Source organism: Larus michahellis, chromosome 3, assembly GCF_964199755.1.
Source record: "Larus michahellis chromosome 3, bLarMic1.1, whole genome shotgun sequence".
In the NCBI taxonomy this organism is placed as follows: domain Eukaryota; kingdom Metazoa; phylum Chordata; class Aves; order Charadriiformes; family Laridae; genus Larus; species Larus michahellis.
Window position 1 is genome coordinate 6863307 of NC_133898.1, and position 72089 is coordinate 6935395.

The following is a 72089-nucleotide window of genomic DNA, read 5'->3' on the forward strand; positions in this document are numbered from 1 at the left end:
TGCGCTGGCACCAGCTCTGTGTCTGCAGTAAAAGCCAGCTACTGTAACACTCTATTACTGATGCTCACAGTTTTCCCACCCTGCAAAAGCATGTCTCGCCTCCTCCTCATTTACATCCCAACTGACCATGGCTTCAATTATCAGGTCTTTTGGCTTGAGAGAAGCACAGAGTAACTAACAAGCTTTCTTCTCTAACCTCAGACACTTCAGAGGACTGGAATTTAGCACTGCAAACCTTAACAAAACCAGGTCTGGCTTAATTCATTTTTAATATCCCCTCAATGTCAAATAAGGAATTCCTTCATCACAGCCAACACACAAGCCCTCAAGACTCCCTTTCATACAAAGTTGTATGTCATGACTTTCCTTATGCAGTAATGCAGATGAAGCATCCCCTCATTCAATTACTCTGTGCAGTGCTGATTTGATTACCAAAATCTGTTCTAAACATTCTTGAGAGATGTGTGGCACCTCCTGGCATTAGCACAAAGCTCCTCCTAGATTTATTCCTCAACATTGCAAAGCTGCCCATGCTGTTGCTTGGTACAAGACTGGATTTGCTGGCATTGCATTTCCTGATTCAGCCTTCCAGATTGGAAGTTTCCTTCCCCTGGAAGTCCCTTGGAAACCTGTCAGTTAGCATGGGTCCAGCATCAGAGCAGTTTAGGTACCCTTTTATAGGAAAAGACTGATATTGCCGGATGGGAACTGTGTTATCTGCACTGCAGGTCACCGAGTACTCTGTGTTTGCTGCTAATTAAATTCACTGTTGGAGGCTCCTTACATCTCCACATGATATGTAACTGCAGAGCTGGATGTTGCCCCTAATTGCTTTTTGTAACAAGGTTATAAAAGTCATGCCGTTATGTCCAGATATGGCAGGGCCCTGACGACAGTACATGACATTAATACCACACTGTATTGTGCCAAAATTGTATATTAATGAGGAAGTTTCAGTCTTCTCAGTACGTTCTTATTTTGGTCATTTAAGAGCTGTATTTTCACAGGAAGGTTAAGGAGTATTAAAGTAAAAGACAAAGTTTGGGGTTATCCATATGACATGATAAGTTTAAGACACAAGATAGTCTGTATGAGCAATGTGATTAATTGCCAGCTTACAAGATTTCTCTAATAGCATATTACCCTTTGTTTTCTTTGACCTTACACTGAAGCAAACTGAATGAATGAGTACACACCAATGCAGCTGTGCTTGTGATCACTGATTATGTTACTTAGCAAGGAGCTACGTGTCGAGTGATCGCTATATACAATGCAACTGATCATGAAGTGTTTTTCTGTGGTCATTGCCCCAGGTCAGTCAGGGAAATTGTTCCCTAGAAGTGCTCATTGTCCACTTCTGAAAAGAGAGCACCAGCTACCAGTGCAGATGGAGACACCTCCACTGCAGAGGGTAAAAGTGCCACGCTAAATCATCCCTGCAAACCAAACCCACCCCACGTGGCACAGGCTTGCCTGAGACCAATAGCAATTGATTATTAGATAATGAATCAGTTAATCACATTCTAATGTGCATTTGGTCTGAAAATGCTCACTATGCCTACATATGTAACATGTTTACATTAACATTTTGGAAAGCTTAGCAGCTTCCAAGTTCTTTCATGTTTGCATACAGCAGAGATCTCCAGCAAAATCCGATCAGGAAGCATAGCGTAATGAAATTATTATAACAGACACCTGTAGGAAAACAGTGTGAAAACCAGGCAACTACAATCACCTTACGCACAACTTCTTGCTGCTATCTAATTATATTCTTTATATATTGCTGAGCCAAGAATAAAATCCAATTTTGCCAAACATTTTAAGCAAAACATAAAGGACGGGGAGCAGTACTGTCCCAAATGCCTTTTATTTAGACATGCCCTTATCCAAGCCCAGGATAATAAAACATTTTAGCCCTTTCCAACGGCCAGATCTCAACAGAATTGAAGCCATCAGCAAAGAGCACATCTCTAACTAAAAAGCGCCACTGAACAAAGCTTGCCTTACTCAGGAGCCGTAGCTCACACAACATTACATCAAGTTTTTCAACTTACAGACAGAAGAAAAGATTAGGTTATCTTGTCTGTCTTTGCATCTTTCCTAGTCCTTTACAATTCCACCAGGAATACAGGTAGGACTTCAATGGCTTTGGTTTGTCTGAAGCGTATTTCCGAAGACGACATTCAGTCTCAATCTGATCACAAGAGTGAGGCAAAGGGGGGAACGTTCACACGACTCACTGACGGTTTCTGTTTCAAATGCATGGCAGAAACTTGTTAACTGATTTCTCAGATGGCAAAAAGAAAACCCTGGGGGGATCAAGGCATTATTTGTTGTTCTGTGCTTGGAACGTCTGAGATTTCCCTTTAATGGAAGAGACGACCACGGGGAGCTGCAGATGTTCCCAGCAGCATCTCTCTGCAGCAGCAAAAGCAGTCCCTTCTGGCAGCTCCCGAAGTGACAGCTGTGTCACAGAGGCCTCAACGACACAAAAGCGTTAAGGTCCCAGTTGAGCTGCGCTGGTGTTCACCAGTTGCAGATGAGGGGTGATAATACCCAGCTGCATATTCACATTCTTACAAGATAGTTATAAAAACACTAGGCACTTGGCTACACCAGCAGCTTAGCACCATTTCTTAGACCGCTACTAGTTTCTTATCATAATATACAAGATAATAATTGCTTGTAACTGATGTGCGATAAAGACTTTATGTTAGGGGTTCTGTCAGTGACGTGTCACCCTGGCTCTGACATGGTGTGCACTGTGCAGATAGGAAGGCAGAGCATCCCTGTTTCAAGAGCCTCTACAGATCAAAAAGCACCATTGTCTTGGGGATGAATAACATTCAATTTCACACATACTTGCGTTTGCTTACCGGCAGTATTAAAAAAATAAAACCAAACAACAATAAAAACAGCGAGAAAGATTTCAGTGTGTACATTACATAAAGAATCGTATGAGAATGACATTAGAGGGCTGCAGAAAGCTCAGCAGACCAGCCTTACACAGGTTGGTGGGAACATGTTTACTTAGCTGGTTGCTGATCCGTATTTGCAATTCAAGGAGTCTGTGATTGATCAGACCATTGTTTCTTCCCCTCTGACTGAAGTCTTTTCCACCCTCACGGAAATACCAAAGAACAATTAGTGAATACCGCATTTAAGGTATAAACCGGTGGCATTTGGTGGATATTTTAACTAGTGCTGGCATTTCATTTAATGATACCCCATGAAGAATTATACAGCCTGATTTTCCTCACACTATTTCAATCAGCAGCAATTGCAGTCTGAGTCTCAGGTTGAAGATTATATTTGCAAATTAGATTTTGAGGGGTGGGGGAAATAAATCTGTTAGTTCGTGGTTTGATCAAAAGTTTGAAAGCTAGTCTTATAATGAAAGGGTGAAATCTTGGCTGCAAAGTCAACACGAGCTTCATTCAAAATTTCTCACAGCTCTTTTAGTAGCATAAATGTTTCAAGCTAGTACATCTGGGTCTCTGAAACAGTGGCAGCAGTATTTCAAATATTCTCAAAGCCAGCTATTTGGATGGGCTTGAATTGGTGACAATAACTGTGAAGATTAGCTTCTCAGGCCAAATAGAAACAAGCCAGGGCCACGCAGGCAGGCTTAGTTCTCTCACAGGAAACACGTGAGCGAAGCAGAATGCCAGGGCTCCAAAGAGGAAAAGCTGGAGGGCATATCGGCACACGTGCTGAGTGGCAGAAAATTAACAATCTTGATACCGCAGCTCCTCCAAAGCACATATCACTGATTACATAAAGGCAAAGAATAGTAGAAATCAGTGCAAAACTAGAAAATATCTGGCATATTTTGGACACCAGATAATCAATATTTCTTCCACAGATTGTAACTGCTGAACCAGAACTTCATTTAGGCCACAGGAGGCACCACAAGGGATGTATCAAGCAGCAAAGCAGCACGTACCAGACCTACCCCATCAACAGGATTCTCCAAACAGACCATTTCAGGCAGGTCATGAAACGTCAAGATTCCCGCTGTTTGCATTTACTTTTTTCTTGTTACATTTCTAAACCAAACTTTTTTTTAACATAAATCTGGCCAAATTTATATACAATGCTGCCTCGTGCTCCAACCATTTTAATCAATTTGATAAGCAAGCCAGATTGTATGCCAATGCTTCCAACAATTAACTTGCAAGAAATCCTGTGATGAACCTTAGTCTCTTTTCACACTGATTTTATTATACTCACAGATCTTTACGCTTGTGCATCTACAATTTGAAAATGAAACACTACGAGGCTAGCAGACAAACCAGTGACCCAAGTGTTCCAGAAAATGAAATGATATATGCCTTAGCTGTTCTGCAAGGCTTGCAGAAGCAGGAAGAAGTATCACCAAATAACTTGAATTCAACAATTCTGCAGAAGCACTGGTTTCCCTAACCTTAGGAAATTCTGATGCAGCTAGTAAGGGAAAATACATCTCTCTGGCAGCTAACTACAAAAGGAGAAAGCGGGATGCTCAGGAAAAAGAAAACACTAAAGAAAAGATTAATACACCGGAAGATATATATGAAAAGAAGGGACAGAAGATTTCTTCTCTGCCAAGCAGTTCCCAGGGCCAGAGGGTTACAGATCCATCCTGTGCTAACGCTTTGATCGCAACCACCTTTATTTTTTTATTTATTTTAAATACTGGCTTTGAAGTTGTCCGTTATGGGAATGAAATAAAAGGCTGCGTTACAAAACATCTCTTGATTAGCCATTTGGTCTGACCAGCTGAGCTTCTTTTAAAGTTACGCAAGAGAAGCCGAGCGGGCCCTCAAGCACAGGATGCTCGTGGCCTTAACTGGAGCCGGATCAAATCATTGTCTTCCTATTGGAGGATGCAGTCTTGCAGCCCTGCTGCTGAAACGGGCCTTTGATAATACCTCGTGGAAAATTGGCAAGAGCAACCGTTTAATGCCACATTTCTGCTTTTACTGTACAGCTCTTATTACTTTATATGCATTAAAAATGCATGGCTACTTATAAATCTTTGATTACACTACGCACTAGACCTGTTACATTTTTCACTTCCCTTCCAGGATAAAATCTACAGAATGCATATATGCCATACAGGACATAGGATACTTTGCAAATTTGAACACAGGCATCCATTCACAGGAGAGCAGCAGCTGTTCCCAGGAACGGTACCAAAACCAGGAAGGCAGAATTTGTCCTTTTTAGCAAATAATAATGTTGAAACTGTGAAAGACAGCCTCAGTGTTTGGAGGCACGTTTGGAGGATGAGGTGCCCTTTTTCTCTTTTCGTTGTCCCTCCTCTCATGTTCCTGCTGCAAGACAGAACATGACCAGAGACTCTTAACACATGAGCCGGTAGGATTATTTTTTACAGCTCCAGGCAAGAAAAATACCCCATGAAAGAGACATACCTGACAGGATAGCTGAGTTTCCTAAAAAAGTGAAACAGTAGCCTACAAACCTACCTAGCAGGTGGAAGGAATAGCTCATAAAAGATGCATAGCAGCTATTGAGTACAGTCATTGATCCAACCTCTGACCAACAGCTACTCTTGACAAAGCCACCAAGGTATTGCCCTACTTGCAGGCATTCTCCACCTTGGTTACCCTTCAGCCCTGCTCCTCACATCTTCTGCTGCAGCAACCCAACTTCCATTTAGCCATCGCAGTCCTGTGCTGTTCCTCTTGCCACCCAGTCCTCTGCAACGAAGCCCTGCCATCACAACACCTCCTAGCAAGGCCAGTCAGCCTATACGAAACTTGCTGCAGAGACAAGAGCACCCCTACCGAGACTCCTTACTCCCTGTTAAATGAAAGGTGCAACTCATCCCAAGGCCCATGAAGCTACAGAGGCAACCTAAAAAACACCGTTTGACAAGCTCAGAGAATGAGGCACATAGCGAGGGGAATGCTAAGAAGACAAAACCACTCCAAAAATAAGCATCAACATGCAAAGCAAAGATTTTGGAGGTACACATCACGCTGCCTGAAAGAGATCCCACTGTAAATCTTGCCATGCCACCCACCGTCTTGAGATTTACCACAATAAAGTAGTTGTGCTGTCTTCCAGTTTAAAGCTGATTTCGGAAGAAGGAGGTATTTCTCTGCCCATACTTATTTTTTTCCAACAGAGGTAGTTTGATTGGATTCATAAGTCTGAAATCACAAGGCAAAAAAATCCCACCGTGACTTAAAGGAAGAGGTGGGGAAGACTTCTTTAATCACTCAGGTGGCAGTGAAGTGAGATTTGCACCTGGGCCTATTATCCAGTCTGCAGCAGGCCCTGGTAGAAATGCCCCACTCTGCTCTTAACCCTTGCAGTACCAGCGCTCTCCCAGACCCACTCGACGCCACCTATAGTCTCCTTGCTGACTGCTTTACCACCCTAACGCGTGCATACCGCTGCGTTTCATGCTTTGAAATAATCTCTTAGTGCTTCGGTATTGTGCAGATTACAGCTAGCAGGCTCTACTGTTTTTCAGCTTCCTTTCATTTTCAAGCCAGTATCAGGACAGCTGCTCTTTGGAACTGCCTGTTCCATACATCAGCAGATTATGAAGAAAATGTGTTATCTCCATGAGGGCTGACACAGCCATTTTCTCCATTTATACTTACTGATATTTTTTTCGCCTGATGTAGTGCGTTATATGAGCTTCTCTCTTGGTTTCATTTTTTTACAGCCATGTTTTAATATCCTTTAGAAAATGCATGCATTATTTAGCATACTGCATAGTGAGGATAGGCCAGGTGTGAATCATTTTGCATTGCAGGAAAACAAGTTCTTTTTTTCTGTATAATTATCAAATTGCTTCTGCAGAGAGCATTTCTCTACAGGTAGGATACAACGCTCATAGAATCATAGAATAGTTTGGGTTGAAAGGCACTGTTAAAGGTCATCTAGTCCAACACCCCTGCAATGATTAGTCTAAATCTACTATCCCTTGTCCTATCGCAACTGGCCCTGCTAAGAAGTTTGTCCCCATCTTTCTTATAAGCCCCCTTTTAAGTACTGGAAGGCTGCAATAAGGTCTCCCTGGAGCCTTCTCTTCTCCAGGCTGAACAACCCCAACTCTCTCAGCCTGTCCTTATAGGAGAGGTGCTCCAGCCCTCTGATCATTTTTGTGGCCCTCCTCCAGACTAGCTCCAACAAGCCCCCATCTTTCCTGTGCTGAGGTCTCCAAAGCTGGAAGCAGTACTCCAAGTTGGGTCTCACCAGAGTGAAGTAAAGGGGCAGAATCACCTCCCTCGACCTGCTGGCCACGCTTCTTTTGATGCAGCCCGGGATACAGCTGGCTTTCTGGGCTGCGAGCAGACATTGTTGGCTCACGTCCAGCTTTTCAGCAACCAGTACCCCCACATCCTTCTCGGCAGGGCTGCTCTCAGTCCTGTCATCCCCCAGCCTGTACTGATACTGGGGGTTGCCCCGACCCAGGTGCAGGACCCTGCACTTGGCCTTGTTGAACCCGATGAGGTTCACACGGGCCCACTTCTCAAGCTTGTCTAGGTCCCTCTTGATGGCATCCCATCCCACAGGCATGTCAACTGCACCACTCAGCTTGGTGTCATCTGCAAACTTGCTGAGGGTGCGCTTGATCCCGCTGTCTGTCATTGATGAAGATATGAAAAAGTACTGGTCCCAGTATGGACCCCTGAGGGACACCACAGTTACCTTATGCCACTTGATAAATATTCAAAGGTCGCTATACTAGGATTTCCTCTGAAAAGCAGAGTACTTAGAAATAGGGGACTAGTCAAGGTTAGGTGGAACAGTCCTATTTGAAGCTTGGCTTCTTCAACAGAAGACCAGAATTTCTCAATGGTTAGAGCTGAATATTGAGAAAAGAAAAAGCTTTGCTTCCAGTTTCAATATTATCTATCTGAGGAACATTGGTTATCAAAGAGGGAGAAATACACAATTTTACCAGGAGTGGTAATGCATTTTAAAGTGACAGATACTTCTTTTTTGGACTTGGTGAAACATAGCAGATACAGAAATCATTTGAAAGGTAAGTGACACTATGCAATGTTACCATGCAGGCACAGCATCACTGCACCTGTGTCAAATTCTCAAATTCACCTTAGATGACACTTCTTTTCAATAGGGCATTGAAGCTTTCCCCTTAAAAAACCACTTTGTCACGCTTTCCTTTCATTTTCTCCCCGATTAATTAGCTTTTTCAATGGAGTTAAACTGGAGGCTAATCCCTTCGATTTGAGGGTTATCTACACGAGGGTACTTGAGAGAAATCAATTCAAAGTAATTAAGGGCTCAAATTCAAGGCAGAGGTGTCAACCTGGATGAGTCCACCTTATGGATACCTGTTGACAGCAGCCTGACCACAATTAAGCAGAGTTTGTTTCCACAGAGGACAGCGTAGGCCATGTGTATAGGATGTACCTGATTTGTCTGGGTGCGTTAGCTGTCAAGCTTCCACAAAAACCTGCAACAGCACATTTGCTCAACAGCACATTTCCCTTTACTGAGGAGGCCTCATCCCTGCCCACTGGGGCTGCTCTTTGCAGACCACCCTGTTACAAACAGCCCAATGACTGTGTCTGTTCCCAGGGACCTTGGCTTTCAACCTCTGCTCACAGCACTGCTTCCCTGCTAGTGCTGAGCAACGCAGACAAAATGAGCAGATGCTTAAGGATCCTGTCCTTCTCAAGCGAGTGCCTTTGCTGACAGGCTACAGAACCACACACCAGCTTGTGCTCTATTTTTCTCTCAGTGTATCTGCCTTTTCTGTACAGTAGTTGGGTTTGCACAAGTGGACGACCGAGACAGAGCTTGCACACAGTCTGGGTACCTAACTCACAGACGTAAGGCAAAGGACTGAATTTCCTCTGGACAGAAGGGGAGCTGAACCCAAGTCCTCTACCTCCTTGGAAAAAACACTGCCTGCTAGGATATCTATAATTGGAAAGTGCTACCTCCTCCATCTCCTTCAGCAAACACTAATACAGTTCCATGTAATAACTTTGTGTTGTAATAGGAAATACAAAAAATGCCAACAACTGTTCATGCAAGACCTCCTAAAAAGAGCTTTTGTGCTTTTAAAAATCAATAATCCAAAAATTAAATGGGAGGTTAATGTGATCCCCTTTGTGCAGTCGAGTCTGTTAAATATGCAAGCACTTTTTGTCATTTTTTTGTACCAGCATAAACATATGGGATCAGACACAGATGAGGAATTCTGAACTTTTCTGCAGACAGAGGAATGAATTCAAGCTGAAGCAGCAGCACAGATCTCACAGTAGCCAGTCCAAAAATAGTAAAGAAATCCCTTTTCTACATTTAGTACTGTGTGGAAGGGTTTATGTGTTCATTGATGAGCTCACAGGCTACCTAAAGTTTTATAAGAGCTATATCTCTTTATTTCTACAGTCAAAAGGGTGTAGGACTTTTGAATATTAGCAAGACATTATCTCCCTTTTTGCTTGCATTGTATTCAGCAAGGCTGGCTCCACTAAACAGCACATAAATCTTAACTGTCTATAATCTGTAATAGAAAGATGTTTTGGAAAAAGAGTTTCTTGGCAGACTGTTATCCATTTTGTACCACTTTTTCTTGCCTTGTTCTGTGTCTTTTTTCTTCTGTGAGAAGGAAACAGAGATTTTTTTTTTTTCCCCTCTCTTTTTTCTTTTTTTTGGTCCTGATCTTATTCTTGTGGCTGATATATAAGAGCACTGATACAATGTAGTTTTTCATTTTGGCAGCTTTTGTAAAATGGATTCCATAGCATGATCTGACCAGTGACAAATGACCCAGCACTTCCACTTGGAATACTAACGCTGAATTATCTGGCTTCCTGGGGTCTGATGGAGATGCAGTGAGAATTAAAAAAAAATTACTGCACAAAACCAGTGGTGACTGATGTAGGGTCTGCATGCTGAGCTTTTGACCTCAACCGTTTCTACAGTAACTGCGCCATGTATTGTGCTTTCTATTCTCAGACTCACATTGGAAGCCAATTAAATCAAAAGGCTATTCATTTCATTACATTTGTCTCCAGAACACTCAAATAGAAATGCAAACGATTCCTGTTCAGAGTTCCCCGCATCAGAGAAACTGATATTGTACTGCTAATTTGTGATAACAATATAAACCAGTATGCAATCTGCACTTATTTTAAAAGATGTGCGTAAGATGTACGCTGAACTTAGAAAACACTGATTAGAGAGATCACGAAATTAAATCTTCCGAAGGGCACTTGTTTCAAACCCTCAAGGCAGTTCTTTTTCTTGGTTTAATCGGATAGCTAATCATTGTAAGTCACACTTTCCAAGAGCCAGATTCATCAATACTAGGAAACATGGATTTGTAATACTGAACAGTTACAGTCTCAGGAAAGCTTGGTGAAAATAAAAGCTGCAAAAAGGTGGTCGGTAAGCACTTTGCTGCTTTAAAAAAGGCAATGGAGGAAATAAGAGACCATTTCCTACTAAAAATAAAGCAAGAATCATTTGAGGACTAATCCACCAATTTGAACAATACAGAAACATATTCCCAAATATGCTGTTCTCTTAAAAACTGGCCTTATCTCCAGCTAAGTGAGAAATTAACATCTTTGTTAAATCACAAAAAAAAGAAACTGACAGAAAACATTATTCCACTGCCTGTATTTTTATTCTAAATTAAGCTTCTGGTATAGTTCCCCATGTCACTTAGAGCAATAGTAATTTCTGATCTGGAGGAATGACCTTCACATTGAAGGGAAGAGAGAGGACTTGAACACCATCCTGCAGGACACAAAATAACAGCCTGCAACATGCCATTTGTAGATCATTTTTGCAGGCCAGCAGCCACAAATTGAAACTTGCCTATCATCAGTGGCAGATCAAATTTTAGGCCTTTTATAATGGTCACGGTACCGAGGGCTTGTTGATAGAGTAGATGTGGGCTTATAATGGAGGCAGCAGCTTTCGTTGCGGTTTATCTAGACATGGCTGGCAGGATATAATAAGCTAAACGAGGTTGAAATGACAAAAATGTCTCCAGGCTTATGAAAACCTGGAACGCTATTTCTAGGAAAACCTGGCAGTTGTTTAGACAAAATTGACACACACTTAACTCCCTTTTCTGATAGATGAAATCATTCTGGGCCAGAATCATTCACCTGCAGTGCTCAAACCCATGGACCTTCCACCAGGGGGGAGCTTGAAGACAGTCCTCTGGGTTCATTGAGAAAATGAACTTGCTTCCCCTTGATATGATTAAATTAGTTTTGTTTTCTTTCCTCCCTGCATCTCAATAAAATTTCAATCAGTTGTTGAAGTACCCAAGACAGAAAAATTTAAAGTTAAAAAAAGAAAAGGTTTCTTAAAATGGCTTGGAAATAGAAGCAAATACGAAAATTTCCTGAAGTTCACATGAGCACATCTTGCCTTCCTCTACTACAATAACTAGAAGGCACTCAATAAAATGAAAGGCAAATGATTTAGAGATGACAGAAGGACAGGCTCTTTCCAAGGGTGTATTATTAGCCTGAGTATTTTATGCTACAGAGCAGCAAACGGCTCAGCAGTTTAGCTGGTTTCCCAAAAAGCATGAAAAAACCCATAGCATACTGCAAACCAAAACACCTAGAGGGGCCTTGTATGCCTGAACACACGTGTATGTATTTCATGGATACGTATTTAACATAACAGGTGGAACAGCGGAAAGCAAGCTCTACGCAATAAGGGCCAGAAACTCAGGGCAGGCACATTTTTCTATCAATTGCCCTGCTATAAAGTTTCTTGAACCATCTTCTGATGTGGCTGGAATGGGCCCTGCTAAAATGGAAGATACCAAATTAGAAAATCCATAGGTCTATCTGATATGGAGCTTCCAGTCTTTCTGTATCCTTCGTTGCCCCATTTCCTTGCTTTGAGATCGTTTTCCTTATTATTGTAATTCCTTTGCAGAATATTAACCTTTAATTTGATGCAACAGTGATGGGGCAAAACTACTTCTTCCTGCCCCAGTTTTGCAACTTAGATGATGAGGTTCTCATCCTTCCTTCTCCAAGAAGGAGCTCTGTCTTTGATCATTTATTTTTGTTTGGTTCTCTAAGTGTAATAACCAGTTTCCAGTAAAAACTCCAATAACTTTTCAAAGCTTTTAGCTTTCTGTATGACATCTTCCCAACTAAGCCTTTTCCTGAATATGAGTTTATTTGAAAAGGCAGGACAGGAAGAGCCCATTCTGGATTTTTCAATTCATTTTTCTTAAATGAAAAACCTGTTTTAAAAGACTAATTTTTCTTTTCCAAAAAGAAGGTATTTTTGGTGATTAGAAAAGCCTGGAGGGAGAAACTCTAAGTGGAACTAAGTGCTGCAATGTAATTGTGGCCAAAGACTCAGCCAGATTTGAAGGAGGACTTGATTTTATAGAAGCAACAACATTCAGTTACAATAGCTAATGATAAAACGAAGTATAATGGAAGGGAAAGAAAACTTGTTTCATTTAAGGACTTAACAAACAATGCATGCAGGACAAGACCTGATTAGGACAGATTACCTCATTTTTTTCTTTTTATGAAGTGTTCTGCACAATCACTTCAGGCATTTTGTACTGTCCAGTGGTATGAGAAGACCTAAGACATGGAAGTTTATTCCTGTGAAAGTAACAGAGAAAATAGACCGTGGACATTGACAATGTTAGGGGATACTGTACCATGCACATAGTCTATGACGTTATTCTGCATTTGCATTTTTGTTAGGGCAGAAAATTAAGTACTTTTTGCACAACAGTGCTGAAAAAAAGGAGAAAATGAAAAATAGATTTGATTTTCTCTGCAAACTTGGACATTTTTTAGATGAAAAAGCATTATAAAGGAAACGATTTTTGGTGAAGAATAAATCAATGGGAGTTTTTCCTGACAAACTCCACTAGAGTGTGTGTTTGTTGGGTTTTTCCCCCTGCTCCTTTGTTTCACCACTGCTGAATGGCTTGAAACTCACAGTATTATAGGGTTTGTATCATTGTTATCTATGTGTAATATTACAACATCTAGAGCAACCTCTTACTAAAACTTAAGTTGGAGCAAATCTCTAGGTGCGCTTTTCTGCTTTCACCGATTTCCATTGCAGCAAAACCAAACTCAGATGAAGAGGGGACCAAAAGTGCAAAGTACACCTTCTCCATAGCTTACTACTTTCACCAAGAATGGAGACCAGTTCTTTCCCCACATCCCCCAAAAGATGCTCTACCACCTTTGTATATTTGACATAAAGGAAACTGTGAACACCAGGAACTGAACTGCAGGATGAGGGGTAGCAATTAGGTGCATGCAATGTACTTAGGGAGGGGAGGATGTAAGATATTTAAAAACCAGCAAGAGAGATGCACAAACAGATTACACCATGGTAAACATATTCTGAAGGGTAACTATGCCTATGGATGCTTGCCCCTACCAGAAAACCCCAACTTTCCCCCACCTTTTATTCATTGAAACACGGTACTTCCTTTTAGGCGCTCTTGATTCATACACAATATACACAAGACGGTGCCGATAAAGAAAACCTGTTTCTCACTAAGACTAAATTCAGCAGGCTATGCTGTCCAAAGCACAGAAGTAGGACATCTCTAAAAATAAGCCTTCTTGTAAGGAAGATTTTAAAAAATCTTCAATAAAAGCTTACTAAACAAACAAAAAAATATCACCTGAGACTTAAATCAGAAGCTTATAACAAGGCCCTTCTTAGTTAAAGTTACAGAGCTTTCCAAGGAAAGCTATGGAGATAAAAGCAGCATCACTGTAGAAGAGATAATTTTATTAGTTCATTTGTATAATTAGAGGTTTAAGCCATGAGGATCAGCCATGTTCTGGCTTGAAATGTCAAATGTGAAGCTCTTGCGTATTCAGACTTTAGGCATTAGGCCAAAAAAAGGTTCAAAATTGAAGGGTATTTTGACCAAACCTTTAGTTTAAAGATGCTCTCGAGTAAACCTAAGTGAATCAAATATAATTTTTCATGACTAATTAGAGCATACATTTGACCATCAGTTGCATCTCACATTCTGCTACCTACCGGCTGGAACGTTGATGAGACTTTTCATAACTTAGTTACAGCTACCTTGTGGAACAATTTAATCATATAAAATCTTATAATACAGATGCACAAGTAAAACAGTACCAGCTGCTGGCTTCTGGTCTTGTCACGCTGCTTTACCCCTTTGCTTCTTCCCACGCTATACAGCACACCCCCACTGCACGGGAACTGTCTTTGAAGGATGCTATCTGCAGAGAGAAGGTGATTTTCTTCTGCCTAACGTCCAAGACGCACAGTCCCTGAAGGAGCAGTAGAGACGCAGGGCTTCGTAGGCCCAGATCTTACTGAGGGAGCTTCCTGAGCAATGAGATTACCTGACAACGTAGAGATATTTTTTTTTTTTTTTTTTTTTGGTGAACAGTGGAGTTGTTAATGAGAGGACAATGCCCACCTATCTAACTGCTTGAAATTATTATCTTTCTCAAAGATGACTTCTGCAAGGCTCTGGCACAGGGCTGCCCTCTCTAGCCAAAGAGCAGAACAAGTCTAAATGAAGCATTTGGATTTTCAAGATAAAATGGCTTAACATGATCTTTGCCGTTGGCTCTACAGCAAAACAATGGAAGATGAAGAAGCACTGAAAACAAATACAGCTCATCAACATGCAGCACTTCTTACTACGCAGCACATTTTCAAGTGCATCACATTCGAATGGTACCATTTATCTTTATAACCTTTTCTTGCTCGACTGTATATCATTTCTTTCTTTGTCTGACCTCCAACACCTCTGCCAGAGGGTACAGAAAATATGCAGTAGCAACGGGAAAGAGAGCAGAGGCAGGGAGAAGTATCAATTTATTCCACAGACCTTGTGACTAATCACCGAGTAGCATCTCCTCAGAATTAATATAATCTTTGAAAGGTTCGCATATGTTTGAGGCTGACTGTATGCATGTATGCTAATCAGCTTCAAATTATAATCGGGATATTAGAACACAACTTTGCTAAGCAAACGTCTGAGAAGATCAGCAAATATTCGTCAGTGAGAAGAAAACAGAGCTTCGGATGGGATAATCTGATTCCCATCAGCTTCTGGCTGATCAGCATGGAGTCTGGGGAGAAAAAAAGCCCTCGCAATGGGACAACTGAGGGCACTAGGCTGATGGGACCTCTCCCTCATGTCCGAGGAACGTAGTAGCCAGGCTACGTCTCTCCTCTTTCCCTCCAACAACCACCACCACAAAAAATCAGCTGCAATGCAGAATGGATGCTGTCTACATAAAGTCCCCCTGCCACAGCTGGTGAGAGGATTTTATTTTTTTTCTTGTGAGCCCCCAGAATGAACCACACAAGCAGCCTCACAGAGCAGCAAGGTGCTGAACGATTCAGCTTGTCTGCTGAACAGGCTGACATCAATCTGTCTTCTCCTCGTCTAGGCCCGAGGACTTCTGTTTCACAGGACTCCCCCAGCAACCCCAGTAGGGCAGCCCATCGTGCCACAGGCGTGCAACCACATAGGTCAAGTGCACGCACTCTGCACGCTGTCTGGGTTCTGTCTGCAGCAGCAGCTACCTGCAGCCCCTCTCACATGACATAAGCAGTGTTGATGATGAGGATAATTTAAAGCTTCACATTTCTTGCTCTCCACTCGCCCCCTTTCTTGGGTACTTCCTGGAGGGCTCTGCGTAGTAAAGAGCAGGTGTGGAAGTAGCTAACAAGCTATTCATTAAGACTAGCTTGTGATAGAGATGACAAGCCAAATGACCCCCAAACTTCTGTTTCTCAGCATCCAGCTTTAAGGATTGCTTTATTTGCAGCTAGAAAAATTACCTGCAGTGGCATTGCTGGGGAACTGAAGCCTACAGTAACTTTTAGCTTCCATTTCAGCTACTCTACATTGAATACTCCCCTTGGAAATTCAGAAAGCAGCTACTTTGTCTGTTACATGTGTTACATAAAGACAATCAGAATGAGGTATTTGAGCACTGACCCGCTTGATTTTATTTTTCAGCATTCTCTCCTTCCCACCCCCAACATACATTTGTGAAGCATGAAATGCATTCACCTTTCCTGACTCAGTTCTATTCTTTTTCAATCCTGACAGAACACTTGAGGTTGGCAAGTGAACTGTGCTAGGCTGGGTCATGTTTTCAAATGAAGAAAAAAACCCATAACCCTGCACATTTATATAATTTTGGTTTCATAGCTGACAATCACTTTTCATCATTGTTTCAAGCATGAAAGATTTAGCAATGGCTGCATAAAACTTCAGTGGCACAAACCTTTGATGTTCTGTCAAGCAGCTTTGCTTTTCTCCCTGTCATACACACTGCAGCCACAAATTACTCCCTGGCAATCCTAGATGAGGATTATGAAGATTACTAGAAAAAGCTGAGGTTTAAACAGTTATTAAAAGTACCTTTGCATTTCAGCAACATGTGAACAAGTAATTGTGTTCTTTGCAAAAAGCCTGATTTTCTTATTTTAAGGTGCTGCTGATTTTTCTCTCTCAACTTGATATCTTTGGCTGGACATTTTCACCTCAAATTCCAAGTAATCAAACTGTCATGAGCATCGCCTACTAAGAGAAAGCACCAAAACAACCAAAAAAGAACATTAGCAATCTGCTTGTGAGCTGCAAACACATGCACAGAAGCTGAGTAGAGCACGTTTTTCTGAAAGGCCGGTTGTGCTACTTGGAGTGTGAACTCCGCAGGAGAAAGCTATGTGGCAATATAGAATTAGAATATAGAATTCTATTTTATTTGAAACTTCCTCCTTCATGAATGGATATACCATCTATTTAACTATTAATAAAACAAAGCAAAGCTAAGTACTCTCAATTCAGGACAATTTTTTGCCCTGGCTTGAGCTCCGTGGGGGTGTCCAGAGGTTTCTTGTGGATGCCAATTTAAATTGAACAGGCAAAATGCAACTGACCTGTCACAACAAAAGTTGGTGCTTAAAAATCCACACCTTGTCCAGTAAAGTCTTTCACCTAAACAATGTGTGCTCTTACTTCTTCTTCTTTTTTTTTTTTTTTCCACCTGCAGTTCTACTTCATCAGCAGCATCTGCAGGTCACTGTGTTCTGCATTTTGCTGTGACACCAGGTCTGTGGATGGAGGTGCTGTAGACCCTTGGAACATGCATTCCCCTAACTACTATTCCAGCTTTGGTGATGCAGGTCTCCGAGATTTTTATTTCATAAGTAAGTGATTTTTATCATCCAAACGAGCTTTAGCTGTAAGATGGGGATAACAAAACTTCTCTAAGAAATTGATCTGCCCACGGTTACTCAAGAAGGGGAGGTTAAAGCATATCAGCGTTTTCCTCAGAGCCTTGGAAATTAATACTAAAGATAATTATTAAGATCTTTAAATTTGAGAATAATGCTTAGGCTCCATTGCAAATATTTTAGGGGAAACTGCCCTTTTTGAATAAGCTCTAATGCAATCTAGGAGGAGCTCAGCAGTTTAATGAAGGGATAGGAGGTAAAGAAAGAGTAACAGTAGTAATAAGTCAAAGAAATAGGCTTAGTTTCCTGTATAAGATTTGCAGACGAGAGTTTCATATGCATAATCATGTGTGGGCAGATAGGTAGTCAGATCCCCAAAAAGCTGGGTTTATCCAATGATGATAGGGCTGGGTAATTCACTCCAAATGCCTGAAATTTCATTGCTCTCAAGATTTAAAGTGATCTCTTCAAAGACTAGACAACGGCGAAAGATCAAATCAAACAAACTTTCCCTGTCTTGCGCCTTAAGAAGTCAATGAGACTAGACACGCATCATCAATGTGACTACTTTTTGGTGTGCTAGTACTCTCACTTCTTTCTTGGTATTTAATTACCAAATACGCAAATGAACTCCTCAGGATAAAGCTACAACTCAAAAATTATTCACTGAAAAGAGCTGTTGAATAATATTTCACACACACACACACATTTGTAGATAATCCCCAATCAGCAAAACTCATTGAGTAAATGATAGGTGGTTAATTATTCACCCATCTCTCACCGCACAACTTTCCCCCTCCCCCTTTTGACAAATTCCTAAAATGATCAAAATGCTGATCACAACCCAACAGTTTATACAGCCTCTTCCCTTTATGTCTCCCTTCTAGTCTCTTCCCTCCGGTCCTTTAGTAAGCAAACCCTTCTGGTTCAGTAATTTGGCAAAAGAGTGAAATTTTTACTTGCAATTATAGAACTGCTGCAAGGCACTCCAGTCAGCAGGAATTGCCATCCAGGAGATTCACAGCCGTAAAAATGCATAAACAGCCGTCATTCCCTACCATAGGACTTCTATTGGGTATGCAGTGCGTAGTTCTGAACACTTTGATTTATTGGAGTGAGAAGCAATGTGAAAACACTGTCAGGCTTCTGGAGCCCCTGAGATATTAGACTGCTCCATTCACGTACATCATCCTCATGAAAAGCACAGGAATCTGGTAGGCTATAAATTAGAAGATCCTGGAGGTGTGGGGTGGGAGGAGGAATCATGAGGGTAAACTTAGCTTGAGATTAGCTTTAAATCCTGAGAAACATTAAAAAAATTCCGGCTGTTTCATGACTTACACCTTCCCTTTCCCACTGTTCTTTTATTTATAATTTTCCAGCAGAAGTGCAGACCCACAGTCCCCCTGCTCCTGGCTTGTACCCACTTGGGCCAGCAGGATCTGCCTGTTCTGTTGAGCTCTTTCTGCCACGTGTCTTCTTTGGAAACCACTTATTAAGGTCTTAGACTAGATGTATTTTTAATTCTCCCGTGAAGGCCTTACTTACAGAAGATGCTGCTTCGGCTAACAAGGCCTTCCACCCAGGCCGTGGCCCTGTACCACTCTCTTGTCTTCCCTTCACAGCTGCCATAATCTCACTTTTCGAGGGATCTCTTTTAGACAAGGGAAATGAGCTCTCTTTTCCCACCCAGTCTGCACAGTGCCTGGTTTATACTATTAATATAACAGCTCTTTAACTATTAAAGGGCTACAAAATTCATGCTGCACAAATTTCTAAACCTGAATTAGCCTTCAGTCACAAGTGCCAAATCGTATTTGAACCCACGGTCCAAGGATTTGTAGACCATTTTTAGACCTGAACCAGCCCCATAATTTACTTCACATCTGATACCCTGTTTCTGCAATATAAGATTCTGTATGATGTTATATATCCTCCTCAACTCTAACCCTGTTTGCAAGTGATCTTCCTCTGCATTGATTCATTGCAATTAGCCTGAGAAGAGCCAGGCCTCATTTTTCCTCATATCCTGTACACAAGCACGGAACTGCTGAAATTCCCTACTTTCCCATCCCCATCCTTGCAGACTTCATGAGCAGGTGTGAGAGTTCTTTTTAGTTTACCAGAATTCAATGGTAAATACAGCTGGTCCTCTTGCCATAGCTCTAAATGCTAATGGTACCAGGGAAGCAAAACCAAAGTCAGAGTTTAGAGCCAGGATGTACTACTACAGCGACTGCTTACAGAAGCTTATACAGCAAAGCAGGTTTAAGGAAAAAAAAAACCACAACCAAAATGCAAAAAAAAACCCCACACCAAAATCACAACATATCAGCAAAGCATCTTTTTACCTCATTTGTTTCTGATTTGTTCTGGTTCTTTTTAGCTACAGAATATTCTTACAGCGTTTTTTTTCTTACTGTAATTTTTTACACAAATATCACCATTCATACCTTCAGCTCCTCAGACAAAACAGACCTTTTCAACAGGCTACACTGGACTACACATCCTTACTGCAGAGTTTGTCCTTTTAAGGTATTTCCTAGGGTCACTCCTGGGCTGATGACAGAAGAGAAGGCAGGTGAACCGTGGGAGGGGCAAGTGACTGCAGCCCTTAACTAGTCATTTTGCAGCTAATCATCTGCAAGGCAGCTCTCTTCCACACAGTAAACAGCCTTCCTTTCTCTTCTCGAATACCATTTCTAATGCTTTCAATGTATCCTAAGTAGACAAGCAACCAGCTTCTGTCCTTGGATACCAGCACAGTTCTCCTTGACTTCACCAGCACACGTGGACTATTTGAGGAAAAAAAAATAAAAAAGTCAGCTCTGTATAGTATTTACACTACATGCTAGTCATTAAAACAGCCACCAGCTCTTGTTTCATGAGCAAAGATATAAATTCCAGGTCATTACATAAACAGACTTTATAGTGCATTTGCAGAAGCCATTAACTTGGCTACAGTCCTCTGTTCACCCTTCAGAGGAGGAAAGGGACATCTTCTGAAACAGCAACACCCTAGTCTCATGCCGAGGTGCTGGTACAAAGCAGGAGAAACATTGCACATCCCACTCACTGCCTGGTCCCCAATGAGAACTTGACCTAAATTCTGTGGCACACCAGGAAAACCAATTTGAGATCTTGTAGCTGATCCAGCTAACATGAAAAGGTGAGCGAGTGCCTTCTTTTGAGTAAAACTGTGCTGCAACGCAGAGTCATTTCCAGGACTGTCTGGGATGTCCTGCGCCTCACCTCTCCTTCACGCACAGGTGACAATCATAGAACGTGTTGGGTTGGAAGGGACCTTTAAAGGTCATCCAGTCCAACCCCCCTGCAGTAAGCAGGGACATCTTTAACTACATCAGATTGCTCGGAGCCTCATCAAACCCGAATGTCTCCAGGGATGGGGCCTCCACCACCTCTCTGGGCAACCTGTTCCAGTGTCTCACCATCCTTGCTGTAAAGAACTTCTTCCTAATGTCTAATCTAAACCTACCCTGCTCTAGTTTAAAGCCATTGCCCTCGTCCTATCGCTACATGACCTTACAAACAGCCCCTCCCCAGCTTTCTTGTAGGCCGCCTTCAGGTACTGGAAGGCCACTATAAGGTCTCCCCGGAGCCTTCTCTTCTCCAGGCTGAACAACCCCAACCCTCTCAGCCTGTCTTTGTAGGAGAGGTGCTCCAGCCCTTTGATCATCTTCATGGCCCTCCTCTGGACCCGCTCCAACAGGCCCAAGTCCCTCTTGTGCTGAGGGCTCCAGAGCTGGACACAGTACTCCAGGTGGGGTCTCACGAGAGCAGACTAGAGGGGGAGAATCATCTCTCTCGACCTGCTGGCCACGCTGCTTTTGATGCAGCCCAGGATGCGATTGGCCTTCTGGGCTGCAAGCGCACATTGTTGGCTCATGTCCAGCTTTTCATCCACCAGTACCCCCCAAGTCCTTTTCCACAGGGCTACTCTCTATCACACCATCCCCCAGCCTGTATTGATAATGAGGATTGTCCCGACCCAACTGTAGGACCTCGCACTTGGCCTTGTTGAACTTCATAAGGTTGGCTCAGGCCCTCCTCTCTAACTCATCCAGGTCCCCCTGGATGACATCATGGAATCAAGGAATAGATGCTCAAAGATTAAGCATAGTCCACAAACGCATGACAAGTTTAATTCGGTACAAACTGGCAGCAACTTTAAAGTTTCAAAGGCAATTCAAGTCACAGTTTTTAGTCCTGTTTCAAAACATTAATGTCTACTCTGCTACTGCAGTTTGCTTTGCAAATCCACAGCTGTCAAATAGAAGTCATTAGGGGGTGGGGGGAGAAGATGGAGTTTTTGTAAGAAATTATCAGGAGCAAATTAATTCATGTTGGCTATGAATTTTGCATCAATATATTTCAGCACAAATCCAATTGTAGTAAACAGTTTATATTCCCCCTCTAGCTATTGTTTTGAGCTATCTTCGGATGCATACTGACCTCCCTGAATTGCTTTATAGGCTGTTCACATTGCAGAGAATTTCTTTGCAGCTGATGCCCCAAGGCTGGTGTCTTCAGGCTAAAAGCTGCCACTGTGTAGAGCTCATGTATATCAGCTCAGTGGAGCTCTGCTGATTGATAGCTGAGGGTTTGATTTGTAATTAAAGAGTAGAAAAACTGGCTTCTGTAAAATAGTTCTGGGATGAAGGTGGAGTCTGCTATGAACTCGATGGTTCTGTAGTTTCAGACAACTTTTAAAGTTTTCTGTGCAGGGGAACAGCCTGTAAGAGGTACCTGCTCCCATCACCCAACCAGTCAGAACTCATTGCCTACACAGTTGCACCAACAAACTCATCATAGGGTGATCCTGTACATGAAATCAGTGAAATATTCCAAGCTGAAATTAATTCTAGGTCACTTACCTAATCCAGCTACAGTGCAGCTCCAGAAACAATTTCATGAGCACAACCAAGGGAGCAGGAGTATGTGAACATCCCTAAAACTATGGAGACTGTCTTTGGGGAAAAAAAAAAAAAGCCACTTTCGGTGGCTTTCCCAGCAACCAGTCCCCACTGAAATCACTCTCACCTGTTATCACCAAAAAGCAATTAATGAAAGCCATTAGCCTCGTAGTAATCAATTAAAAAAAAAAAGGTACAATGGAGGCCTTCCTCATGAAAGCCACTCATAAGGGCTGCATGTCCATTGGTAATAGCCAATAAAAAATTTCTTCCAGAAATCTTGCCAGAGCTTTAAATAATGCACAGACACACAACTCACTCCAACTTAGATTTGACACTTTTCCTCAAGATTAAATGGGTTACTGAGAGACAGACAACTCACTAACTTCAAAGCTCCCTGTCTTAGCTAACAGGAAACAAATTGCTTCCCCAGTGACTTCTCTCAAGGGAGTAACGCAGGATAAACCTGTGATATTTGCATTAATTCATCTTTAAACATAAAGCAGAATAGATTTCACTTCTTTAAGATATTTTCACATTATTTAAATGGACTTGTTTTAAAAGCCAGTAACATGTTTGCTTTGGGGATATTTTGCATTTATATTTACCTTTTGGCTGGCAGTTCATTTTATGGGAAGATCTGTTGGAATTAAAGCAGCTGAGGATTACAAAGATTTTAGAAAGGATTTACATCTGAGGTTCCTTTCATCCCGATTTTCAGTAATGCCACTTTTCTCAGTTTAGTGACATTTAAGGATATTGGAAATCTTTCAGTGACAGAGCACGGCTGCCTGAGGAAAGCAGGGCTTTACTGCACTTGTCCTGATACCTGCAGCCTATAGAGCAGTTTTGATCAGCAGATATCAAAGCACTTTGCAGGGGCGCTTGATCCACCTGTGTTTGCAGTGGGGCAAACAGATACAGAGCAGTGAAGGAAACAGTACTGTCTGAAGGCCAGCAGAAGAAGGGTTAATATTTTTTCTGGTTTGCTCACAACAAACACCATAGGTTACGAGGTGCTTGCTCACTCTGTCCTCTCAAGTTATGACAAAGTATTTTGAGACCATTAGTAGAGTACTCCTGTGCTACCTAGTCCTGTTTTAGGATTCACTGTCCAGCTACCTGCACTTCCCTCTGCTGCCGGGGGAACTCGGCAGCAGAGCAGGTACAACAGGGGACCACATATCACCCCAGTGCACAGTCAGCATCTTTTAGTTTAATCTGACAGTAAAAGTGGACTTCAGTAAAATGCTGTGAATGGAAGGACCTGAGGCATGATTCAATTCGGGACAGAAGAGCGTACGTATGTGCAAATCTGTAAGATTGTGTAAGCTCAGACATCCATCAAAGTGAAGAAAAACCTTTCTGGGGCTCAGCCTCCAGCTCATCTTCAGGCGGAAGAGGTTCCAGGCTCCAGGCAATCTCATAGGATTGCTGTCCTGAGAAAACAGAGCTGTTGTGCTTTTTTCATTGTTTACCTAAGCCACAGCAGCAACACCCGGTGTCACACAGTGTTGGCGATGACACCCCATTGCCTGAACAGCTGCTTCACTCCTAGCCTTCATTTTATTTTCTGATTAGCTGCAAGAAATTAGCTATTCCCACAGAAATCAGATTGACTCACCTTGCATTATTTGGGAACAGTATTTGTGCAAAGATTCCCTTAAAGCAGACACAAGGTTCTGTACTTTTTAATAAAGTTCACAACTAAATATTATGAAGTGCTGGGGGGAGGAGGGAACCAACACCTTCATCACTAGGTGTGTGATCAGAACTTTTGAGTTCTTTACTGGCTTTAAGATTTACTGTTTTAGCCACTCCAATTCCTATCATGTGCAAATGTTTCCCATATTAACAGGAGAAGAGTGATTTGTGGGCAGTGAATGGGAAACAGGACATCAATGTAACGGGGCCATTTAGGGTTAGCACAAAATGACAGAACAGCAGGAAGCGGTTAAAAGCTTCCCCCTCAGCAATCAAAGCCCTGCAATTTTGAGTCTTTTCCTCCAATCAAGTAGTGTATTGATGAGAAACCAGTTCTGATAATGACCTTTGAAAGACCTCATTCTGGCCTTCTGGGGTAATTCATTTCTCTAACTACAGTGTCCTAACAGGAGCTCAGCAAAAGCACTTCATCTACACAATCACTTGAGCAGCATGACAAATGGCAGAAGCCAAGGGTAGGAGATTTCTTTTCCCTTAACTTGGCTGACTTTTTTTTTCCTTTAAGTGTCCTGATCTTGGCCTGACTATGCAGGTATTGCTTTTTCTATGCATATCTTCCTCTCTCCTACCTGTCCCAGCTCATTGAAATTATGGATAGACTATGCTTACTAATTCATCAGTCCTACTGTAACCTAAATGCGCTAGTTCCTTCCTGTGTTGCATATTTTTCAGTTTCATTCTGTAAGCCCGCCTAGCAGATCAAGTCACGCTCACATTTCATTCCAAGACTCAGTTCAATTAATTTCACTTTTTTTTGGCAGTGCTGAAAGGAAACTCTGCTTTTTCTTACAAAGGCAGACATGGAGTGCTGAATGCCAGCTTTCCTAGGTGGGAAACAGTAGGCATTTGCTCTCAGCCCTGCTAATGTTGGGAGTCATATTTCATTACATGAAAATATACCCTCAACCAGTGACAACAAGCCTGCCAGTGCAGACTGCATTGCTGGAAAGGAAGGAATGAATCAGAACAACACAGTATCTTTCAGCTGATTTTACTGACCATTCCACAATTTGCCTTTAGAGCTCAGTGTTCAGTTTTCAGCCTCTGCCTTTTCCCAGTACCCCAGAGCTAGCGATGCCCATGATCACTGTGACTGCTCTGTTGGGGAGTTCTGCTTGTAAAATGGGAACAAAAATGACTGCCATGAGCTGGTAGGAACCCCGACTTTTAAATATCTCATGTTGCACTTCAGTGATCTTTAAAGCTCCTAATACCAGTTCAGAAATGCCATGAAATGCCGACCCAATATGAACTCACCCTGTCAGTTCATATTTGTTCAAAACATCAGCAGGCTTTGTGCTGTATCTGGGATCATCCATCCTCCCTGCTCCCAGCTGGCAGTAAGGTGATGCAGAAATCACAGAACTTGCAAAGGCCGTCCTGTGTGCCCCAACTAATTCACCAGAAAGGCATCATGTTGACCCTATGCCTGATTCACATCAAATCGGTGTGAGTATTTGATAAGTGAACACAGGACCCTGCTATTGCTGTTGTTGGAAACACAGTGGGGGTGCAGGGAAAGCTTCCTCTCCCAACTGTATCTCGGGACTCCTGCTCTTTGCCATCTCATTACAAGCCAACAAAGACTGTAAGTAGAGGGGCGAAGGAGAGTGCTTGATGTGACAATTACAGGTTATATTTGAAAATTATTTTCCTAAGCAGGGTCAGCCAGCCCGCTCCTGCTCTGACACTGTGGAGGAAAAACAGCTTATGTAGCATATATTGTAAAGAAACTACTATATGGAGCACAGAGGACAAAGAAAAAACATGTATGGGCTTTATCCTAAGGCAGCAAAACAACTGGTCCTTTTGTAGGGCCTAGGAAAGTCTCAAGTATAAGCATCTTTTAAAAATCATTTAAATAGTTGTCATGACTGTATTCTTATGTCTGTTGATTTGGCTCCCATGATGCCTGAATAGTTCTCCTGAAGCCAGTTTACTGTCTATTGTCTGTGCCTGATGAGAGCTGTTATTTCTGATTAGGTACTTTTCCTCTGTATTCCAGATCCCTGACCTCCCTCAGCATCTCTTCTCCCTAAGCACTAATGGTGTCTGATGCAAGTACCACTACTAGCATGCCCTGGTGGGTAAGAAAAGCAACATGTCACACCTTAGCTTAAGACTGCAACCAAAGGGCAATATCCTTACATCTAGAAGTGCCTTTATATTGTGCTACCCCCATGCTCTAAAAGTTCTGCAGGATTTAGTACTTTTAAGCTAAATACAGTTCCTTGGTTCTTTTATACATAAAAAGTCCCACTACAGAAACAAGCCATACATGCCAAGCTCCATCTCTCTGTGAATTAATTTATTCCTAAGAACAAGGCATTAGAGAAGAAAGCGGATGTTTCCATGTATGCTTTTAAGGTAGACATGAGTCCTGCCCTCTACCACCTCCCCTGAGCACACTGGGACTGCTGACTTCATAAAGACAGAAGCATGAATTAGTCTTTGCAGAATCACAATTCTTACACCCTACAAAAAAGTGAATTAATACTCATTAACCACGACCAGCAACTGGCTGGAGAAAGTGAGGCTAGGGAACACTGAAATACATACATACACACAAACAAGTTATCCTGCCATGTCCTGCCACGCTAGGTCAGCGTTCAGCACATCCAGGAGAGCATGCAAGCGTCTCACCAAAGCGCTGCGATGTCCCACCCTCACTCAGCCAGTCCTTTCCACCAGGTGCTCCCAGTCCCCTCAGTCTCGGCACAAAGGGAATTGTTGGGCTTCAATCACACGGAAGCCTCTGGCACAGAGCAGGAATAGGCAGCTCAGGGTAGAGGAGGGCTGGAAACCCTCTCAGAGTAACAAGGAAACGCAGAATGGGATTCAGAGTAGTGAAAAATCACAATCACACGCCATTCAGCAGCCCAGCTCTAACCTTCCATCACAGAGAGCATTATGATCCAAGATCCCAGTTCTTTGACTCATGAAATCAGCTTTTTTACTACAGCCCTGCAGCTGGGAGCTTCCGCTGCTGCCTTCATGCGGTAGTCCCCCACTGCATTTTATGCCTTCCAATTCTACATGGCGGCTGAATTGTTAGACATGATGTTCAGCACATGGTTGCTGTCAGCATAAGGCAACACAAGGTGTTTCCTCCTCAGGGAAATGGAAACCCTTCCTCTGTACTTAACCACAGTACCACCACCGAAGATATCTCTCCACGCAAGCCCCTATTTGTTCTTAGGCTAAAACCAGCCATGGCTATTTTTGAAACGCTGGTGCTCCCTAAGCAGCACTTAACATGGCTGTGAAGCTTTAAAATGAGATACAGAAAATTGCATTTGCTAGTATCTGTTCATATGTAAACCCCCTTGAAGCAGGATGGAGGATCCCTGAAGGCCAACTATGTTATCTTTGTCTATAGAAAACAATTAGAAAGCTCATTTTAAAATGCTACAATTAAAGGTTTAATATAAATGCATTTCTGATGCTATCAACAAGCTCAGCAGAATTCAAGACACTCTTTCAAAATGCCAGTGCATTCAAGTAAAATAGCTGGTTTTGTTTTTCCTTCATGCTGAACAGACTATGGGCAATTTACACACACTTTCTAATATTAAAAACACTTTATCCATACTATGCATCTTATATGCTATGAATTCCATACACAGATTATAAAAATCTACAAAAAACTTCATACAGATTTACTGGTTTGCCTGTAGATTCATGGCTGAAGATAAAGCATACTTGTAGAAAAGCTTGGGGATAGGCATATAAAATCTGATAGGCAGGAGTTTCGTAAGATTTAATAGAAAGGTTTCTACCTATATTTTAAATAATCAGATTACAGTGGGATTTCAAAAATGAATTTCCCTTTCTTGGGCAGTTTTATGTTGTGTTTTGGGAATAATCACACAAATTGAACACTGCAAATGAAAATCCTGGGTTTATTGAGGTCACTAGGGCAACTCCTACTGATTTCAATTGGGCCAGGGCCTCACTTTATGGGGAAGTCTTGGGGAGAAAATAAATTCAGACTTCTGGAAATGGAGCAGCATGCCAAAAACCCCTTTTTTAATTTTATTTTGAACATGGTCACACTGCCATGTGAGAAAGCAGCTCCTTTCATTGCCTTCAGGAAATCAGCAGGTAATCCTGCTCTCACTGATTGCTTGCAAGCATGGTAGAATAGGCTGGTTTAAAAGCTGCTGCTTTTCACAGCGGCCAAACGCTGCTGATGGGCTGAAGTCCCCATCTCACCCCTGTGCCAGGATCTCAGCTTCCACTGAGCTTGGGAGGTCCAAAAAGACCCTCCTGTTCACAGCAGTCCCAGTCAGCTTCTTTAAGGAGGTACAGGCTTGTCCTGGGCTGTAGGATAAGCAGTCTTGCCTATCAGAGGCCAAGAAATCTCGGGTTCCTACTCCTGAGAACTGAGCACTCGCAAGGAGCCTGTTTTAGATGGGACCTTGCTTTTGAGAGAGGTGGTGGCTGTCAGCTGCTAACAAGTTTCCAACTAAGTGGGAAGAGACTCCTTCACCAAGCAGAATTTTACCTGTGAGACAAACAACGGAATTCACCTCTTGGAGTCTTCTTCCTCCCAAACCCAGAAACATCCTATCACTTTTTTCCTTCCGCTTCAAACTTTGCTTTTTTTCTGGTGTGAATACACACATGCTTCTCTGCATCGCTGAACACGGTGCAAAAGAATGACACATCTCTACCTAACTTCAATCTCCAAAGCAAGTGTCCTAGCACTTTGTCAGATTTCAGCCAGAAACAGAGGAGAATGCCCCTTTGGATGAGCTAGACCATCCTTTATTCATCTTGTCCGCCTAGTTCTTACCTGTTTATCAGAGAAACTGGAGCCACTTGCAGCACCAGTCTCTTTCAACATACCTAGCTAGACTGCTGCTGCCGATGTGGTCCTTCCTGCACCACATCACACTGACATCTACCACACATGTAAGAGCTGGCATCATTAGCACAGAAGGCAGCATAGCACAGCTCCTGTTTGAAGCCAGTTCCAAACTACTGAGAAACACTGGACACCTAAAAGAATTTGGATCAAGAATGTAGCACCGTGGTACTAACTATTGCAGTAAGAATTCTAGGAAAACAACTTACCAGAAGTGCCAAGTTTGACGCCTGTCAACATGCTTTAATCAGAATACTGGATGAAGTCTGACGGTACTGTTTTCACTGGGGAAGACTTCCTCAATTATATTTCCACATCTCTGCATCACACCATGGAGTTATTTCTTATCATTACCTAGTAACATCTGAAAGGTCTTGGAGATGGGCAACCCAGAAGTGGGGCTTCAGCTTCACTGACCATAAAAGTACTTAAAATGAAGTTTCAAATCTCCCGGAAAAAAATTTTTAGGTAAGGAAACAGTCAGAATTCTGAATAATATTATATAATTAACTTATCAGCAGAGAATGGCCTCTTGGCACTAACCATGTCCTTTATTCTGATATATCAGAGACTGAAAACCATGACCTTTCCCGTGCCAACTGTCTTTTAGAATAAACATGAAACCCTCCCCCTTCATCTCCACATACTTAATAATATTAATAGAACATTAAAATATTAATGCTAGTAGACAAGGTCTTTCATAAAGCACATAAATGAATTCACTCACTCTAGCTCATTAGCTTAATCGTCAACCTTTTTACAATGTAACTGATTAACATTTTCATTGTTCTTCTTTGTTTTTTCCTTAGACTTTTACTTCTTTGGGGATCAAAAGATCTCTGAATACATAAGCCCAACAAATATCTGTGCACAACTGTACAACAATAGAAACAGCTAAAAGAGATAACTAAGCAAAGGCTTTCACAGTTCATGCTTCAAAGATACTGCAGGAAACAACCATTTAAGAACCATTTTTATTTGTATGTTTAACGTGATTATACACATTCATGAGTCCAACAAGATCTGCACTGTGACATTAAAGATACAGTACAATAACATTCAACATGAGGTACTTCATATTTATATATATCTGTCCTTTATAAATAATGCTGTAAGCCTGCTAAGGTCAAACACTGCTCCAGCACAATTGGGTGCTGCGACCTGAAGTTAGCTGAGTTTATCACAACAAATCAAAAAAAAAAAAAAATAATTCCAGAACAGTTCAGTGCAATAAGTATGTAGAAATTAAAATGTTTACTTAAATACTATTTTAGATATGCAGAAAGTATATTACATTATACTCTCTCATCACAGATTCCCCTCACCAGGAAAATCAAACATACAAGTAGCAAAGATGGCCAGGTACAGTTTAAGACAGAATCTACGAAAGAATCTCTATTGACATTATGCTTACATTCCAGATTGATATGGCTGATGCTTGCAAAATGTCAGTCAAAGTATTCAAGCTGGTATGCTACTGCTGCCAACCAAATCCATGTTTAGACACCTATTTAAGTGCCCTGATATCCTAAGGTGACTGGTACTGGCCACCTTCTTATGTACCAGTACCTGTTAGCATCAAGCAGCGCTCAGAATCAAGTCACACTGTAAGCATCAAAAGGTATTTTGGGGTGCTCACGTTTATTCATGCCTATTGGAAAGCTTTACATGCACCAGCTCCTAAAACCTGGAACGGACTCAGAGGAATTAAGCTAGAGGCTGCTTTCATCCTACTTCGTACAAAAAGATTTCATGAAAGGCGCAAATAAAAAGAATAATTAAATAACAGCTCGTTTTCTACATATTACAGCTACACAGTATTCTGATCTCCTAACTTCTGTTCCAGCTAGTGAACGTAGTAGATACCTCACCTTTATTGGTAGATAAGTAAAAACCAAAAAATAAATTAAAAGTGAGAACCCAAGCCTAGTTATACCAGTGCAGTATTCTGATTTGTCCCACTAGCTGAGGCACCTGATTTTCTTCCAAACAACTCAGAACGCAGCTTGCTACTGCAAGCAACTTGTCAATCTGATCATCACTCAGATAATTACATCTACATCAATCGCTTGCTGTAAGAAAATTTAATCAGCTGATTAGTGTCTTTCTCTGCTTTCAAATATATTTAAATAAATGGAACTGCTGCTCAGATGTTGTCTAAAAGTAGATGACCATTACCTCATCACAATCTTAAGAGTCCTTTTTGCAGTCTCTTCAGCAACTCTTCCTCCAGTCCATACAATTATTCTCGTGTCTATTTCAGGCTGCAGATCTAAATATAATTAACTGGAGGTTTTTTTAAATCTCTCTCTGGGAGTTTTCCATGGAGCATTCTGTTTAGATGTCACTAACAGTCTGGATTATGTACATCTGTTACAAAAAACCAAAACATTTTTCTATGTATTTTGAGGGTATTTACATTTCAGAAAAACATTGCTTACACACACACGCTCTCATATGTACGTATGTATATAAAACACTAAACACTATGATGGATGAAAAGCATAGATCTTGCAGGGCAGTTTTTTACCTGGCTCTCCTTTCATTACCTAGAGAGAAGATCTGGGATTTGGCCATAAACTGTTTGACGTCTACGCTCCAGTTTTCCTTACTTCAGACGGTATCTTGGACACTGCAAAGATGTATTGGCACTTTACGATGGCCAGAGGCCAGGATTCCAACCGTCAAGAAACACTTTAGAGTAATAGTATTAAACTGGTAAGAAATCATATGAGAAAAACATTTTTATTACAAAACTGACAAGTGAATTTAGGGTTATGCTGCATTAATGTGCTGATATACTGTAACATTAATCTTCAGCCTGTCTAAAGAATCATTTGGTCCTCTCATTTTGTTAAAACATACACAACGAACAGAACCCACTTCAGAGATGAAATAAGAATGAGATGTTTTATAATAGGTAGTGTGCCTCCGAGAAGCAACTGTCCCAATGCATTGGTGAAGGATTTTCGTATATTTAAATAGTACCTGTATTTCTTATTCATATTGGTTTCCTTCCCTGATAAAGGAGTCATGATCCCTAATACTTCTCCAAAGACAACATATACATATAACAAGAAGTTTGAAAAAATAATAATTAAAAAAAATCAGACAAGAAAGAGTTCTGCACCACATAATCCTCTGATGTGTAACCATAAGCAGTTGCAAGAGATCCAGCACTAACCATTAGAGAAGGCCTCTCCTCCTCACTGTTATCTGATGATATACACTAAGTGTAACATGACCACAGTTGGGAATCTTCTTGTCTTTGTCTAAATTTCCACTGATAAAGTACGGTAATAAAAAGAAGAAATCTTATATTACAGAAAAAAGTCCAAGTTAGGATCAGTACATTCTTTTGTTCCTCTATAATCTGCCTCTACCATGTTTAGGAGGAAGAAAAAAAACCTACCCAAACCAAACAAAAAATTATCCTGCATTGGATGCTAGATATTAATTCCTATTTATTTAGCAAGGGTTCAAAGAAAAGCCATTTAAATAGCAAATCAACTTCAATGCAGCAAAAACTATGTCATGGGAGTAGAGTTTCAAGAGCTGCACGTATGATTTCAACATGTGCAAGTGCTTCCTTGCTTTCAAGGTGGGATTCCTAGAAAATGAACTCTGAGGGTAACTTGCTAAGCTCCGCCCCCCCCCCCCGCCCCCGCCAAACATATCCATGCACTATGGACTTGGTTGGCATGCTGCGTAGCTTCCTGAAAGTTTCTTGGTTCTCTCCATCTTCCCCTGCAGCCATCCCAAATAGTTGGCCGCAAGAGAATCTCACAGGATGAAGGTTTACAGCTATGCTTTTTCTACTTACAGATGAAGCACTTCTTTCAGCTCCCATGATCAAAAGCAGCTCATTTACCAGAATCTCTTAAGTCTGAAGAGCAGACAGGAGAGCTATAAAACAAGGCTCCTCATTTTCTACCCCTACCTCCCCAAATAATTACAAGCAGAAAGCAGGAAAACAGAGAAAGAGAAAATGGATCAATGAGGACAGCATTTAGTGAGATACAAGAGGAGGACATCCTCTGGTGATTCACAGGTGCATCAAAGAAAGTCAGCATCACCAGCAAACAGGCACCTCTCTTACAAAGCTTGCTTGTTCTAAGAGCTTCCAGTTTAAATATTACACTTAAACTTTATCACCAACGATGCTACAAGTATAGCAAGCCAGTAACTTGCCCACAGCGTTTAGTTACATATTACCTGTACTGATCACATATCTGCAGATAAAAAGCTAAGTGTCAGTAGGACTGAACCAGACAGGTTCTTCATAGCAAAATGCTGTGTCTCCACAAACTTTCATTCAAGCATAAAATATGAGTTCGGGAATTTGCCCTCCCTGCACCCCAGTGCCATTTGTACTGTCCGAAGAGCACTGAAACTGAACAGTCACCTTCCCACACTGAACTTCTGTCATTCCTTCTTGTCCAAAATAGCTGAGTTCATTACCATCCAGAATCACGCTAGCTGTGTAAAAGGTGTCAGGCTCAATCTGCACTGGATATTCAAACCACACAGGAAAAGTGTTACTAGAACCATCTGAGAAATATTTACTCAAGTTCTGCCCTAGGATAACTCCTTGTCGTTTGAGTTCAATCTTGGCACTGTACTCTGCTGATCCACAGCTGGAGCCGTACAGCCCAAAGCCAGCAATAAACACTCTCTTATCAACAGCAAACTGGATGCTGTCACACCGGCCCCTGTAGCGCCACTGGTTGCTGCGGTAAGCGCAAGACTGGAAACGGTGACACCGCTGAGGAACGAGGCCTTTCCGGGGCTTGCTTACGAACTGTAACTCTGGCTTTTTGGCAGCAGTATACCAGAGGAAGATATCATTGGTTTCGTTGAGAGTCAGAATCCCAGACTGAGCAGCGCCGTTTGCAAAGTCGTCAAGTGCCATGGTAGGGATACGTATCAAGTACAGGGCCTTCCCGAGGACTTTGCGCTTGTTCTCTATGGTAGCCATTAGCTCTTGTCGCTGACACTCCACTTCAGCCCAGTTCAGAGCTGCTTCAAAAACAACAATTTCTTTGGCATTCAGAGTCTCCCTTCGGAGAATGCTTTCAAGTGTCTGAAAATCAATGTCACAGAACCCCTCAGACTTCAAAGCTAGCTCAGCTTGGGCATCAATCACTTCCCAACAGCGCTGGGTCAGGTCAGGTTCCTCGAATAAGCAGCTTTGGGAAAGCAGCACACAGGCATTCTTTGCGCTTAGACTTGTCTCTAGAAAGTTGACGCAGGCCCGGGCAAGATGAGGGACGATATACTTCTTGGCAGCATAAAGAGTGGCCAGTACAGTATCTGCAGCCAAATCAATTTCATCGCAATATATGTATCTGAAATAAAACACATATATGTAACACTGCTGCTTAATGCAAAACCATAATTTGTCAACAACATCTGAAAATTATAAACAAAGAATATTTAAATGACTCCACATTAAAACTAAGCATTATTTTGGGGAGCATTGATTAAATCCAGAAAGTACAAACCAAATTCATCACTCATGTAAGACCATGAACAGAACAGGCTGAAATCTAAGGTGAATCAAACTTCACACCTGGGGTACACGCTGTGTAGACAATGGTTATGTTTACAAACTATGGCCCCTACAGCTCTGTTTTCCTTCCATACATGCTTTGGCTAATGAGAGGCTATCTGCCCCAGGCAGCAGCTCCTCAAGGGCTATCTTACTGGGCTAACACAACAGTCTGGAACACGTTTTACAAAGAGTACTTGGACTGGATGTCCCATGATGGTGAATGATGATTTAGTGAAGTGTATATATAAATACAGGAATGGAAACAAGTTTATTTGGAGTAACTAGGTAGCCTAAGAAGAGAAATGCTATCAAAGTATATTAGTTGCTATCCATTTTCAGAATTACTGGGTTGGGTCTTTTTTTGGGGGGTGGGGTGGGTGTGTTTTAGTTTTTGTTTGTTTGTTTTTAAACTGTGTGATGAAGCAGACAGAAAAAGGAAAAGGCACAGAATTCTAATTTTCAGGTTTCTTAATGCTTACAACTTCCTAGCTCTGCTAGTACAGTGTTTTCTCTCAGTCTCATTGCATAAGGAGGAAAAAAGCTTCACTGCTATGCTAGTGTGGTGGAAGAGATGGAGGTGAAATTCTATTTATGTGACTAAACTGCTGGGATTCATTGCTCAGAGAAATGAAGCATTGTACAGTTTGTTCTTTTTAATATCTCATGCTTCGGGGCCCCATTTGCAGCTGGTGAATGCAATGTGCTAAAACCATACCAAATGCAATTTTACTCTTCATAGGGATAAGCAAGCCTTGATGGGTATGGTTGATAGAAGTGCCTTCCTCCAGTAAACCTGAACTTATATGCGACCCTGTACTAATTAAAATTTTCTAGTTAGCAGGTTTCCCAACACAAAGAATTTTTTGCAGAAGACGTGCTTATAAAGTGAAATTCGTACCTACACTGATCTGATTATAGTTGTAAATATCTTCATTTGTATTTTTGCAGGTGTAGGGTACTATCCTCCAAGCTACGCTTAGAAAACATGCTCAGAGCAGATACTGCTCAAGCAATATAATAAAATCTAAGAGGTTACAAAGAAACAGGATACTTACACAAATCCAAACCTTTTTTTCTTTTAAACCTTTATTACTTGGTTTCAGCTGGGCTATTTGTAACAACAAAGAGCACATCTATATATCACTGGTTACAGGCTTAGCTCCTTTACTATCCAAAAAAATTTCTATTTATCAATTCTTTCCTTTTTATGATTCTCCTCGTTGCTCTCCAAGTCTTTTCTCCCTTCTATTACCTCTCTTTGCCTGCTAGTACAGCAGAGAATGATGACATCTGTTTTAAACTGAAATAGTACAAAAGTTGCTAGTTTAATATTCATGAAAGTGAAGAACTAATATCACTGATTTACAACAGACACAGCACAGATCGGCTGTCAGCAATATTCCACACTTCTCACTCTGCCAATGCACCTCAACTCTGGTCTGCAATTACTGATATTCCCGTTTCACCGTGTTCTTAAACAGAGGATTCTGCTCGACTACAGGGTTTGATGGTTTACTAACACATTCATCCTGGGATAAAATGAGACCACAATTCTAACTTGAACAGTCAAGATTACGATAACATACAACACATTAAAGACACCAATTCAATGTGTCAGCTAGACTATGAATTTAACCCCAATTTTAAAACTGTAGAGAACAGCCAAAGCAATTTTACTGGGAGAATAATTAGTATCTACCAGTTGAGGTATTATTTCCTATATTACCTCTGGCAATACCTTGTCTGATGTTTGTTGTCAGAATGCCCACTATATAGTAAAACACAAAAAATATTTTATGCTATACGAATTCACTGTTCAGGGGAAAAATACCCCAAACCCAAACAAAAACAATGCCAAAACCAAATTCAATGTATTTTCTGACAAAGATTATGACGCATCCCTCCCGACTGTGGAAAGGAGTGGATGAAGAAGAGGGCTGCTTTGGGACAGGTAAGAGGTCTTTTCCTTCTGTAGGAAGGAAAAGTGTCATGAGCCTTCTGCCATCCACTGCTCACAGCAGTTCCAAGGAACATTCATGGGGATAATTTGCCAGGGGGAGAGGAATGATGGGGACTGTGGCTCCCCTCAAGCTCCGCCCAGTGCAGCACATGCACTGAATCCTGCGACAAGGGGAACTGAGCAGCAACCCCTTCCCTTCCCTGCACCGTCATGGCTGCAGACACCCCTGGTGTTCACAGACACAGGAGCACTCTGCAGGTTCAGGCATACTGCATCACTGGAAGTTAGCACTGGCAAGGGTAGCTCAACGTCCACACAGAACACAAACTTTTTGTGGTTTTTTTGTTTGTTTGTTTTTTGTTTTTTGTTTTTAAATAAAAGCTGGGAAGGTGAGAAATCCATGGTTCTGGCCATGATCTCAAAGATAGTTTCCTAAATTGCCATGGGCTAAAAAATATGTCAAGACCTAGATGTCAGTATTGATACTCTCTTTTCAGGTCTGCTCTCTGAACACATTTCTTAATGACAAATTAAGAAAACATTCAGGTTTTATATGGCAAATCATGTTCAGCCGCAGTGAAATAGATCTGCCGTTCAAAAAGGAAGGAGGGCTGGAGGAATCCAAGTATCTTGTATTAGTGCCCTGTAGAAATCTGCATGAAAGTAAAGCACAAGTCTGAGCTCTGCAGAAAACACCCACAAAACCAGAAAGGCCCAAAGCAGGTATCCATAATGCACCTACCTACATAATGTCATATTTTAACTTTGTATTCCACATAGAACAACTATGTGACTTCAGCTTTTCCTGACAGTTATTGATATTTGCACAGAACATTTCTGATGTTTGTGATAACCTATAAAACCCTCTATGCAACAAACTCTATATGCAACTTCAAAAGTTCACCTACAATGCCACTGAAATGTAAAACAAAAAAAGAAACCATTCTGTAATCACAACCTAGTCAAAACAACCTACGAAATACAATACATTGGTAGCTAGCGATTACACCATTACATGCAAGAAAATCTGCAGCGTATTTAGAGGATCACTATCAGACACTAACATATATTCTTTATCAGAAAGCAATGACAGTTACTAAAGCTGAAGGGAAAAAACCCTCAAAGTCATAGCATTTTTGTGATAGGGCATTTCTCTTTAATAATTTATAGATACATTCAAGGACAATTCAGCAGGGAAGATGGTTCATTATGCTCATTTAGGATAAGATAGTATTTCTTATGCAGTTTGCCAGAAGAAAAATAATGATCATGTAAACTGACTGTTTTTCCCCTGTTAGAATAAAAAACGCTATTCATGTAAACAGCCTTTTTATCACTCTCCAAATGCATCAATATGATAGATGAGGAGAAATTTAATTTTCAGAGGCTATATTCAATAACTTTGCATCATTTTTCTAAGACAAGACCCGCATACAGCAAGTTTATAAAAGAGCTGAAATGATGTCAATATACAAACCCAGCAGTTCTGGGTTTGGGGATTTTTTGTGTGTGTTTTTTTAACTTTTCACTATGCTTGCAATGTAGAACAGGTTTTTTTTGGTTACAGCTGACAATTCTTTTTAGTAACTCCATTCCTTTGTGTAACATATAGTGACAAATCAGATCAATAGGCATTACAGTATACAATGTGCCCAAGGATCCCCTGTCAAAGTTATTATTTATAACTGCCTACATTAGACTAATACATGCGTGCCTGGAAGTAGAGGGAAAAGCAAAATGAGGTACAAGTTTAAAATACATGAAACACAAAGAGAGGAATGTTTTAAGCAACTGCTTTCTTTCTGTTTATAAGCAAGTCTAATACTTTAACTATGACATTACCAGTGTATGTATACATCAAAAAGGAAAACATATCCAGCAGATGAATGATGCTTACTTCAGCATTGCGAGAAAAGCAGCAGGCTCAACATCTGGTATACGGATTTCATCTTTGTCCTCAGCAAGCTCTCCGTAAAACATCGCATGGAATACAGAGCTCCCAACAGCCAGGACATACTGTTGAGAAAGGGAAATCTTATTTCATGCTTTAAACTGAAAGCCCTGCCAACAAAAACAATGTGGGAGAGCCACTCAGAGCACACTGGGCTTCACTGACAGACTCTACAGACACGCTTTGGTAAGAAATGAAGTCAAAGCTAAGAACAGAATTACACGTTTTCCCTGCATTTTACTCTCACGGGCATAGATGCACTAGCTACTGGAAAACGCTCATATCCACCACAGAAGTTAGCTATTTCTAGAAAACCTCAAGAGTAATATTAATCAGCAGCACAAAGCAGTATTCCTAACTTTACAATGACTGCCTTAGCACAAGTGTACTGTTTAACCAAGAACACAAAGAAAAGCAAGGAACAGATGATTTCACTGCATGTAGTCTCTTAAAATACAGAATTATGCCTGTCCCAGAAGAGCTGAGTCTCCCACGCTATGTGCTGGTGTAACCGTGGGAGCTCTCTCTAGCTATCCCCGTCCGAGCTGATAGTGCAGCTGTTGCTTACTTTGTGTCCTGGCAGCCGCTGGGTCCCACCTGGTGGCCCGACCACAAAATGAACATCTGCCATCAAGTCATTGTTGAACATCACTGCATTTCTACAAACAGAGGCAGCGTGTTAATTTATGGGGCCCAGTAATTCTGTGCTTACCCCCGACCCAAGAAATTCAATTTCTTAACAACTTAAAGTGGCATGTTAGTAAAGAAATGCAGGTCACACTTTGTTTTAAGCTAGTTTACACATCATCACACAAATATACCAAAGAAAAAAGTAAGCAGAAATGGGGGGGAGGGGGGGAAGTGGGGGTGGGGGGGTGTGTGCACATGTGCAATAAACAGAACAACCCCAAACTTATGAGAACTTTTCAAAAAGTGGAAATCAAAGTCAAGAGCATGTATCACTGAAAATCCCCACTAAGGTCTAAAAGCAAATCTTTACGGGGACGCTGCAGCTTCCAGCAACATTTTTATTTACTCAAGACAAACAGCTGCACTGCCTGGAAAAGAGATATTAAAATATTTTCCATTACCAAAATACTTGTTTCACACACACACAGAAGAAAAGAGAGAACTGTGTTTTCTTCAGCAAATAAACGAATAACTAAACATTTTGCACGCAAATATTTTGCTACTTTTCACGACTCCATTCAAACAGCAAAAATAAACTGCCCTGAACTTACCTCTCTCTGATGGTCGGATACAATCCTTGCCAATTAGGTGCTGGAATAGTGTTGTTGTTATTGAGATTTTGCTGGTGGTACTGCTGGACAGCAGTTGTATTAGTGTTGGCTGGTTTCTTTCGGGGAAAAATATCAGCAGCCATCTTCTTCTTCTTTTTGGTCTTCAAGGTAATGATTTCATAGCAAACTGGAGGCAATTTGCTGCTGCTACTGCTGCTGCTATTTCCCTTCTTAGAGCTCTTCTTGGACCTGTTCTTGACCGTCTCTGGAAGCATCAAGAAGAAGGTGAGACATTTCATGTTCTTTCCTTTCTCATCTACCATGAGTATACCTGTCTGTAAAGCTAGATAGCCTAACTAGCCAGGAACATTAAGAAATGCACATGGAAGCTGTTAAAGACAGCAGCAGAGCTGAGAGTTTGCTTCTTTCCCAGCAAGACAAGGTGACCTTTCCAGTGCACCGAGTAAGAAACTGGCTTTAAGTTTGATCCAGTACTTGAATTGTTAAATACATCCCCATCATTCCTGCCAGTTTTATTTCCAGATCTCCTGATCAGGATTTGCCTGAAAGCACCACACTCTGCCAAGAGGGTACACGCGTGTCTGTAGCAATGGCTTTCCGAAGGGGGCTAGCAAGACGCGCACGGTAGCACTGCCAGTCTGCTCGGCGAGCTGAACTTGTGTGTTGAACGGATCGGAACAGAGTAGGTATTGCAGCCCTGCAGATGGAGTCAGCCAGCGTTCGGAGCCAATAGCTGAAGTCACCAATAACGATTGGACCCAGCCGCACAGTGACACCTATTGTAACGTATGCTGCTCTGACATTAAAGCGACAGCAGTTACACTCTTCATTTCATACCTAGCACTAAGTAATAAAGTCATAAATGGCATGCACAGTTGTGTAAGTGCATGACTGGCCAGAAGTACATGTGTTTTAGCTCTCCTCGATGCTGCTTAAATTTTCGCAGGGGAAGCAATAAAAAGTTGAAATCAGGTAGAAAGATGTATTTGAGTCTAAATATTTCCACGGGAGCTATTTCCATATGCAGTTGACATTAGCATGACTTCATATATCTCCAGTATTCCCACAAATCCCTACCATAACAGATGTTCAGCAAAAGCACGCTATAGATAGCAGAACCAAATTAAAGCAATCAACTAGCAGCAGCAAAGACAGCGATGCAGTTAAACAAACCCTTTCAGTGCAGCTTCTACTCCAGTGTAACATGAATAGAGATGAGGTCACAGCTCTAGCTTTAACTCCTTATGTTTCTAGACAATGTAATAGCCTTTGACAGGGGTCCTGAATCACTAAGCAGTGCTAATTAAGCCAGCTTACACCAGACATGGCTGCACCACATCAGAAGAAAACTTTAGATGTGCAATCGGATTAAAGCAAACCAGAGTGAATATATTTAATCAATACTTCAAAGCATTAAATAAAAAAGTCTAATGATTTAGAGAATCTCAGCCAGAAATCACTTGAGATGCAACCACACTACAGTTCTATTCACAAATACTTTCTGAAATAAACAGGATATAAACTATGCCAACCAAGCCATTTAAATAGCAAAGATGACTAATTTTCAGTCATTACTTTACTTAGAACTTAAATTTAGATCAGATTTCTTTAATAGCAGGTCAAGTGTATTAAAAAAAACCTAAGCAAGCACAACCACTTAAAAACAAAAGCAGGGAAATAAAAAATATTAGGTAATAGATGTCAACATTTCACACCTTAAAATACTGAGGGGGGGATAATTAAATAGGATTTCATAATTATTTTCAAGTTTTAAAGAAAAAAATCCTCTTTGCTTTCAAAGCAAATTTAGCCACTTTTAGCCTTAATTAGTTTTGCTGGACAAGAGTACAACAGTGAAATTACAGTGATCAAAGGTTGGGGGAGAAATGGCTGACCTTGCTGAAATCCCTGACAGAAATCTGACACTGACTTAAACTGAAGCACAGAAATGTTACTCTGGCTATTTATTGAAACACCATCACAATTGCTTAAATCACAGCTATGGTTTTGTAACACGCAATCTCCAAATGTCTTTAAACCCGAAACCGAAAAACCTAAGTACAGGTATTTTAAAGATTACCAGGTATCCTTGGGACATGCTCCATATCGAGCACTAACTAAACACCCTGGCAGTTGGCCATCTAGAGACTCTGCTGCAGAGGTTTGAAATGATACCATTTCCAGACACCCGTCTGTCCCCTCTGTCTGAAGCCACTGCTCATGGAAGGGGCAAACAGAAGGATACGCATCCATGCCTCAGTTGCTACATTTCACAACCCAATGCCTTAGTGCAAAATCACCTTCACCAGTGTGAAAATCAGGTCTGTTCCTAAATACACCAAAAGGTAGGTTATGCAATTTCCAAAGAAATATTTTCTAGCAAGCTTTTCTTTCTTTTCTTCCCCCCTTTCTATTTTGTTTCCTTTTATATCTGCAACAGATTGATTTGAAAGGGAAAATAACAACCTAAGCCAGATTGAACTGCAGAGGTAAAAGAAGGAGTAAAGGAGAAGGAAACTCATCCCACAGATGGGATGTTTATAACTCCCCACAGCTGAGAGTTTATAACAGGGACACAGCAGGCATTCTCAGCACAAAATTTGAGTTTGTTGAATTTGCATAAGTTTTTTTCCCCTCCTCATGTAAATTTCCAGCCCTTCTAGTTACAAGAATAACCCTTTTGCCACTGCACAGGGAAGACATTTTGGAAGGAAGAAGTTTAAAAAAACCCTACCCTTAAAAATAACAGAAAAACCATACACTCTTCAGAAAACTATGGTTCTCAGCACTGCAGTTTGCAGAAGGCAAAAGATAGCAGGGATTAGGAGATTCACATGGGATATTTGATTTTCATTCCATAAATCCATTTTATAGACTACCAAAGTATATATAAAAATCAAGGTCCTCACACATTTTTTCAAACCGTTTGACCAGTACAAGCCCAAAGATTATACACACACCAGATAAGGTCACTGGGAGGCTACAGAAGAGAAAGAGAATGACAGACAGACTGACCATTCCACTCAGTCTGGGAAAGACAGATCATAAATGTGAACCTGTAGAAGTCCACCGTACCTTTGACTTGTGTAAAACACAAGGCATGTATAGCACGTTGCACTTTCCCGGGGAAGGAAAAGAGGGAGAAGCTGCAGCTGAATTATGTTATGCCTGAATCCAGGAATCAGACGAGACAACAGGATAAAAATCCACTCCAGTAAATAAAAGGCCTAACTGCCATCTTTGTCTCTTCTTAAACCACCCACCAAAATCTGGTCTGTTGTAACTGGAAAATAGTGCCGATTCCATAAAAGACTCCAAAAGTCCCTACGAAAAACTACAAACCTGTTACAGGCTTTATACCACCTTCCACTGTACTTCATCAGCTCAGAAACCGTCTCCTAAGCCAATCATTAGATGCATGCGAGATGGGGAAAAAAACGCCAAAGAATTAGTGCTAGTTGCACTCATTATTCTTGCCATTTTGGCAGCAACTTCCATCTATTTTCCTGCAACATAGTTTTCTTCTTTTACTATACGCTTAGTGTTAATGAATTTACAAATCAATTCGTTAGCAGTCAGTAAAAGCAACCTATGAACTACTCCCTGATGAAAGACTAGTGAAAATCCCAAGTTCAAATCAGTCTGTCTCCGACAAGAGGATCAAGGAAATTGACCTTCTTTCACACAAAGATCTATCAATTTTTGAAAGCTTATTATGATGTGTTCCTAATCTTCTTCAGCAATTCTGATTTTTCTTCATTAATTATATATTAACAGAACCAAACCTGATATACACAACTTAGAAAAAGGGAAACATAGTTCTTCAAAGATGCATAAATTTTTGTATTATAAGCGAAGTCGTCAAACCAGAAATATTTTAACTTAAAGGGTGTAGGAAATTCCACGCTTAAATCTTAACACTGGCCTAATGAAAATCTAAAATGCCAGAAGTGACGAATTAAGCAAAGGACTATATTCCAAGGCTGAGATACTACGCATCAAGTTACATGCTTAATTCAAATTATTAGCAGCAAGTTACAAACCCTTGGAAATCAGCTCCTGACTAAATATTGTGAACAACTGAAGCATCAGTTTTGCTGTTCAAATGTATGCAAAATACCTGCAATCCCAGTTTGATTCATCCCTTCAGACCACAATATGCCTTGACACCCTTGTGACAGTTGGCACAGAAGTCATGTTATAGCCCAAATCTTGGTACAACTTTTAATAGTATGGTACTCCTATAATTACGTCTTTCTAAAGGTAAATTCCAATTGAGAAATCATTTAATTTCCAGGGTTGATGGTAGTAGCATTCCTCGTATTACATCAGTCTCTCCTGCTACAATACTAAGTACACCAAAGTTTTTCTATTTTTTTCCCTTCTTCTAAGTTGTGTTTTTCTGTATCTCTCATTTACAGGTCCATTCCTCATGTAGTAACGTGAACCGGACAATTCTACAAAAAACAAGCTTTCATCAAAATTCCTAATGGTATGTTACAACCAGATCTTGAATAAAGGAATGAATTCCGAGTAGGCAATGAGAAAATGCATATATTTCTTTTTTGTAAAATTGCCAAGTCTCTCCCTTAGCAGTTATTATGCCTATGCATTATTAACATTCTTTGTTTAAATTCTGGATTTCCCCTTACAAGGAAACAGATTTCAGACAATACATTTCGATTAACCAAAATGAACACACAATGTTACTATGTACCAAATCTACCTGTCCGCTGCTAATTTTCACGGAATTTAAGTTGACTTTAAATACTCATTTAAAAATGGAATGTACAAGTTCAAAAACCAACCAACCAACCAAAAAACCCAACGCATACAGCTGAGGAGCCTAGTTCTGTTGACCTACCTATGAATTATTTAGTGACCTGGAAGAATCCTTCCCAATCACCATTCCAACCCTTCTGTTTGCAAAAATGCTCATTTGGAAAGGGGACTGATAGCTATACTCCTGATTTCCTCAAGCAAAAAAAGCATTACAGTTGACAAAATCTTCCAACCTCCTCTCTCCCAAGTTTGTGATTGGCAGCACTGAAAGTAACTAAGATTGCATCTGCTTCTCTCTGTTGCATGGAAGAGCTGGCCTTGAAGTCTTATTCAGTAAGGTCTTCTGTGGAAAAAAAGATGACTAAACGTGTTTCCCAGAATTGACAAGAGCTGGGAAAGAGCACAATAGCATCAGAGTAGAATTGCATCTTGAACACTAAAAGCTTTAAAACAAAGTCAAAAATAGCTGAATAGTATTTTGCTATAGCTCTTATGCTACGCTAGCAACCTACTTGTTGGCAAATATTCTTCTTAACTCTGCTTAGCATTTAGTTTTAAAGTATGAGGATTTACATATTTGCATAATATTATCCACTAAGATAGTTTTTACATTTTTTCCTAAATGCCCTTAATGCTTTAAAGAAAACAAAAGCAGAAAGCCCTGAGCAGCCCAGCCAACAGGTAAATACAAACGTACATAAAATGGAAGCTTAAAGAATGAGTATTCAGATGTCTTACCCTTTCATTCTTGTACTATTTACTAGCCTACAGGCTATGTCGCTGCATGGCACTTCTTACTGGTCTCCCTACTCCCTAATTGTCCTTTTTGTATCTGCAATCATTTTCACTGCCCCCTTTTGATTTACAGCAATATCCTTTTTGAGAGAAAGAAATCAAACCAAAACATTATATTTAAGAATAACATTTATCCCTAATGTTTACTTTGTGAATAAACATCCACTTTCCGTCTGTGTGGATTTCAGTTGGCTCGCCATGAACCTGTTGCTACACCAAGTGCAACATCTTCCACTGCCATTTTTTTCCTGTTCCTTTCTTGCTTAGCTGCTTAAAGTTTGCAATTTAACCTCAGTGAGAGGTTCAATAACTTTATATTTATGTCCCAAACACAATGTAAAACAAGAGATTTCTCTAAACTGTTGAGTTTCGCTTTTAAAGTTAAAGGTTTTATTCCCAGCTGGGTCAAAATAAATATAGCTAATGTATTAAAGCAAAATAGAAAAACATGTTTAAACTGTTCTTGTATTTTCATTATGATTTCAATACCTTGCTGCACAAATGACAGTCTGTATAAACCACAACCGTATAAAGAAAGGCTTACATTTCAACAGTGGACAATGTATTTGATCCTGTTACAGTGAATTATCACACAAACATTCTTTTCTGTGCATATGGGCAGAAAGAATGCAAAATGCTTCATTACAATACGAAATATGTGGTTTTAGCAGCCTGCTGAGACATATTCCCCAATGTCACAGTCTGGGAACTGGAGGTAGAAAATATTCCAGAGCAGAATTTGTAATTTATTCTATAAAAATTAATTTGCTTCTTGATAGTTCAAAGTAAAAACAAGAATTATAAATGAACTCTGAGATGAGAAAACCTGCAACTACAAAATGAGAAATTCAATACAAGGTTACAGGAAATAAACTGGTTTTCTACTAATTTAAAAGTGACAAATTATGCATTTCTTCCTCATCACTACTAGCCTAGCTCGTCTGTTTCACTTCATGTTGAGTTTGGCTCTTGACAATCTGTGGGGTCAAAAAATGTTTTCCTAGCGGCTGCCATTTTTTTTTATTTATTTCTAAACATGATATTGCAAACCTGAAAGCATTCAGCCCTTTTTCTAAGACAGAGGTCAACTTTAATTCTAGTCTGCTTCTTACCAAAACTGAGTTACAAAGGAAAGATCAGATAGCTCAGGAAATTGGTAACGAGATACAGTGGTTTTTGTCTCTAGGTCACTAATTCTAAATTGACCGAGGTCAACAGTAATCAAAAGTCATTAGCATTTAATGATCGTTCAGTGCCCTGTGAGAAAGAAGCTAGTGATCTTAGTGCACTTCAGAAAAGCCACCACTACAATTAGTACTCACATGCTGCCTATTTCAAGGGAGAGATCAGGATCAGATGACTACAGACAGAACTTCCTATCTTACAGGCAGATCTTGACTATGTAGACAAACCTTTATACTAATTTTAACTTAGCTCAGGAGCTATTCTTTTTAAACTGAATAGTTAAATTAATATAGGCTCTATAAAGGGCTGGTTGGAAGGTGACTGGTCCTACTCCTTTACATCAGCGGTTCCTAAATGTCTTTGTCTTCCTACACACAGTTAAGTCTGAAAAACACAAACGCAGAGAAAGAGAAGGCACTTTCCCAGTGAGTCCTCACTTGTGAGAGCCTACGGCACTGGAAGAGTAACTACCCCACGAGTATCCACAGGGGGATTGCATTACAGTTGATTATGCTGGCATATAATCCAAGGCCTATATTTTTCATGTGCAGATAACCTACTTTCACCACATCAAACCATACCATTGAAGTACACTCTGGGACAAAAGAAAAGAGGATATTGCTACGATCCACACCATACCCGTTCTGTGGCCTGCAAACTTCAGTCTCCTGGGACTGCTGTGCTACCAGCACCCTCCAACACAGTCAAGAAAAACAGAGGGGATTTTTGGAAAGGTTGTTAAGGTGTTTTAATGTTAAGTGTCATTAGGGTTTGTCATGGGAAAACTACGTTATGCCAATCCATCGTTCCCTGAACTTCACTAGGTGTAAAACATGTGGCTTAAAAACACAAAGCAGATCAGTGATTTGATACACTTCTATTTACAGTAGAAGAGCATATCTGTAACCATGAAGTAAAAGCATTTTAAATGAGCTTAAAAAAGGGGAAAAATTGGTACAGCTTCTTGTTTCTACTGCATTTTATATGACGAAAGAGGAAGATTACCCTAGTTAGTACTTTTATATGACGAAAGAGGAAGATTACCCTAGATGAAAGAGGAACAGGTTAGTCCATTGGAAAAACATGCATTTGTCAAGAAATGCATTCTCAAACACAGTGGCTCTTCACTTCTCAAGTGAGAGTCAAAACCCAGGAGTAACAACTCTTACAGCATTTTTACAATTGTTTAATAACCCCAGTTTTTAGATATGAGAGACTGATTGATGCTAACCTGAGCTCCATCCAAATAGTTCAAGGAATGGAACCAAACATTATATCCATTAAACTGCATGGTACTCAATTAATCTTCCTTTGCCACATGTTAGAAGCTTGTGGATCTCATTACTCGCCCTTGTTTGCAGACTCTCACAGCACACACAGCTTCTGTTCGAATGGCTGTTCCACGGGGAAATAAAGATGTTGCGAAATTTTTATCTTAACAGTTTTAGAAAATCAGATTTACTTTCCTTTGCTGCAAATATTTCAGTCACACTTGCCTATTAGATCAATTATGCTTTAGTATTTCGATCAGTTTCTCCTCCTCTTTACATGTGAATGGCAGCTACTTCGCAGTAATGAATTTTCAAGACTAACACATACATACTCCTCAAATTCTGGTTTCAGAATATATTTTTAAGCATTAAGACGTATTTGTCTAGCAATGTTAGGATATCCTAATTGCCTGTTCTCCTTAACAATGACTCTGTTTCAGAGACCCTAAGACATGTCAGAACTTTAGTAGAGAAAAAGAAAAAAATTAAGGAAGGAGCAAGTAATCAAACATAAGAGCATAATTAAGGGACTGTGCACCTTAAACATACATACACACTAGTTTTATGTATTATAAAGTTTTATATAGTATGAAAGCCCTTACTTTTTCTTGGTATACATGGAATAGTATCACCTTGGTTTGATAGGAGACTATTACAAAATCAAGTAGCACTAAGAAATCGAACACACCTAGGTGCACTTTGTACGTGTTTAAGTGCGTTATATTACCCTAACACCAACAGTATTCCTTTAAGCTACGCTCCTCGACAGAAACTGAGCAAGCTGTCTAATCGGGCAGAGATTTCTTTCACCTCCAAAGGAAGGCAAAATCCTGCAACAAAGGGACAGTGTAAGCCACTGCATACATTTCTGTTGTAAGTAACACATAGCATTGCTTCAGCTCCTCCCCAGTGTTAAAAGAGTACGGCTTGCACTTTCCTCCCCCAAGAAGTGGGCAAGGCGACACACCATTGTACCATGTGGCATATTCATGGATTAGATTTTAAAGGGACTTTGTTCCATCAACTATTGCAAGCCTACACATAAAACCTCACACCTTATCAGACCCAAGTAAACATGCCACATGACTGAAGAGCTGCTTTCTTTTCATACTGTCAGACAACCCTCGCAACCTGAGCAAACAGGGAGGCAGCAAAGTTGCAGTTCCAGGGAATGTAGTTTTTTGAAGAAAATGACTGCTTTAAATTGCTTTGGATGCGAAGAGGATGACCTGCAGTTAGGGTGGATACAGAGCATAACCTGGTACATAAAGATCCTGTCACAGGAGGATGTTATCAACAAGTCATTCAGCCCTGTACTGAAGTGGTACATGATCCTCTGGTGAAATATTTATTCAGGATACCAGGTAACCTCAGGATACATGTAACATGGCTGGACAAGGTGATGTCTCAAGATGCCTTCCAAATCTGTTTTCTGTGTTTCTACACCCTACATGCCCTGGACAGCAGCAGACACTCACAGATCACCAGCCAGTTCACCAGTGTTTTAAAATGCAAACACTTTCCAGATGTTGGACTCACTTGGTTTTATCAAACTCAGATAGGGCAGCAGGATCAGGAAACAGACAAGCCAGGCCGGCAGAATGGGAAATTCACAAATTCAAACGAAGTGACCTTTTACTTAAGCTTTACCCCCCTCAGTTTTCTGACATACATACATATCGTGGTTTTGTAATTAAAGCATGGGATTGGAATTCAACTTTATGGCAGAAAACAGAACTGAAGACAACTTCCACCACACAGCACTTTTAATATTTTCCTTCCAAGATTCCCATCTATTATTTGCTTCTTTTGCCTTATCTGTCAGCTCTTTGAGATAGAAACTGTTGCTTATCACTTATTTATATATTGCCTCACAAAATAGGGTTTCCATGCCAGCTCAGTATTTGAATATTTGCTCATGTAAAACAAAACAAAAGCCTGCAAGGTTTGAAAAGTTAGTAGAGAGAGTACCACAGGAGAACTATCTTAATTATCAGAGAAAGCTAATGCTGGGCATGAACAACATTCTCCTATAAAACTAGTGTCATTTGCAGAAGTTCACAGAACAGGTTAAGACCTAGATTTCTTCTGACAACGTAACACACAGACTATGATCATCAGACCTCTGTTTTAATTAAGCCAAGCCTAGCACTGATGCTTCCATCCTAAGCATAACTGTTTGGTAACTTTAGAAAAAATATTTGCTCTAACAAGCGAGTTCCAAATAATAAAAATTACTGTTGCAATTTGTATCTTTTTTTCTCACCCTTAAAGGGCAAGCTAAAGGAATTCTATATTGCTTCTGAAAGGTGTTTCCTCCAGGGCAAAGCGGAAGACCACTGGAGGGGAAACACAAGAAAAGTTATTGCGCAGTTAGCTGCGGTGTACTTACTGTGGGGGATTTAAAAAAAAAAAAAAAAAAAAAGAAAAAGGTGCTGCACTGTACATTCAACTTTGGCAATCCTGCAGAACTTCTTTCAAATAATTAAAGTCCTAAAAGATTTCGTTTGCAAAGTTCAATTACCCAATGAAGCCAAGATACTGTGCGTTATGACGTACCGCACTTACTTTCTGTAGGAAATGGCAAGACCAGTTCTTTCACACCAAAAGAAAAGTTATTTTGAGCTTGACTGTAGCATAGAACAGTCAGAGCAGAATCAAATATAGTATTGTTTACCTATAACCCTGTATCATCCTGCTCTACAAAAAACAATCAAAAAGCCCAGGACATGGATTAAAGCTTGACATATAAATCACATGCTGAAAACAAAGTATGGTGAAGACTAACAACAATGCAGAAAACCTGCACCAGCACTCTTCAAATGAGACACAGTCGGTCTGTTGTTTTAATTAGGTATGTTATTAATCGTAATTTTAAGAACACTTACATAGCATTAACTTCAATTCAAACTTTTTCTCACTTCGAGTGAGAACAATCCACTACTCCCTCCTGCTTTTAAAGGCATCACCACTCAGGAAACAATACAAGCAAATGACTTTATAAACTTAAAGGTTACCACAGATGGACTTTCTCAAAACAAACAGGAAAATAGTAAGTTGCAAATGTGCAGGCCCTTAACTGAAACGACTCAGCCTTCAGACATACGTACATAAGGAAGTTCGGCCAACAACGTGGGGGAAGCAAGGTGGTATTTATGTCAAACCGGGTACAATTATTCATTGTTCCTCTAGGAAGTTTATTGAATTGATACTTAAAATACTTCTTATTTGAAAGAAGCATTAGCTTAAGCAGGAAAAACAAACCCCAAGTTTTAGGTTTACATAACTGATTTTTTCCAAGTGGAAGTGCTAGCCTCCAGAGAGCTCCCCGTGAAGGAGCCCCCTGCCCAGGCTCCCACGTTTGCCGCTCCTCGCCCTCCCCGTGTGATCCCAAACCACCCCAGCCTCAGCGCGGCTCATCACCACCGCTTCCCTCCCGGCACCGCCACGGAGCCGACCTCCTGCTGCACAAAAGGCAGCTGCACACACTCAGTTTAAAAAAAAAAAAAAAAAAAAAAAAAAGTAAGAATGAAACCTCTCAAAACGGCTGCAGACACAAATAATGACTCTGGTGGGGCAAGGACCGCTTTCCGAGGGGCTCTTTGTGCCGGGCGCTGGGGGATCGGCTCCCCACACAAACTCCCCCGGCTCCTCTCTGTCTTCCCAAGTTCCGCGGCGGGCGCGGCGCACAGGTGCGGCCGCTCCGCCCCGTCCCTCACGGAGGCGGCCCCGCGGGGCAGCTAGGGACCGACGGCCGCCTGCCTGCCCCGGATGCCCCACCACCGCTGCTTCCCTTCACCCAGGCCGCCGCGGTGGGCGGCAGCTCCCTCACCCGCCGCAGGACGCCCGGGGCCCAGCGGGGCCGCCCCGGCTCTCCCTCACCGCGCCGCCACCCCCCCGCTCCAAGCGCAGCGCGAGCGTCCGCTAACGGCTGTAACGGCCGCCGCGCGCGCGCGCGCAGCCCCTCACCGCACTGACCTGAGGGCGCCCCCCGCTCCCGGGGCGGCGCGGGCCCCTCGCAGCGGCACGCGCAGCCCCGCCTCGAGGCCGCGCCCGCTCGCCCCCTGCGCGCACGCGCACGCCCTCCTTCCCCCGCGGGCGCGTGCGCGCAGGCCGTGCGTGGCGGCGGGGGCGCGCGTGGGCCGGAGCCCACGGCCTCACACAGACACCCCCTCGCCAAGGGCCGGCGACAAGGCCGTACCGGCGGGCCCGGGCTCTTTCCCGCCCCTACCCCGCCAGTTCCCGCCTCCCGTGGGGCCATCGCGCGTGGGGGCACCGGCAAGACCCTTCCCCCCGGTCCGTCGGGGTCTTTTTTCCCCTCAAAAACAAGGCCCTGACACACCAGAGGGCACCGCCGGCCCCCGCCACGCCAGAGGCCTGCAGGGGCCTGGCCCCACAGCGTGCACACAGCAGCAGAAACTTGAAGTTTTGCCACCAAAAAAAAATGGGGCTTTGGAACCTGAAAAAAGTTAGAAGATGTGGGAGACAAACTGACAGGATAAGTTTTCCCTGAATTAAAAACACCATCAGTGCCTGAAACAGGAGCATGTTTTCAGCTCAGCGCATCCAACAGCTTTGAGGATTTACAAAAAGAAAGCGGTATTTTTATTTGTGTGCAATGGTACCTGGAGGAGAGTTCACCCTTGCCGTTAGCAGCTTTTTTTCCATTTGCAAAGGTACAATGACCAAGTACTTTGCCATGTTAAAAGCTCTTTGGCCCCTGTCCCTCTAAAAATAAAAAAAATAAAGGAAAATAAACCCTGGCTGCAGCGTCCACACCTCATCTGGGGCCTGAGGGATGAACCACCATCTCTTCCTCCCCACATTTGGGGTTTTTTTTGGGTTTTATTTTCCCCAAATAATCACACAAGAAGAGCTTAATGCTGCACACCCTTCCCTGGACAAGCTGTTCCCATCCTGCTGCTCACTGGGTTAAAAAAGCCAACCAACCAAAAAACAACAAAAAATCCGAACAAGCAACCCCCCCCTCCTACTTTTTGTTTTTGAGCTGTTGAAGAAATAATCGACAGGGATGGAGGCATTTCCAGGATCAGTGCCCAGGTTTATCCAGGAGCTTCATAAATAAGGGATTTCTCATCACGCCCGTGTGTCTAACCACATGGGAAATTAAAATGTGTTGCTAGCATTTATTTTTAAAAGCTTAGCAAGAGGCTTTATTTGAAGCTTTAGGGTGGTGGGGTTCCCCCCCCCGCCCCTTCCCCCCTGAAGAAACAATTATTTCTGGAATCGCTGCTGTGTGCCAGCTTTACTCTCCCATGGACGTTCATTTACCTACATTATATACATGTTATTTCAGCAGATACCTTCGCAATGTGAAATTAGGCGTATCTGTTGATAATCAGTATTTTGCTTTTCCTATTTTAATATTTTCGCTATCAAAACAGATAAGAAACTAAGTAGCAACTATAATGACTGTATACACACATGCGCTTTATAGCTCTTATGGATTTTGCCAGCAGAGTACATGCTTTAAATTACAGCGTGCAAATGCTGATTTAATTGGGACTTGGGAAGCCAACAAAATAGTCGTTGTCTGAAGTGACCTTAAACACGCCGTAGATAACCACTGTAATTTTCCATCCTATTTTCAGACTGAAGGTAAGAGGCTTTTTTTTTTTTTTTGCAACTGGGGTAATTTAGATGGGGAAGGAGTGGGGGGAAGCAGCCCTTTCCTCCCCTTCAGAGGAGGAAATTTTGCAGCCCAAATTTGAGATCCCATGGAGGGAAAGCATCTTCTGGCCCCAACCCCAGCACACACAGGAGTTACAAGAGGAGTTCTTGCACACGCACTTCTGATTGAAAGGCACCAGGGGCTGCCCAAATTAGGTCCCAAAAATTAGAGGCTCCTCCTAATAACATTTGTTGTGCTTTTTTGGGCTCCTTAGAGCTCTCTTGCATTTCCAGCCCAGCTTGTTCAGCTGCATGCAGGGGCTTGGACCATGACTACCTGCATCCTCCAAAGGGCTCCAGGCTCTGGTTTAATACTGGTATCACCACTGAATTGAACTGAAGTAGTCACCACCACCAGCTGAAGTTGCTCCACTGCGGACAGTGATGCAGGAGGCCATACCTGGCGCTGGAGCATCAGTCCCACCTCACCCTCAGCTCTCTTCACTCGTGGTGACTTACAGACGTGGGATGACAGGTTACAGCTCGTCCGCATGGTCCATCTCAAGCCCCTGCTCGCAGCACTGCTGCTTGCTACTGAGGCACTGGCGTTCGGAGCTGCAGTCTCTCCTTGTCCTCCTGCAGATGCACACACCCAGTGTTGGTGACCTGCCGTGAAGGACACAGAGGTGTGGTTACCCGCCCGAGTTCAGCAGACTTCTGCGCAGCTCCCTGCCTTGCTCAGGGATGTGTTTAGTTACCTTGCACTGCAGCTCGCTGACAAGTTTCAGCTCAACTCCAGAGCAAATGAGCCACCAGATGAGCCAGACCTGGCCAGGGCTGCAGTACTGGGCCACAAAAATCACCTTGCAACAGGGGACAAGAGGTGCAAAGCTCCTAGTGGTGCTGGGGGTTGATGTCCCTTCTCCTTGTGCCATCACCCTCCAGGGTGGCTACGTCTAAAAGCTCACAAGAAAGAGGAGCTGTAGCCTGAGAGCAGCTGCAGTAAAAGTCTTTTGCGTGCTCCTTCATGGCTTTGGGGTCTTGCCTGCTCCCAGCCCCGGTTTTTGGGCCAGCTCCAGCATTGCCCACTGCAAACCAAGGACTGCGCTGCTGGGGAAGGTGAAGCTGAACCGGCCATATGTTGGGGAGAGCCGATCAAAGTATTTTAGTTGGTGTCTGCAAAGCCACTTAACTGGGACAGGTTTTGCTCTGTGGTGGTAAAATAAAGCCAAATATTTGCTTTGAGTCTCATTCAGACTCATCTCTTCTTATGTCACAGGTATATTTTCCAGGTATTGAGCAGCACTTCCCAAAGACATACTAACTCGAAGAGCCATTTAGATATTCATTTTCCAGTTCAACTTGCATGCCAGGTAGGTTCTTTCAAGTGCTCCAGGGTATAATTAGTTTCTCCAAAAGTATCTTCCCACCAGGCTCTTTGCTAGTGCTGACCATAGGTTCCCCCCCCAGCATCTCCCCTCCTCCCCAACCTCTGAAAGCTTCGCTGAATTTCTGCGCACAGCCTCCCGCAAAGGTTATCATCTTAGGTTTAATAGGGGGGAAAAAAAGAAAAGAGACAGCGGAGGAGATTTACTGCAAATGGAAGCTATTACTGGAGCAGTTATCAAATGAAAGAACAATATAATAATGTCTAGTCATAAAGATATGAAGAGTTGCCTGTCAGAGGCAAACACCTGACTTGTAAAATTAGCCCGGGCAGCTGCTGCGAGCTTTTGGCAGGCAGGACAAGATCCTTGCAATGCATGGTTAAACACCCAGATGTTTCACAGCTATACAGGCTGGAAAGTGGGCACCCAAACTGGTACCAGCCAGAGGGAGATGCACAGGGATCCCAAGACCACAGGAGGTTCGCATGAAGCGGGGCCAGGGGGGTCAGCTCAGCACTGTCCCAGATGTCCCCAGGGGTTACCATGTCCCCTGGGTTTATTAAGGTATCAGATGCCTCCCAAAGCTAAACCCGTTATCTCCAGCATAGCTCTAGCTCATTGAGGCTGCCAACCCCAACTTTTGGGTTAAGTATTAACTAACTAATAGCAGATGGTGTTGAATTTTGTCTGCCCCTTGACCCATAAGGTCAGGTCACATAGGCTATGAAAGTGGAGCTAGAAAATGGGGATCTCTGGTCTGGTGTATTGGCACAGACAGTTTTCCTCATCCCTCCCAGTTCTGCCCTCCTGACAACGGATGGGGCAGAAACCCCTTCAGGCTTAACCAAATGTTCATCAACTTTTCCAAAGATAAAAATATACAGACAAGTGGACAGCAGTGCCCATCACAAGGGAGGAAAGTGTGATATTAGCAGAGGAACCTTTGACTCCTATCTGAGAGCCAACATCTCCTATCAAGGACCCACCAGCCCCTCTCCACCACGTGCACCAGCCCCTCTCCACCACACAGACACCAGCACCCCAGCCCCTTTCCCCCTAAAAATCACTTACTTTCAGCAGCAGGCAGTTCTCACACCTCCATTCTTACCAGCCACACGCATTTTCCTGTGCCAACACCACACCAAGACACAGCCTCACACCTCTACCTCAAGAACCTATGCTCCTCCTGCAGCCTTTTATAGCTGGAGCCCATCATCATTAGGCCCCAGGTGCAACAGGGCCAGGTGCCTTTTAACCCTTCTGATTAACCTCCTTTTAACCCACCCTGGCTACAGGTGATGCCTCTCTGTTTTGTGACTGCAGTGTCACTTGTTTTGGTGTCTGGATGTCAAAGTAAACAGTTTAAGACGTGGAAAAAAACATGATGGGAGCCTTCCCAATGCCAGCGACGCTCCAGCTGCTAAAAGGGGCGGTCAGCCTTGCCTGAACGCAGAGAAAAATCCCATCACAACCTTGCTAGCAATACCTGCTACAGCCAGAAGGTCGCTTCCTGCTGTCTTTAGCCATATTTTGAGAGCTTGAGAAAGAGCTGAAGGCCCTGCAGTATCTGCAGGAGCACCTGCTCTTCCGAAACACGCCAGAGTGAGGGGTTTCATGCAAGCCAAGAGATCCCAAACGCCAGAAAGCTGCTCTTTAGCATTGCCTTTTGGAAACAGAGCTCAAGGGTTACCTCAGAAGGAACCTTAATGTTCCCAGAGACTGAAAGGTATGAAGGAAAGCCTCCCTTAATTTGAAACTTTGGCTCAACCATTCAAATTACAGTGAGACAGCGTTGCCTGAATGCCAGGTGAACAAGCTTCTGCTTGCATCAGTAGAAAAATCTAAATAAAAAAATGAGCCACAATTTTTTGGTAGCCAAGAGTGAGGAACCACAGTCTATGGTCGTGTTTTTTTTTTTCTTCCTAACAGCGTTGCCCATCAAAACAGGGAAAGGTGGAAAGCTGAGTTTTTCCCGGTAAAGGCAGGCTGCAGCTGGTAGTGGCTATGGCTGTGGCAGACCTGTGGGTTTCCTCCTGACCTTGGGAATGCAGAGAATTAAAAAAGTCCTCCATCGGGGAGGTGTTGCCCAAGTTTTTGGCTATGCATGTCCGTGCGCTGGCACTGGGACGGACACGGATGCAACGCAGCTGCAGGCAGAGTCCTGCCCAGTACGTGGGCACTCACATCCTAATAAGCCATACTGGTGGCGTGCCAAGAGGCTGCATGCCTCTGCTCCGTGCCCTGGGGAGGCGGGCGCTCCTCAGCCAGGACTTTATACAGGGACAAGGCATAGGATGGGCGGGATATATCTTCTGGATGCACGTACCTGCTGCATCTACCAGCATGAAGGGCGTAAAAAGATATCCGGCAAAACTAATAGATGAATCTGAAAAGTCTGCTCCAGCGCTCAACTAGTCAAGCTGCCCAAAATCCGTGGGTGTTAAAGCCTGCCTCAAAGTCCTTGGAGGGACGCCTATTAAGCGGGAGGGTCTCTGAAGAAAACCGCTGCGGGACGTGATGAAAGAGCTGCCCGAGCTGCCCCGCTTTCTGGCTGGGGCCATCGGCCCCAAGCGCTAACAGCAGGCGAGCCTGCAGGGGGGCTTAACTCGCTCCTGAGTCGTGATGGCAAAAATAAGATGGTGCTTTAATAGAAAAATTAGAAAGGAAAATGGTTATTGAATTTTACTACAAACCCCCAAGGCAGGATGAGGACTAGGATGTAAAACTGTTCAAGGAAATTAAACTGGCAATAGGGAAGGGCAGAGTGTTAATAACAGCAGCCTTAGTTATCCCAACTTACAATGGGTGCACCCTGTAAATTTTCAAGTATTGTTCAAGTGATCACAACAGGTTTGACCCACCGCTTCTTAAATAAACTACTGTAATTATTAATATGGATGTATTAACAGGAGCTGCCGGGAACAACATCTCGAGTCTGTTATCGCGGAGCAAAAGACATGGGTACAAATCTTGCCCTTCATAATTCAGTGCGCGCAGGTTACGGGCCAAGCAGGAGGTCGAGGATGCGCAAGAGTATGCACACAGCGTCTACGTAGCATGCCAGGCAGGGAGCACGCACAAATCTTCACAGCATAGAATCACAGAATGAGTTGGGTTTGGAGGGACCTTTAAAGGTCATCTAGTCCAACCCCCCTGCAGTCAGCAGGGACATCTTTATCTAGATCAGGTTGCTCAGAGCCTCATCAAGCCTGGCCTCGAATGTCTCCAGGGATGGGGCCTCCACCACATCCTTCAGAGGGCGCGAAGAGATCAAACACACCTTGTTCCTGCTCCAGAGACAGGAGCTTACTCTTCCCCTCTCCACCCCTCTGCGTGTTTTTTGATTACGGTGTATGAACAGGGTGGATCATCCAACCTCAGCTCCATGAGGAGAGCCAGTTGCAGCGATCGTCACCAGCTTTGCCTCCTGCTGACTAACTATGTGTTTTTTAATGCTGTCCTTTCGGTGCCTGGAGGAAGAGCGCAGGCTCCCTCTGTGCTTTGCTTCTGCACAGCAGAGGGCATGGATTGGCCCTGAGTGAGGCATCTTGAGAGCTGCGACCATCTGGCTGTCATTAGTTTGATTTGATTTGATGGAATTGGACAAATGTAACAATTAGTATAGCAAAAAACCCTAATTAAAAAAAAAAAAAGAAAAAGAAAAAAGATGATGGTGATTGAGGATGGATGGGTTTTTAATTTTGTGCCTGAATGAAAGAACGCGTTAATTAAAACCCAGGGTTTATTTATTTGTTAGTCTCATTTTGTATCAAGCTGCTCCAAGGGCCCTGAACCTGGCTGACAGCTCACCTCTTTGTACCGCGGCCCTTGAAATCCTCCACACTGGGTTTCCCCCAGCTCCGTTCCTCTCCTCCATCCCTCCCCTCGTCTCTGCTCCCACATCTGGTCCTCGACAGCCCCTCACCAGAGGGTGGGCGGTTGCCTGCAGGGGGAATAGTGTGGGGACAGTGAGGTACGGGGAGGACCCTGCCAGCGTAGGGTATTTCAGGAATGGTATAGTGACGTGCCGATGTTTCAACTCCAAGTGCTGTGGAAGCAGGAGGCATTTAGCCCTTGATGTGAACTGGCATTGGAGATGTCTGGGTTAGCGGCTTGACTTTGAAGCTCAATAGGTGGTCTAGAAGAAGCTTCAAGTGGGAACTAGATATACTGGAGGATAAGGACTACAATTCCCCAAATGTGGAAATAATGCAAGTGACAAATCCATCCATGGTTTATTCACTGATGGCAGAGGGTGCTTTCGCCCCATTTGGGAAGCCACTTCAAAGGACGCATGTGATGGTCCCATTATAGCACCATCGGTGGGTGATGGTACCACCAGCCTGCTGGGTCTTGGAGCAGGGGGAGAGGGTTGACCACCTCTGGAATGAGGTGGGCATCGCATCGCTGCTCTAATAATTTTTTCCTCTGAAATGCTTTTGTTCTGAATAAATACTTTGCTTTCGGAAAGCTGGCTGGCCAGCAGGTAGCCTGGGAAGCTGGTAAAGCCCATGTCAGTCGTGGCCAGGCCCTGCGGGGTTCTAGGAGTCGCTACTGGAAGAAATAGTCTCGTTTTGTGAGCAAATTATCGCTCATGGGAAAGCTCTTCCCAGCACGGTGACATTAGTAGCCTGAGAGGCCTCAAAGTCTGAGCGTTCAGCATTTGTAAGAAAACTGGTGGGAGAAATACAATGCGATTACAGGGAAAAAGGGTCCTTTTAGTGCATGTTGGCCTCGCATTTGTGCCTGCCCCAGTGCTGCCGGGCAAAATGCACGTTCACAGCCAAAACGGTGCCAGTTTGGGCAGGAGTTACCCGAAAGCCTCATTGGAGGCATGCACCCAAATGCTGCGTTTTAGTTTATTTTTCCGCTCCTCCAAATTATCTTTAGGAAATATCTGCATGAAACGTTTCAGCTTTTCACTTGGAAACGACATTTGTCTGTTCATTTCGTAATAAAAACTACAAGAAGAGAGTTAAAAGACCACGTAGCAAAGAGGATTAAAGAACCTGAAAATGAAAACAAACACTTTATTGGTTGGGTTTTTTTTCCTCTGCTTTGGTTCAGCCAGCGAACCAAAAAACCCCCATTATTCAAACAGCTGAAATGAGTTGTATCAGCGTTCAAGAATTAAATGCAATTAAATATATGTCCGCAGCCTACCAGCAAGGTGATTTCTCTGCGAGGTGTCTAGCTGTGTATTAAGAGTTGCTGTTGGTGGGCTTGTCGCCGAGTTACATTATTTCCCCTGAGATCAAAACAAATCAACATTTCCCCGCTCGGTGTTTCTGAAGACGACATTTCAGTAACAGCTGAACAGCAGGGTCTGGAAGTGAACTGGATTGTAGACAGAAAGAATACTGGAGCGGAGGAAAAATCCAAAGACTACACGAACTCAAGGAGAGGAGATGGAAGAAATTTTAATTTTTTTTTTTTTTTTTTAAATTGTTTGGGTTTTAATGATACAGTGTGTGATTTCTCACGCAGGTCACAAATTTAACGCAACTGCACCAGTGCCCTTGCAAATTACCAAGCCCAAAGTAATTTGATAGAACCAGACCATAATATGATCAAGAAAGGAGACGGGAAAGAAAAGAAAAGTGCAGGGGTTTCAGAAATAAGGGGACCAACCTCTAAACGTGCCAGATTTCCTGTTCTGGAGGAAAAAATATCACAAGAAAAATATAACTGCAGGCTCTCGGAGTGGGACACCTTGCAGTGTATACAGTATTCCCGTTTAGGAGATAACCAGGACATTATATTGCTGGTTTTTATTTTGATTATACACACATCTGTGCCAGGTCAACATCTTAAGATTATTTTTTTCCTGTACGATGTTCTGGGAGCTCTTTTGCTATTTCTTTTCCCCTGTCAAGCTGCGTCTTTCCTCTCCCAACAGCTGCCGGCTTCGCTAAATGATGGACAGATTTTTCTGCAGCGAAAGATGCTTTTTTCTTTGGGGGTGGGGAAGGGAGGGGAGACAATTGTAGTCATCACCTGCAGGCAGATATATTGCAGTTTTTCTTTGGTTTTTTTTTTTTCAAGGAGACGATGAAAAGTTTGCTTATCTGGGTTTCGTGGAAGAAATTGAGTGGGTTTTCTGCAGAGGCAGGAGAAACTGTATGAATAAAGATGCCCACCGTCTCTGACGGGACCGATACCCGCAGGGGACAGCCCTCCTCCGTCAGGACCGTATCCCACCACTTACACCACCCGGTCCCCGCGAGCTGTGTGCTCCCGGGATTTTACAGGACTGGGAACTGCTGGAGGCGATGGGGCAGGCTCTTCGCTGGTGCAAACAGTGGGGTCCCGCGCAGTTTTTAGGGTGATCACTGCTCACACCATGCCAATAACAACCCATTTTGACCTTGCTGGGAGCAGGGCAGGTCTTAGGGTCAGCAACAGCCTGGGGATGCTGTGCTGACAATGCGAGCTTGGTTCATTTTTTAGTAATAAGTGGTCACATGCATGACTTTTTGCCATCCTTAACGCTCCTGCTTGCAAGTCTCTTTGTCAGAATTGACACGAGACGTGAATATCCTTTAATTTGATCAAATAAGCAATAAAAAGCGGCTGGCTCAGCTGGCGCCAGCACCCTCCAGCCAGAGCAGCTGTACCGCTTTACACCTGTGGAGATTTTGGCCCAAGTTTTGCTATAGCTGAGCTCCAGCCAGTAAAACTAACATCGATTTTCAATTCTCCAAGTGAAAAAAAAAAAAAGGATTTTTTTTTTTTTTTTTTTCCCCCTGCAGGCAGACAGAAGAACGTTACCACCAGCACAGTCTTTCTGTGCACGAAACTGGGCTAATCGACCTGCGGCAGCCTGCACGGTACAGAACGTGCTTCCACAGAAATGAGTATTTGTTTTGCTTTGTTCTTAATAAAATAAAATAAATAACGATAACAATAAATTATATAGTTCTTTAATAAATTATTATTCACAATCAGAACTTTATAGTAGGAGAGAGACAACCCAGAAAAACACACTATGAAGAAGAGCTTATGTCCTAAATAGGTATAAACCCCCCCCCCGGCGGTTTGGGAGTTCTCCTCCCAAATCAGGGGGCTCTTGCTTTTGTCCCCTCAGCGTCGCACGTGCTTCTCTGCATCCTTTGCATCTCGGCTTGCTGCCAGGTCACCTCCACACGGGCACAGCACAGATTTTGAGATGACGCTCCTTAGTCTACAAAGAGACATGAACTGGAAAAACTGGAAAAAAAAAAAAAAAATGGAAAAACAGCTGCCCGAGGCTTGAGTTGCTTCCTGGATGGTGTGGTCTGCAGATTTGGTATGAATTCAGATAGAAAAATCTGTGACATAATGAATAAAAGTGACTAATCGCTCCCTCATGCCAAATTTGGCGTAGAAGTCTCCCACCAAATTATTGACCAGGCCCTTCTCTTTCATTAGCCAGATCTGAAAGGGACAAAGCCCTACCCTGTACAGCTGCTGGTGCGGCAGGAGACTCCGCATGCTTCTCCAGGGAAGAATATTTGCCTCATTAGGATAAACTTGAAATTGAATCTTATTCATATAATCAAAACATCTTTGATGATTCACTTCCCATCATTCCTGTACAGTATTCAGGATATAAATAGCTGTGTTTTAGGTATAAAAGACTTGCAAACCATTCTCCCGGTAATCTTTAGTGTGACAGAACAACTCCAGCAGCTGCAGGGTGTGAAGGGAATATCAATCATAGTTCGTTTGTCATCAGGTATCCAGGGTGGACACATGCCCTGCGGAGCGGGATTGACGGACTTGTCAGGACACACGGGGATCAGCTGCCGGGAGGGACCCTTTCATCCAAAAGTGAGACATTTGGGGTGAAGACAGAGGATAACCGCGTAACGACATGTGAAGTATTCCTTAGCTGGTCACCCAAGGACAAGCAGCATTAGAACTGGAGCTTTCCTTGGCCAAATACTAATTAAAGGGAGTGAAGAAAAATAAATGTGCAGTGAAAAGCCTTTCTAAAATGGTGATGTAGCCTGCATAATCTTTATAGATGCCCTGGCTAAAAAAAACCCCTTATTTGCTCTAAGTGTGTGATAATGGAAAAGTACCAGAGGTTTCAAACAGAGGTCAGGTGAGTTCCGGTTCATGCAGATTAACTCCATTATAGCCCGGAGCCTTTCATGAAACATCTCCCATTGAAGATGGCAAACGCAGGGCTCAGCAGAAGCTCCACCACCCCAGCTGCCTGGGACACGAGCCCAGGCTTACAACACAGAGCCGGGTTTCCCTTAGACAACCCTTAACGCATCTGCAGCAATTGCAGGGTCCTGTTGGCCAAGTCCTTTGTTAAAATACGTGCTGCTGGGGGGGGTTCTGGGAAGGGTGAAAGGTGGCACCAAGGTCCTTCTGCTTCCCAGACAATAGCTGCATGTCTGGGACCACTAGAAAAAAACAAAGCTTCATGGCGGTTTAAGGCATATACCAATAACTGCTGACCGGTTACAGCGATCAGAGCCAGATATCCATTGTATCAGCAGGCCCCAACTGTGCAAAACACAGCTATGACTTGATTAAGCCATGCTCTTAAGTAGAGGATGTCATACTGCAAAACATGGTGATCGTTGTACGGCCGGCATTAGACTCTTGCTGTCTCATCATTATTTCCATGTATTGCTCACCCTCCGTGAGTTTTGTCACCTTGAGCCTTTGGGAGGAAAAAAAAAATAATCTAGGACGCGAGTCCTATCTGTAGCACGGATGGTCTGCGGGCTCAGAGAGCATCCAGGAGATCATGCCGCTGGCCAGATTCCTAAAGGCTTCCGCTGTGCTTTTTGGCTCTTAATTACCAGTGTTTTGAAGAAAACCGCTGGATAAGGTAGCTGAAAGGCTCACCTCTTCTGAAAAATCAAAAAAATTTAAAAATCACACTACAATTCAGATAATAGCAGTGTTCAGGAAGACTTCAAATACGTGGCCTCGTGACCTCTAAGATGGAGCACATTGTATGGCGAGAAAGCGTGGAGCAGCGTGGGCTGCACTGATGGCGTGGGCTATGCACAGCGTTTCATAGCCTTGAACATAGAATCATAGAATGGCTTAGTTTGGAAGGGATCTTAAAGATCATCCAGTTCCAACCCCCCTGCCCTGGGCAGGGACACCTCCCACCAGCCCAGGTTGCTCCAAGCCCCATCCAGCCTGGCCTTGAACCCCTCCAGGGATGGGGCAGCCACAGCTTCTCTGGGCAACCTGGGCCGGGGGCTCACCGCCCTCACAGCAAAGAATTTCTTCCTGATATCTCATCTAAATCTCCCCTCTTTCAGTTTAAAACTCTTACCCCTCATCCTGTCACTACACTCCCTGCTCAAGAGCCCCTCCCCATCTCTCCTATAGGCCCCCTTCAGGGTCTGGAAGGGTTCCAGGGTCTCCCCAGAGCCTTCTCTTCTCCAGGTTGAACAACCCCAAGTCCCTCAGCCTGTCCTCATAGGAGAGGTGCTCCAGCCCCCGATCATCTTCATGGCCTCCTCCGGACCCATTCCAACAGGTCCATGTCCTTCCTGTAGAACGACACATAGGTGTCCTGTTGTCACCTACCATCTAAGTCTCTTCTTACACCACCGACTCCCTCCCAAGATGATGGAAAGAGCCACAGGCACCGAGCGAGTGCTTGCAATGTGCCTAATGAGCGTTCATCAGCAGAAGATTAATGCGAAGGAGAAATTTGCAGAGAGATTAGCGAAGCGATTCGGAAGGCAGACAAGGCAACTTCAGCCGTTCTTTAAGGAATACATTTGTACATAAGCTAACAACTCTGCTACAGTTTCATACGTCATTAGGCTAATGTTCTGTTTAAATAGAGTTATCAATCATTTTGTGATTAAACCCCTTTGTGCCTGGCAACAAACTGATGGGAAACGAAAGCATTAGTAGGTTGTTTGAGGATTATAAAACGGTACTTGTAAAGCTCCCACTGCTTCTGTGGAAGGTGAAAAAGCGCAGAGGAACTAATTGATCGTGCCAAAACAAGCCTCCAAAACTGCTGCGGCTTAAATAGAAATAACCAACTGAGGTGTCTTTTATTTGTTCTGACGTGCTTGAGCTTTGCCAGCGTACATTTGGGTCTCATTTTCAGCTTTTTTTTTTCCCCCCACACGTTCTGAAACTTGTGTTACTTTAAAAATAATAAAAAAAAAAGGAAAAAGAAAAAAAGAAAAGGAAAAGAAAAAAAGGCAAACTGACTCTCATGAAACCTCTAGTTCCAGCAGCTTGTACCTTAAGAAAGATGTGAACTGACACTAGACTCCTTAGTTTGGAATTCAGATGCTGTGCTCTTGCTCAGGAGTTATTAAATATCTAAAAAAAAAAATCAGTTTCACAATTTGCTCTTGGCTGTCATCTTTGTCTTAGTAACCGGTTGCAGAGAGATGCTGTAACAGCGCCCTGCTCAATTCCATACTGAAGTTTTGCACTTAAACCACGAGTAAAACTCTTCCATTTCACAATCACGTTGATAAGTTTAACTGCCAGCTTACGGCCATGGGTTTTTCAGGGAAGCCACATTTTGTGCATCGCATCCTGTATGAACCACATTTTTACTTTTCCCAGGAAGCAGTTAAAAAAAATGGTGTTTATTAGCCCTGTCAACAGCAGCTGTTGAAATGCTATAGCTGTAGTTATTCTCCATTTCCACAGCTGTAGCTCCTGGAGGAGAACAATGAAAGGTCAAAGGCGATGGCAGCCCATTTTCCTGCACCAAGATCTAAGTCTTTCTCCAGCCCTCATCAACTACGAGACGAGAGCACAACCCCCAGTGGCACAGAGCAGGTGAAGAGACATCAGTCGCTCGCTCTCTCTTCCAACACAAGAAGGAGGTGCCTTTGGATGACACTAGTAAGAGCCAAAGTCCAAGAGGCAAGAAGAGATGGTTCTTCAACAGGGCAGGGAGAAGATGTGGGGCCTCCCTGCCCAAGGATGCTGAGGTGCAGGTGCTTGCGTAGATTCGAGAGCAGCATTTGGATGGTGCAAACACTTGGAAATCCCCTGAGGGATTCAGGCTATGAACCTCTCAGGGGTAGGGGCAAGAGAGTGCCATTCCTGCCCACAGACTCCGGTGCAAGGATGAACTGAAAGGTGGGAGGACATTCCTACCTTCTTGTGCCAAGCAAACTTTGAATACCCACCTTGCGTTACTGACACCCGCCTGGTCCCTTCACATCCATTCCCTGGTCAGGGATCCCCATTCAAGGGGCTTTTATACTAACACAACAGCTTGAATTATAAATACGAATATGGGAAGAAAATGGCTCTTGAAGCTTGACTGCCTCACTCCAGGACCACACCGGCGGGTGAGGAGCAACAGCAGGCTCCTGTCTGCTTCCTCAGCCCCACCAAATGAATGTCTTTTGCCCTGGGCTCCGGTTCCTCTGCAGAGAGCGCGGCAGCGGCCGCCTGGCAGAGTGCCTGGGGAGGGTTACGGCCGGTCACCTTGCTGTGACAGGCTTCAAACAGTGGCCTCGCGGAGCAAACAGACCCGCGTTTCACGCTGAGAGGACAGAAGAGCAAATTGAAAGGCTCCGCGAAGCAACGCAAGCAACATAAGCCTTCTGACCATCTACTGCATGCGCTAAAGACAAAACAGCTCCTAAACCTTTAGCTATTATAAAAATGCCAAAAGGAGAAAGAAGAAGAGACAACCATTGCACCGTTACCCATAACATTTTTAAGTCTCAATCCTCTGTGTTTGAACTTTTCATTTTTTCTTTAATAAGTACGGCCACACCAGAGAGTATCGTAAAAGAGAAAGAGCGCGTAAGGTGTAATATAATGTCGGGGAGAGGAATAAGCAATAGCCAGCAAGCCCCACAGTCTGGAAAATGAGCCTGTTTTCAGATATTTGAGGCTGGAAACAACACTTGTTTCAATTTCGTGATTGAAGTCAACAGCCTTAATTCTTCCTTAGTCACAGTTACTTGTCTGATTTGTGACGAAGTCAATTTAGTTGGAAACTAAATAATGAAAGAGAGTAATCCCAGATTCGCTTTTCCCACTCGTATCAGTACTCCAGGGCAGAGTCGACGTGGCTTGGGTGCTTGTTTTTGCATTTCTATGCCTTAGCGTTTTTGTGCTTCTCTTTAAAATGTTAGCAACTTAAATTTAGGTTTGAATTTAAATTGGGGAGTGTGCACTTTCTTGGGGCTGCAGCATCCCAGTGGTGTGCTTTACCCATAAGCTCAACCCGGACTCCCTCTGCATGTTGTTTTCTAGAGCCGTAGCCAAATAGATGGCGTTAATAATACATGTTCAGGCTGCACGCTGCGCGCCGCCGTCGCATCCTAAGAGAGAATCCTTTACTTTTAATGCAAATAAGTACAATATCACATTGATACATTTTCCCATTTGTTTCGGTTTTGAGAGGAATACAAATTAGAGCTGCCTTTTCGGCACGGGAAGGAAGCAGATGCAGGAGTATTTATGCACGTGGGATTTTGGCTGGTTTCATCTGCCACAAAGTCACCGCTCACTCATGTCCTCTGAAATATTAATCTGCTGCTGTGCTGGCAGTGCTGCCGCCGCCGCCGCCACCTCCACGCCGAGCTCAGTCCTGCCCTGCCCTCCTCCTCGAGGGGGTGGTGATGCCCTGTAAGGGCTGACGGAGCAATTTCCTAAAGTGGCACCAGGAGCGAGCTGTGCCTGACGCCGAAGCAGATGTGAATTTATGGCCTTTTTTTCCTTGTGGAATCTTAGAGCTCGAATACGATTAGTTAAAAGCCTTTCTAATAACATCATCCTCCCAACGAGGATGGACCCTCCCAGTGCCTTTCCGGAAGTTCAAGGTAAAACCTTGGCTGATAAGGGGCTGATGGTACCAAGTGGAGGAAAGCATAGCACGGGCAGATGCTTCAGCAAACAACTAAACCCCTCTCCCCTTCCCAGCAGCGCTGCAGCCCACACCACTCCTGCTCTCCCATGCCTGGGCTTCTTCCATGCTTTTCCAGACATGGAGCAACTCTGCGATGGGGGATACGTAGTTACGGACCTGATTTGGAACCTGCTTTATGTGTGACACGAACAGGCATTAAATCCACGGCGTGGGAAACGAGAGCAGGGCTTTCAGCTCAGTGGCAGCCTTGCGTTGCCGCCTCTGCCAGCAGTGCTTTCATAATTCAACGCTGCTAAAAGTCTTAGATTACAGTAAAAAGGCAGGCACGTACCATGGCTCTGTGGGCTGCTTTTAGCCAGACGGTTGAACTCCTGACACGCCGGCACTATTATTTGTGTTAACAATATGAAAGATGATAATGTTAGAGCGGGGCCCGGGGCTAGTCTGCAAAGAGCGCTACAGTCACTGGCAGGTGACTTATCTCCGTAACGCAGCGAGTCGAACTTCTGGCGTATGCGCTTTCTATTAAAGATAGATGAGAAAAAGACCCCTTGGAGTAGGACTGCCAGCAACTAGCTCTCTGAATGGACAGCCATCTAGTTAGCCAACCTCCAGTCCATGGAAAAGCTTTTTTTCCTCTCTACAGACATCCTTTGTGCTCATCGCCCGCTCCCACACCTGCATCTCAACAGCATAGACATCTCCAGGCAAAGGGACCAGGGTGGTTCCCTCAACAAGCAGGACACCTTTGGAAGCCTGTTTATGGGACAGAAAGCTGCAGCAACCCAGCCCAGCCATCAGGGCATTGACCAGAGAGGGACAGACCCCAGCAGAAACCCCCCAGGGGACTCGCATCCATCACCCCAAAGCTGCAGAACATTTGGGATAGGAGAAGACTCTCCTGTTAGAGCTTTGGCATTCTTTACAGCACAATTAAGGGTTTGTTAGACAGGAAGGAAAGGGAAAATATGCAGAGATACTGCAGCTTCGGGGCACCAGAGATAGATCTAAAATCAAAGAATCACAGAATTGCCTAGGCTGGAAGAGACCTTTCAGATCATCGAGTCCGACCATCAACGTAACTCTGACAAAAACCATCGCTAAACCGTATCTCTAAGCACTATGTCTGTCCATCTTTTAAATACCTCCAGGGATGGTGCCTCAACCACTTCCCTGGGCAGCCTGGTAAAATGTAACGGGCAACGTAAAATAAAGGTGCTTTCCATGGACCAAGCCTGAGACCCAAGGCTTCTGTGTTTCTGGGGAGTGCTCAAACCACGGGAGAGCTCAAGTTAAAAAAGGATGTAGCAGCAGCACCTCTGCGCAGAAACATGGAGATATTGTTGGACTTCAAACATGGGATGGATCCTTTCTAGTGCCTTGAGGGCAGCATCCCCTCGGGGCACAGGCATGGAGATTTCTGATCCTCTGAAATGACGCCACTGCTTGTGTAGAACAGAAATAAGACAAATCTCTGAACATCACAAAGATGCTGCAGCAGCTCCAAGCACTACCAGAGAGATCCGGTATAGTAAGAACCCGCCACCACCACTGTTTCACGCGCTAAAACCTCAGAATCAGCACAACTGCTTTAGCAGTGCCAAGGACAAATTAAAGAGGAAAAAGCAAAGTAAAAGAAGCTCTACTAGGTTGTATCATAAAAAAAAGAAATCTCTGAAACAATAAGTCACGCTAGCAAAATAGATTTAAATTTAAAAAAAATAATAATAATACCATGCCCTCAAAACAATGGAATTCACTGCCCAATGAAGACATTGCTGGGGATGTCTTACAGCACACAAACCCAATTGCCTCATGGTTCGTTTTGCCAAATTTGGAAGGGAAAGTCTTACGTTTTCAACTATGAATAGTCTAAAGTTAGCTCCATCCTTAGCCTTTGACACCAGCCACGTCAGACTTGTTTCAACAGCAAGGTTAAACGTGGAGAGACACCCCAAAGAGCCACATTTCAAAAGCCTGCAAATCAGCCAATATTCAAACATAGCTTTATAAAAATGCAGGAGGAGCGGTTCAGCAATTGGATAAATGAAAAGGTAGCAGGCAGAACAAACAGCGTGAGGGGCATCTGTAGTGTTATGGGAAGAAGTGACCTCTTTGAGGACTCGGGACTCATATCTTGTTGCAAACAGCATTTTGCCTGCTGAAGCCCAGAGCACTTCGAGCTGGAGGTAACGCTTCCCGGGGCCATCAGGGCTGTGACACCTCACGTGGCAGACAACGGGGTTGAAGCCTCTATGTGCTCTGCAAAAGAAAATTGGATGCCATAATTCAATGGCAAATGACAACTTGCAGCCACCCAGCACTATTGTTAGGAGCTTTGGCACAAAAGCTGCTTGTCCAAAGAAGCCGGGACTGGCCTAGCTTATCCAGTATTTATCAGAGCACCAATTTTGGCAAGCCCTGCGTAAATAAGACATTCTTCCTAGACAATAAACCAAAAAAAGTGAAGCGTGCCACATACCGGAGAGCACCAGGCGTGTTGCTGCGAGAGAGACATCCTCAGCATAGATCAGGTTCAGGAATCACGTGAGGGTTCCCAAGCTGTCTTCAAGGGGGTCTCAGCAACTCACTGCTGAGGAACGTTGGGCACGATGGCAGGGAGCAAACCAAGCCCCGCCGCCCTGCTCTGCAGCAGAAACCTGCAAACTCTCTTGGAGAAAGTTATTATTAAAGTTAATTTAAAGCAGAAATGGATTGAAAACACATCTAGGCAACTTGTGGAGACCTCCCAAATAACACTGAAGCAAGCGGGAGAGAGAGATGTCCGTATTTTTATGACACCTGTGAGACAGAAAAAGAAACCAGCGACCATCCCTCCACTCGTGCCCCTGCCATCAGGGTTTTCCGTGCATCCAGCGCTGCCCTGGGAGACCCCAGCAGCTCCAGCTGAAGATGCCAGGATGAGTTAAGAAACTATTCATCCAACCAAGTGTTTTAACAAGGCAGATGGCGTTTTGGTTATGAAAAATATTTCTACCCGTAGCCTTGGGACAGGAAGAGTTAAAGACCCCAAGTCTGCACAGCAGCACAGGATTTTCCAGTTCTTCGCCTCCCCCCCTTTGAATGGGTTTGTTTGTTTCCCTTGGAGGCTAGCAGTCACACACAATGGGCAGATTTTTCAATTAAGCCATTTTTTTCCACTTTTAGTCTTCAATGGAGCCCAGGTGCCAATTGTTTGCTGCTTGGTTCCTGCCTTCCCTTTCCTGCCTACAAGCTTAACCCCTTTCTCTCATTCCTGCTTTTGGGGATGTCATTTGGTTGAAAACACTCCTAATGCAGACGCCTGATAAAGGATTACCAAATGGCTCGTTAATGGTCTATATCAGGTATGAGGGACATTAACCAAGGCAGTATATGGACCTTCCACCTACGAATTTAGCAACAGAAAGCGAAATATTAACTAGTCATTTGTCTTTCATTCAAAGCCCTCGTTGTAGCATATTTATGAAGTGAAAATGTTTGGCTTCGATTAAAAAAAAACAACAAAACAACAACACAAGTCACCAAGAGCCAGCTTAGGCGAGGCTCTCTCCTGCTTGATTTAAACAAGACTAACAAAGACATACTTTATTTTCTTTTCAATCCTTCACCAACCCTTCGCTTACTGGGGAGGCAGCTCGGTGAGTTCTAGCGCCCAAGCTTTTCCCCAGCCTCCGGAAAAGCAAACAGAACCATTTCGCACAGATCAGGGATTAAGCTGGGCCCAGGCTGGGGGCTCAGCTCAGTTGCGGTGTCACTGCTTGAGGTATTAAACCCTTCCACAGATCAGATTGATTCTAGTTGTCATGTAGCCGCTGTGTTGCCGTCAACATGCTCTGTTGCGGCTTACCCTGACATCGTGATCAAGTGCTTGGGGTTCTGCCTCATGTATTAAACATCAAACCACGCCGGCAGATAAAAATCCTCTCCCCGCCACGCGTCTTTCGCCCGCGTGTTGCTCTGTGTCGTCATTATCAGAGAAGGGAAAAAGACGTGGCGGGTTTTAAGGCTGTAACGTCAGAGCCGCATCTCGGTGAAGAGCGCCGGAACGGTGTCGCCTGCAGCTATGGGCCATCACGCCAACGGGGCGACGTTGGCAGGGAACGGCTGGGGAAAAGGGGGGAGAGAAAGGAGGATCGAATAAGGAAACACTGGAAGAGCAGAGACTGGAGGACAGGAGGATAAATGTAAAACTATACTCTGAAGAGCTGAAAGAGCAATTTATAAGAACAAGAGATCCAATGGGGATGAGTGACTGGCTCTCTTTCCAGATCCCCACCGTACCAAAATCCAAAAAAGCTCACACTGGGTCCTCCCTGGGAGCTTTAAGTGACAGGAATTACTTCTCCTAACAGGAGTGCTTTTAAGATCACATTTTGCATAATAAAATAAAAAAAAAAAAAACAACTCCAGCACCGTAAGAACAAGGTATATGCAGGTGAGAATCGCCCTCTGGCTTTGCTTGCCGTGCAGGTTCCAGGGTGGCTTTGGCCGACCTGCTTTGCCTTCAGGCTCCTGCCCGGTCCCAGGCATTTACACAGCAGTAGTTTTTAATTACGGCGTGTTAAAACCGAGATTTAAGTAGCCTCTGTTGCATTTGTAAGCTTTTATTTACCCAGCACAATCAACCTGTGTAATCCACGGGCTTGGGAACCATCAACAAAACAGTTCATAAAAATATTGGGCGCTCCACTTCCCAAGGACATTGATGGGACATCTGTGGGAA

The 72089-nt window shown here is 43.0% G+C and overlaps 1 protein-coding gene across 5 annotated transcripts; it reads right to left on the bottom strand.

Moving 5' to 3' along the window:
• Positions 1–29703: 29703 nt before the first annotated feature.
• BTBD3 (BTB domain containing 3) lies at positions 29704–55688 on the bottom strand. 5 transcript variants are annotated; one of them, XM_074578449.1, is made up of 6 exons: positions 55600–55688; positions 53660–53806; positions 39456–39720; positions 38783–38873; positions 38161–38279; positions 29704–34097 (listed from the first exon to the last, which is right to left on the bottom strand). In XM_074578449.1, the coding sequence occupies exons 3-6, from the start codon at positions 39596–39598 to the stop codon at positions 33065–33067; spliced, it is 1386 nt and encodes a 461-aa protein (XP_074434550.1). In that variant the 5' UTR covers positions 39599–39720; positions 53660–53806; positions 55600–55688; the 3' UTR covers positions 29704–33064. The 5 variants fall into 5 exon arrangements, with proteins under 5 accessions (XP_074434550.1, XP_074434549.1, XP_074434553.1 ...); XM_074578448.1 differs by lacking the exons at positions 53660–53806; positions 55600–55688 and adding an exon at positions 51488–51602; XM_074578452.1 differs by lacking the exons at positions 53660–53806; positions 55600–55688 and adding an exon at positions 51045–51153.
• Positions 55689–72089: the final 16401 nt, after the last annotated feature.

Bases quoted from the DNA above. Each gene is read 5' to 3' on its own strand.
- BTBD3 (XM_074578447.1), bottom strand. From the start codon at position 39,778: ATGGTAGATGAGAAAGGAAAGAACATGAAATGTCTCACCTTCTTCTTG. The intron at 38,280-38,782 runs GTAAGCAACAGC...CTTTCTCAACAG, and splicing joins AGCGGCTGCCAGGACACAAA to TATGTCCTGGCTGTTGGGAG. The intron at 34,098-38,160 runs GTAAGCATCATT...GTTTTATTTCAG, and splicing joins GCTTTTCTCGCAATGCTGAA to ATACATATATTGCGATGAAA.